Genomic DNA, 72,089 nt, shown 5'->3' on the forward strand with positions numbered 1-72,089 from the left:
TGTTTTGATGTTAACATGTAATACTTATGTAATGGAACTCTAATGAATAAAAGTATGTGGTTAGTTTATATGTAAATGCATGTCTTATCTGATGGGTTTAATGTTGTTATTTTGAGGGCGTTTCAGCAATGGTACATTTTGGTGTGCTAGTGGTCTCAAAGGAGCTTCATACCATGACTGAGGCACATGTGACATTCTCTCATGGTTTTGATTACTAGTCTGACCATTAGTTTGTCTATTATTTTGCATAGGCTACTTGCCTCGAGCCAATCTATGTTGAAGGGAATTCTCATTCTCTTCAGCCTATCTTGTAACAGTTGGTTGGTGAAAGTTCATTCGATCCAAACATGATGTTGCCTATTTTTCCATTGTATACATTAGTTGTTATCGCATAGCATCTACCAAACCTCCCCATGGATTTATTGGTTGGGTAGAAGGGACAGTTGAAGTCCAGTTTCATGGCCCTGTCTAGAATGTTGGACATGTGTTGTATATTCTGAAGTGCTGGCCTGTTCGATCATTTACAGAGGATCTGATGGAATAGGTGCATCCATTACATTATCCTCTAGGTTAGGCATTTCTACCTCTCCTTCCACACCTTCTTCCAAGCGTTCATTTTCTCCTCTTGCTCTACATCTAGCCATTTTTAATAGTCCCACTGGGCGTGCCAAAAATATATGTTGGCTTTTTTGGCTTTTGAAGCTTAATTGTGTAAATTTAAGCGTGCCAGTAAAGATCAATCAGTCCTTACAGAATTTTAATTGTCAACCAATTATCGGACGATTGTGTTGAAGTTCTTTCAGCCTCAATGAAAATGACTTTTACTGGTGGCTTGTTTTAGGAGAAATTTATAAGAAATAACAAGTACAAAACAATTCAAAAACTAAATTTCATTGAGTAAATAGGAACTTACAATGAAATGACACAGCTTTGAAAAGGTTTACAGCAACGACTACTTGAAACTATTCCTAGGAAATGAAGTACAGTATAGGAATTGAAGTGCTGAAAATGTAAAGAACTAGAAATGTAAAACTGGAAGGAAATAAGAAGTAAATAAACTGGTTTTTTTTATCTGAGTCTAGGTTTCTCCATTCTGGGGCCTTCTCCTTTATTTATACTTCCCAATGGTAACTGTCGAAGTGGATTTCCAACCGTCGAAATGCACTTCCACGATCTCTGGTTATGGCCTTGAACAATCTGCTCCCACAACACCTTCTTTGCAGTTAGGTTTCCTTCTTTAATTTGAATTTGAATTTGAATTGTGAGTAACCATTGAGCTACGCCACTTCGCGCCTTCTAACTGCTTCCATGGGACACAGACCCACCATTACTAATATGACTTGCCACGTGTCTGTCGCTGGTTGGAGACTTGCATTAAATCCCTAAATTACCCTTTTCGAGCCACATGTTAAACTATGATTGGCCTGTACAAAATATGTAGCCAACAAGTGTTTAATGAGGATTTGACAACTGACATGTACATGATAATCTAAAATTACACCACATAACAGAGACTCACATAATTCTTGTGGTTATTTTTATTCCTTCTCACTTATCTACATAATTCATGTAGTTATTTTTATTCCTTCTGACATATCTCGTAACAAGGAATTTGTTAATTCCTGTGGTTATATTTATTCCTTCTCACTTATCTACATAATTCATGTAGTTATTTTTATTCCTTCTGACATATCTCGTAACAAGGAATTAAGTTGTAACAAAGTAACACACTTAATCTTCATACCAGTATATATACATAGTTGGTCTAATGAAAGGTTCTTTTACCTCTTGTTTCGTATTTTTATATATATAGAAACAAAACTGCCTTATCCAAAAGATTATAAATATATATTAAACATCAAGTACCAAATTTATTTATCATTTTATAGATTTTAAATATTTTTTCATAGTTTTTGAAACATACAAGTCCAAAAATTCCTAATTTATTTTCAAATTCCAAAATTGTATCCTAATATAATGTGACTCTTCTTCCCAGGATTCTCACAAGTTTATGTTGATGTCATCTAATCTCAAAAACAAAAAAAACTACCAATTTTGTATCAATTCTTTGGAAAAACTAAAAAATTCTATAGTTTTACCAAACATTAAACAAACATATTTATATAAAATAAAATAAAATAGATAGTACAAAATTAGGAAAAAAATATCAAAAAGTTATGGTCATTGTTTTTGCTCGTTAATTTTCTCCAATATCTCAAATATCAAACGAAAATTATGAATGTAATTTTTAAATGTTAATCAATTAACATATCAAGGCTACTAATGCAAATTTATTTGGAGAATATAATCATCTTGGATGAGATTTTATTACTTATATATATATATATATATATATATAAGTGAAATAAATGAAACTGGCATGGTCGGTCATAACAATATTATGTATGGTAGTGCAATATGAAAGTCGCACAATTCGTGTTCTTTTCAATCAAAAGAATATGATAATGCCCATACAAACATAAATTTTGCAACCATATAAAAATTAATAATAATAGTTTTTGTAAAGAAATCAATGTACTCTTTTGTATAGATTTCTTTTTAAGTTAAAACATTTATAATTAGTTCATAATTGTAAAAATGTTGCTCTACATCATTCTATAAAAAAATTATGAATCATTTTTGTAAATATATATTATAGTACAGGGAAAAAAATAAATCCAAAGCTACTCATGCAATTCTACACATGCAATTAAAATCCTAGTTAAATTAATTGCCAATGTAAATCTCAATAAGAGCCAATATAAAGGCTTCATAGGCCAAAATAGAAATGAAAACAGAAAAAACAATTCAAAACTTTCTTTCATTTTGTTCAAATTTTTATGACATTATTTTAATTCTAAATAAATTAAATGTCTTTATTTCATTTTTATGTATAATACCAATTTATCAAAAGCACATTTTAGTGTAATTTATTATTTTTAATCCAAGAGGCAAAAATTATTTATTTACTTAGCATTGTGTCTAATTATGTTAGAAAACATATCAATCAGATACAGGTGTACGAGAATATGCTATTTTAATTAATTTTTTAAAAAAGACGTGCAGAAAAATAAAAAGAGTGATGTGATTGAATATTTTGGCTCATTGGTTATTTTAGCCGCAATCCAACTTGCCAAACAAGAAGAATAGAAAGAGTGGACAAATTATTTACAAAGCACAAAAAATATAACAGAAAAAGCAGTCCAACGTTTGGTTGATGAAAAAAAAATAATTACAGAAATTCATGTATCGCCCCACTTTTTATTTCACGGATAACTTTACCAAAACCCTTATTGTGATACAATTACAGAGATACTGAACAGAAGCTCTAATACATCGATAAAGATAAATAAATGAAGATTCTCTCATTTGTATACGTAATGAATGCAACATGTAACATAATTAAATAAATTACCTGCAGGCTTACATCATTACATAAAAGGAAAAAGTGTTCAACCCTTTTTACAACAACGACATTCCACCAGCAAATATAAGGCCTCGTGACCAATAGATAAAGAAGATCCTCGATCTTGAAAACACTTCTCGTCATTCACCTAAAAAAGGATTAGCAACGTGGGATGAACATAAAGTCCAGTAGAAATCCCAACATGATCCTAAACAATAACAACTTACAAATAACTATAATCATGAATGCTTATTGTTATAACATATACTTCAAGTGTCGATTTATACACGAAGATTGTTATGACCCAAACCTGTCTCTATAGGTTTCGCGTTGTAACCGGTCAGTAATCCTCGAATTACCAAAGACCTCTAACCTGAATATCATACAATATAAGGGGCTGCGGAAACAAATATACAAATACAATGTCCATAGAGCTGTGTAGACATACATAGGACAAAAATTTAAAACTAATATATATGAACCCATACATGACGTCATATACATATCCAATCTACATTGTCATCATATGCAAAATAAAACAAAAGACCTACTTACAAAACAACAAAAGTCTAAATCTTATAGCTTGGTTCGCAAAACTCAACCACTAAACTCTTTCTGGAACCTTCTCAGGACTAACAAAGGTTGGCCGACAAAACTAATCTCCAGGCAATCATCACTGAGCCTATTCACGCGCCTGGTCACCTATATACATAAATAATATAGTGAGCTGGAGCCTAGTGAATAATAACAGAGCAAAGATTTTAATGAATGATGTCCATAACAGACTTAGATTTCAATTCTCTTAGCAAATCAGAAACATAGTCATGTTCGTATCAAAAACAGAGTCACGTTCATATTCATATTCAAATCATGCATGGTATATCCATTGACATTAACATATCTCTTTGGTCAAGCATATCAAGTTCCATAAAGGAACCTCTAGTATCAGGTAACATATCTCATACATGGGCCACAGTATTATTTCCTCCGGGCGAGGGCCTCATGACCATAAGTCACAATATTGTGTCCCCTGGGCGAGGGCCTTTGCTAAGGATACCACATAGACATTTCAAAGAATTGGATCATCATTCATGTAATCACAAAATAATATTTTGCATCATTCGGAAACAGTTCATATCATATCATAATGTACAGAAAGTAATTCATATCAAACATAGTTTTACTAAGTTATTACTCACAGATAGTTTCACAGATAGCTTTGATAGACCAATGGATCAACAGCTCACGGCGCGTAACCTACACAAACATAAGAGATACAAATATTAAAAAACACGCTCGGTTCTAACTTAACTTATTTCATTCATTCTTGGTATGTTTTTAAGTCCTTTCTCATTATTGTGTCTTAACTAGGGCTTAAGAATGCTTAGAATGCAATGAAGATGCCAAAATGCACATGAAAACACTTAGTCGGATTTGCTGAAAATAGGGGCTTCGCTCGAGCACAACTTCTTTCACTCAAGCAGAGGTTAAAAAATAAGGGTGGTCACTCGAACAGTCTGTAAACTCTGCAAAAGTACCGGTTGACGGTCGCTTGAGCGGATGACTGAGTAAAACAAGGTTCTCGCTCGAGCACAACTATTATCTCTCCAGCGGTCTACAAACATTGTGAAACTTTTGGGAACATGAATTTATGCTCGAGCTAACTTTTGGTCGCTCGAGCATAAATGCAAAACTAAGAGTGGTCACTCGAGTGCAAGTTATGTTGCTCGAGCGAAGATGCAGAACTTTAGAATTTCCAAATTGATGTTCAAGCTGCAAAACATGAGTTTAAAGCTTCAAACTTACTCATTTGGGCCAAAAACTTGAGAAAACATGTCTAAACTTATAAAACATCAAGAATTAAGGATCATTTCACAAAATCAAGGCTCAAAAGCATGGCAATTCTTCCAAAATCCAACTTAAAATTGATGTACAACACATACATGTAATGCTATGAATTCAAAACTTCCATAACATGTACAAATAAAGTGTTTGAGTATAAAACCATGGTGAGCTCTCATAATACAATAAAGATAAGCTCTTACATGTATGAATTTGTTGGAATTAAAACCCAAAATCCATGAATTATGCATGCATGCATGATATGATCTTCATTTCTCATTAATTAGCTCAATTCTTGCATAACTTAGCTTAATCTTCTACAATTCATGTCCTAGATATCATACTTATATAATCTAAGTGCTGAATCCTTACCTCAACTTCTCAAGTAAGCTCTAGGTGATGAATTCACTAAGATTCCAAGCCAAGTCCTAGAATTTCCAAGCTAGTTCCTTCCAAATTATAGCAATTTCCTTGTTTGATCTCAATTTTCTCCTTTTCTCTCTCTCTCCTCATGTTTATGTCATCAAAGATGAAGATATGAGAGTGTAGGGTGTAACCAAGGGTTTGCTTGTGCCTTATATAGGCTTGAATTAATTAAGCTTAATTAAACTTGGTTAGGCTAAGTTAGTTCAATCTATTTTATTCTAATTAATTTGTTCGGAATCGAATTTAAATTAAATCTACCATAATTTCCTAAAAATTCCAAATAACACATTTACCAAGTCAATTTTGTGATCGGATGCTGATAAGGCCTTCAATTTGCAGAACAAAATAGAAACACAAACAGATCTTTCTAAAATAGACAGATAGAAATACAAATAATGCAACACACATGCAATTAATTTAAAATTTCATCTTAATTACTTATTAGGCATCCTTAATCATGGTTCAACAGTTAATCATAGGTCGGGGTTGTTACAAAGATACACTTATACAAGTACTTTTCTAGAAATCGTTCATTTTACTCAACAACATAGATAATTCACTTTTTTTTCTTCCTATTACTTTTTATCAAATTCACTAGACAACAATAGATCCGTGAAACAATTCCACAATTCCCAATTTCCTTTTACCCAATTCTCGAACTTGAACCCATTACAAATACATTTCTGAATATACACATCCCAAACAAACACGAAGATAATACACATGAAGTACTTCGTATATAACCATGTAAGACAATCGACCTCCTTCATAAAATAACCATCACCATACATGATACACATAAATAGAACCGATATGATAACGAGAAACCGAACAACGCTCTACCTACCTCAAGCACAGTAAGCCAATGATACACCTTTCCAATACTCAAGCCAATTTACTAGTCACCAACTGGAAGGTAATGGTACCTCTGCCAATTTACCAGACACCCATTGAAAAGTAATGGTACATCTGCCAAGTTTTCCAGACTCTAGCTGGAAGGTACTAGTACCTTTCATTCTCAGCGCAACCAATTCTCTAAGCGCTAGTTGGAAGGTAATGGTACCCCTTATTCTCAGCACATTCACATTTCCAACCATCATAGAATTCGTCAAGCATAAACAACCTGAGTGTATTACATACACATAATCTATTCAACAACACAATGTCATCCTCTACCGATGACCAAGGACAAAATCTCTAAGCACATGTATTTAACACACATAATACAATAATCCAATTCTCACGAGACCTTATGTCCAACAACAATAATATTCAAAGTGTTCTAAATCTAACTTCAAGTTCATTTCGGAATTTACAAAACATTATGGTCTCTTTCTCTTTATAAATTTTTTTAAAAAAAAATCAGCTTTCTTATTTTTCAAGCTAACATACTCAATTCTTTATTCAAAATCCATTCCCTTCATTTCACAAGGCTCAATCCATGCTCAAACTTAACATGATCAATCCAAAATAATTCCAATACCATGATTAATTCTCCCTTTTAGCCATTAACAGAATTACACAATCCATATTAACAATTTATAAACATTATTCACTTTTACCCCTTTGAAATTCATTAAGTCAAAATATGAAATTAGGGTTTTTTCTCCCTCTCAACATAAACATGTTAAACTATTCCCTAATTAACCCAAACAACAATCAATTAACAATTTGAACTCCAAACATTTAAACCCTAGACCCTCTTTTATGATTTTCAAAAAAATCCATAATGGATATGATTTTTATACAATAAAATCTACCACATGTCTATATATAGACAAGGTATCGAAGAGGAACAAAGATATCCCTATCTCTTGAACCTATCTCTTGAAGGGACGAGAAGAAAGCCGAAAAATCCACGGCGATGAAATCACGATTCACTTAGATTAAAATAAAGCCCTCGCGACCCTCTACATTTTGGTCTAAAGGACTATAAGTCAAAAATGGGTAGAAGTAAATAAAAACTAGGTATGAAGAGTTTAAAAGCTCAGCAATGGCGGAAAGAGAGAAAAGAGAGAGAAAAAAGTGATCCAGATATAACCAAAAGTGAATTTTATAGATGCTTAATTCGAATAGACTGCTTGAGCGGTGAAACCGTCGCCCAAGCGAAGAATGCAAGCTTCCAAAAGTTCAAACTATACAAGGCAAACCGCTCGAGTGACAAAACTTGCACTCGAGCGAACATTAATAACTCTTAGAATCACAGACTTACAAAAGTACTGGAAGACTCGCGAGACCGCTCGAGCGACCAATCCATCACTCGAGCGATGAAGAAAAATTTTAGAATGCTACAATTTCAAAAGTCAAATATAAAGTTGAATACAAAAATCTATTGATGACTTCTTTTTTTTTTTTAAATCTTATTCATTTGTATAATAATTTTATAGCTTGTTATATTTTTAGTAACTAAAGTATGCTGTTTGTATCATTTTGGTCATCAATATTTAAATTGTATTAATTTAATTCTTAATAAATAAAAGTGTTTTATTTTCGTTTCCCAATCTAATTCGGTCAATGGTCCCATTTGGTGTAGCTGTTAAAACAGATTATAGATTATAGCTTAACAGATTATAGATTATAACTTTAATCAGAAGCTGTTAATCTGTTTGGTGTAACTGTTGAATTATAGATTTAAGTTGCTGAGTAGTGTTTGTTAAATAAGCTGTAAAGTAACTTTTTCAATTAACTTTTATTTTTTGTTATTCACTACTTGTCTACATTTCTCATAAAAAATAATAATATTCTATAGTTCATTTGGGTCTTTTTTTTATTTTTAAAAAAATAAAAAATAAAAAAATCTAAGAGTATAACGGTAAATTAACATGTCCACAACAAAAGCTGATAATCAGAAGTAAGGGGTGAACAGCTTCTCAAAATCAGGTTTTTTGACTTAAAATAAGTTGTTAAAATCAAAAACTATTTGAAATAAGTTTAACCAAATAGTTCAAAATAGCTTTTCAAAAGCCAGAAGCCATAAGTTGACTCAAAAAAGCCCAAACAAACACCCCCAATATATACCATTTAAATCAAGGATAAATGTATAATTTTAGAGACCAAAAATGACACATATCACATATTTTGATACTAAAAGTGTAATTTACTCAAGTGAATTTTTACATTTATTACTAGATATAATGGCATCTATAGACATAGTTAGGTTAGAGACCAAATTAAAATAACTTTATACATAAAAATTAAATTGACACAATTTAAATGTTGTGAGCCAAAATGACACAAACAACATATTTTAAATACTAAAAATATAATAATTCTAATTTCCATTTTTGATTCTATATTTAAATTTTAGGTAAATTGCATCTATACCCTGAGGTTTGGCTACAAATATCTCATTGACATTATGGAAATTACAATGACCCGATGAGAGTTTGTCGATTAACCTCCTTAATAGAAAAATTAAAATGACTTTGGTACCTTTACCTATCATCTCCTTAAGATGGACGAGACATAGCGTTAGCTCCAACTCCATGCATGCAAGCAGAGAGTTAAGGAGGATGGCGTACAAGGACTTCCACCGCAAGTGAAAGTCTGAGCTGGGCATCTGCAAAACTCTTCATTCTCTTCATGTTCTTGCCATTGTTGACTCTCACCATTAAAAAGGTAGAAATTTTGGTGGGTTTGCCTCCCTCTCCCTTACTCTCTTTGTGTAGAAATAGAGACTAGAGGGAGAGGGTGAATTGTATCAGAAATTTGAGAGACAGAAAGCTGTGAGTTAAGTGAGAGTAGTTCTCCTCCTCTGATTTGTAATTGCTCTGTTTTAGTAAAATTCTCGTTTATGTCTGTGGACGTAGGCATTTTTCCGAACCACGTAAATATTGGTGTCTCAGTTGTATGTGATTGATTGTTGTTTATCTTTCTGGGTGTTTATGATCCTAACAAAGTAGTATTAGATCTGCGCTGGTCATTTTTCCAAAAAATAGAGCGTGCTCTCAAAAATTGCCCAGAAATCAAAGTGGTCGAAATCCACTTTTGATCACACCATATTGAAGGTCTCGATGAGATGAGCACGGAGGTGAATAACCGCATCGCAAAAAGACGCCGAAAAAGCCATCACGCGCCATCACGCACCATCTGACACCGTGACCATGCGCAGAGACGCACAGTACGCGTCTTCTTCGTCCTACCAGGCGCTGATGTCATCCCATCGCCGGTCAATGACGTCTCACCGCTGGTACTAACGTCATTCGAGTCATCCGAGCTGTTGACCAAGCCGCGCCGCTAACCAAGCCTCGTTGACCAAGCCAGGCCAAAGTCGAGCCGTCCAAGCCTTTGACCAAGCTGCCATTGACTGAACTGCTAACCAAGCTGCACCGCCAAGCCGCTGATGCCAGCCGACCGGAGAAATTATACGGTGCTTCTCAACCGCACCAAATTTCACCAATCTAAACCGTTCAACCTTTTTTGGCTTGATCTAAGCCATTTGAGGTCCGATTTTGATGATCCAATAGTGCTTTCCAACAATTTGGAATATTCTGGACACATTTGTAAGGTCAGATTTTACAAATTAGATTTCAAAAATTTGCATTTTTTATTTTTGGCAATTCGAAGTGCTTTTCCAGCTAATTTGACCAGTCCGAACTCAACAACGAAGCCTGATTTTCAGACAGAGATGATTTTCTGTAAAGACAATTATTGATGGAGGAATCAACATTGACTTATGGATCCATGATCATGCGGAATGCTTCCAACTATGCAATTTGGAAGCCTAGAATGGAGGATGTCTTGTATTGCCGAGGTTTGTTTGAACCCATTGAGCTTAATAGAGTTATACCAGCAACGAAAAATGACGAAGGCTGGAAGTGAAAAAATAAAAAAACCATTGGCCATATCAGACAATGGATCGATCACAGTGTCTTCCACCATGACGCCTGTCACGCCCTCAAAATAAAACCATAAATCATACAATCTTGACATGCTTAGACAAAAGAGAGAAAAGCATAATTTCATTTATCAGAGTATTCATTACAAAAGTATTACATGTTGACATCAAAAGTAAATGCCCCACGGGCTTACAACTTTCCAAGTCAACACTTGGTTACAAGAAGGAGAATACTAACTCTACACAAAATAAGCCCTTGGCTTGATATACATGTAATGCAACAAAAATAACAAAAAGAGTCTAACAGCCTCAAGCCTCCCAAACTACGTCCTTGGAGGTGGCATAACACCTATACCTGAAAATGATGTCCCATATAGGGTGAGCCAACGCCCAGTAGAGATATGCTAAACATAATATAAGCAAAAACTAAAACATTAGCATTTGGTAAATGTTTAACTCACATAAATCAATTCATAATTCATTTCAATTACATGACAAATATGTCCATGTTTCATTTCTCTTTCCTTTACTTAATCGATTCTCAATTCATAACCGTGGCTCAGAACCTGGCCAAACTATTTAAGTGAGATTACACCTCATATCAACAACATTTCCATGCATCACAATAGATACACATATTTGCTGTATCAATATTACACAAGACACTTCCATACTTCACAATAGATACACATATTCGCTGTATCAATACTTCAATAGATACATATATTTGTTGTATCAACGGTGTACATCCCCTATCTCCTCCCAAACAATATCCAGTTTAGGAGTCCATCCCCTATCTTCCCCTAAACCGTGGAGTACATCCCCTATCTCCTCCCACACAACACAATGCATATAAGCATCTATCATATACATGTTCAATCAATACACAAATTTGATGTATTATTCCATTCATCATAATCAATGACATGCATCCGATTAGTTTTAATTCGCCTAATCACCATGCAATGTCTACAACAATCAAGACTATCCTCCATCGATAGCCCAAAGCAATTATTTCTAAACAGACAATAATTATATCAGCAGATAATTTATCAAAAATTTCAAAGGTGAGTGATTAATGAATCCAACTCCACAATTCTACCTCATAATGAGCCAATTTCATTATTTCCACTCAATTTCATATTTCCATAATAAATGTCATTAATTACACTAATGATCCAAATATACCCAAACATGGCATTTTTCCCATTTTCTCAACATTGACCCAGAGGTCCAAATATTATCAACAACATCAATAACCTCCTTTTTAGACCCAAAACACATACGTTTGAATCAAAAGAACAAAACCCCTCTTTCCAATATAACACATCTCAAACCCTAACTTCCCAAATCAAACCATTTATACAAAAAGCTCAACATTTAGGTTAAAACTCATAAAAATGAGTAGTTATCCCTACCTCAAAGGAGAAAGATGAAGAAATTCGAAATGCTCCAAACCCCAATATTTTCGGATCAATATGTAGCCCTCAACAAGCTCCACACTTTTTACAAAGGCCCAAGGATAGAAGATCACTCCTACTAGATCAAATCCTAGAGAGAAGTTGGAGTTTTAGAGTGAGGTGCTCTCCAATAGAGGTTTTGAAAAGTAAGAGAGAGAAAGAAAGTGTGAAAAGTGATTTAAATCACCCAGCTGCCATCTGATATACGACTAGTCCGCTCGAGCGGAAAATAGGACGCTCGAGCGTCAAGCACAAAAACTGGACCCGCTCAAGCGCAAGAATACCCGCTCAAGCGTCAAGACACAATAGCAAAACACACCCGCTCGAGCGCAAAGAGAAACCCGTTCAAGCGTAGATTACCCTCTCCTAGTATTTTTATAGACATTGAACACCCGCTCGAGTGCAAAAAGGTTCGCTCGAGCGTGACACGCTCAAGCGTAAGAAAATACGCTCAAGCGTAAAAAACACATCTGCAGTACTTTTGTAGATGGACAAACTACTGAAGGTGTGCAAACTCCGCTCGAGCGCGAATGGATCCGCTCGAGCGGACCACCAAAAATCTGGGCAACAAGGAATGGGAGATCAGTCCCATGCCAGTGAGTTTCAAAATCTGGTGAACCAACTGGCAACTGTCAAAATGTTGTTAGATGATGAGATGCATTCCCTATTGCTGCTCAGTTCTTTGCCAGATAGTTGGTAGATATTGGTGGTGTCCCTCAGCAACTCTGCACTTGAAAGAAAACTGACCATGAGTATGGTTACAGATGCTCTATTCAGTGAAGAGGCAAGAAAGAAAGACATGGGTGGAGATCAGTCCCATGCCTGCGTCACAGAAAATAAAGGTAGAGGTAGAGGCAGAGGTAGGGGAGGAAGCAAAAGTAGAGGATGCAACAGAGGAAGATCTTAAGACAGAGAGAAATCCAGAGAAGGTAAAAGCCAGTCGAAGTTCAAGTGCTACCACTGTGGCCAGAAGGGTTACATCAAGAAATATTGTTATACCTTGAAAGGAGAACAAAAACAAGGCAATAAACAGTCAAAGACCGAAGATGGGAACACTGCAGTTACTGTCACAGAGGATATTGCATTATTCTCTGTTGGAGAAGAAGAATGCCTCCATATGTCAAACAATGACACTGAGTGAGTGGTAGATAGAGCAGCTTCCTACCACGCTACATCCCGAAAAGAGTTTTTCAATATGTGCCAAGCTGGAGATTTTGGTACAGTGAAAATGGATAACCCCAGTTTCTTGAAGATTATGGGAATCGGTGATGTTCGCAGCCAAATCAAAGTTGGATAGAAGATGGTGTTAAAAGATGTCATGTATGCTCCCGATTTACGCCTAAATCTTATCTCAGGGATAGCCTTAGATCGACAAGGCTATGAAAACTACTTCAACAAAGGCATGTGAAAATTGAAAAAGGGATCTCTGGTGGTAGCCAGAGGACAGGCAAGTGGCACGCTGTACAAGACTCATGTGGAGGTAAATTTAGATAGCCTCAATGCAGAAGAAGATGAGGCATCGCCAAATTTTTGGCACAAAAGGCTGGGTCACATGAATGAGAAAGGGTTGCAGATTCTGGCAAAGAAGTCTCTTATTCCCTTTCCCAAAGATGCAAAATTGAATCCTTATGACAACTGCTTGTTTGGGAAGCATCATAGAGTCGCTTTCCACTCATCATCTAGAAGACAATCAGAGTTTTTGAGCAGAGTATACTCTGATGTGTGTGGCCCCATAGAAGTGGAATCTTTGGGTGTCAGAAAATATTTCCTGACGTTTATTAATGATGCATCACGAAAAGTATAGGTTTATGTCCTAAGGACCAAAGCTGAGGTGTTCCAGCATTTTCAGACATTCCATGCCATGATGGAAAGGGAGACCAGAAAGAAACTGAATCGAACAGACAATAGAGGTAAGTACACGTCAAAGGAATTTGAAGCTTACTGTACTACTCGCGACATCCGGCATGAGAAGACTGTTCCTAGAACCCCACAACACAATGGTGTAGCCGAAAGAATAAGTCGGACCATTATGGAGAAGGTCAGATATATGCTCAAAATGGCAAAGTTGCCAAAGCCATTTTGGGGAGAAGCTGTTCGTGTTGCCTGCTATCTGATTAACATATTATCCATTCCACTGAATTTTCAGATTCCAAAAGAAGTATGGTCTGAAAGAGAGATCTCTTACTCTCACTTGAGAGTGTTTGGGTGCAAAGCATTTGCACATGTCTCCAAGGAACACAGACAGAAGCTGGATGATAAAGCCACTCCATGCATCTTTATTGGCTGTGGAGATGAATAATTTGGATACAAATTATGGGATCCGAAAAACAAGAAGGTCATTCAAAGCCGAGATGTGGTATTTCAAGAAAGCCAAACCTTAGAAGACTTTGGCCAACCAGCCAAACCCAAAGTGGATGATATTTCAAAAATTATTCCCAATCCTACACCATCACAGAATGCTACTGATGAAAGAGAGCTACCACAGCATGCAGCCAATGATGTAGAGTTATAGGATAGATTTCCAAAATAAGAAGATCTATATGAAGAGGGTGTTGAGCAAGGGGAGCCATAACCTCATCCGCTAGAGATTGTTGGTCCACAGTTACGAAGATCAACAAGAGAGTCTAAACCGTTATCAAAATACCCTGCTTCTGAGTATATTTTGTTTACTGATGAGGGGGAGCTAGAAAGTTTTCAAGAAGCTCAGAATCATAAGGAGAAAAGTAGCTAGCAGCAAGCTATGCAAGAAGAGATACAGTCCTTGCAAAAAAATCAAACTTATGATTTGGTAAAACTTTTCGAGGATCGAAAAGCATTGAAGAACAAATGGGTGTTCAAGTTGAAGAAAGATGGCAGCAGAAAGCTAGTCAAGTATAAGGCTCGATTGGTTGTCAAAGGTTTTGGGTAAAAGAAAGGTATTGATTTTGACGAAATCTTTTCACCAATTATGAAAATGACATCCATTCGAGTAGTTTTAGGACTAGCGGCCAGTTTGAATTTGGAACTTGAACAAATGGACGTGAAGACGGCATTTCTCCATGGTGATCTGAAGGAAGAAATTTACATGGAGCAACCAGAAGGTTTTGAAGTAAAAGGGAAAGAAAACTTAGTTTGTAGATTAAAGAAGAGTCTCTATGGCCTCAAACAAGCGCCAAGACAGTGGTACGAGAAGTTTGACTCATTCATAGTAGGTCTTGAATACAAAAGAACTACTGCAAACCAGTGTGTGTATGTCAGGAAATTTCCCAGTGGTAACTTCATCATACTCCTGCTCTATGTTGATGAAATGTTAATTGTTGGACAAGATGCTACTGCAATCAAGTCACTAAAGAAGTAGTTATCACAGTTCTTTGACATAAAGGACCTAGGCCATGCACAACAAATTTTGGGTATGAAAATTATGCGTAACAGGGAAACCAAGAAGTTGTGGCTGTCATAGGAGAAGTACGTTGAACGGGTAATTGAGAAGTTCAACATAAAATATGCCAAGCCAGTCAGTACTCCACTGGCTAATCATTTCAAGCTGAGCAAGAGTTCTTGTCCCTCCTCTACAAAAAGAAAGAGAAGAGATGGAGGCTATTCCCTACTCATCCGTCGTAAGGAGTTTGATGTATGCAATGGTGTCCACTCGACCAGATATTGCTCATGCGGTTAGAGTAGTAAGCAGATTTCTTTCTAATCCAAGGAAAGAGCATTGGGAAGCAATCAAGTAGATTCTGGGGTACCTCAAGGGTACATGTGTTTGTGCTTTAGAGATACTAAACCAGTCTTGGAAGGCTATATGGATTCAGATATGGCGGGAGATCTTGATGGTAGAAAATCCACATCAGGATTTATGTTCACTTTCGCAGGGGGAGCTATGTCTTGGCAATCCAAGCTGCAGAAGTGTGTTGCTTTATCTACAACTGAGGTAGAGTATATTGCCGTAGCAGAAGCTGGGAAAGAAATGTTGTAGTTAAAGTGGTTTCTCCAAGAGTTAAGACTAAAGTAAGAAAAGTTCACGGTACATTGTGATAGCCAGAGTGCCATAGACCTAAGCAAGAATTCTATGTACCATTTTCGCACAAAGTACATTGATGTTCGGTATCATTGGATACGCGAAGTGATGGAAAAGTAGTTATTGGAACTAATCAAGATCCATACAGATAAGAATCTAGCTGACATGCTTACCAAGGTGGTCTTGAGAGACAAACTCGAAATTTGCAGAGACATTGTCGGGATAGACTTCAAGTGAGAAGTCAGTCATGCATGTGGGTATGAAGGGCGAGAATCGTTAGCTCTAACCCCATGCATGCAAGCAAAGAGTCAAGGAGGATGGCGTACGAGGACTTCCACCGCAAGTGAAAATCTGAGCTAGGCATCTGCAAAACTCTCCATTCTCTTCACGTTCTTGTCATTGTTGACTCTCCCCATTAAGAAGGTAGAAATTTTGGTGGGTTTGTCTCCCTCTCCCTTACTCTCTTTGTGTATAAATAGAGACGGGAGGAAGAGGGTGAATTGTATCAGAAATTTGAGAGACAGAGAGTTGTGAGTTGAGTAAGAGTAGTTCTCCTCCTCTGATTTGTATTTTCTCTGTTTTAGTGAAATTCTCGTTTCTGTCTATGGACGTAGGCATTGCGTCGAACCACATAAATATTGGTGTCTCAATTATGTGTGATTGCTTATTGCTTATCTTTCTAGGTGTCCATGATCCTAACATATAGAGCTTCTTCTCTAGCCCACCCTCTATTCACAAATCATTCATTCTCCTTTACCACTAACAATTTTGGTCAACACTCTCTAAATGATTTCGTTAAACATGAGAGGGACCAAAAAAAAAAAATCCAACTCCACCACCACTTCCACTAAAAAAATCAAGCAAAATAAAATAATAATAAAAAAAGGGCCACGACAAGCAAAATAGAGACAGAGATGCAATGTAAAAATTGAGTAAGTTGTCGGTGCCACTGTTGCAATCCGTCAAACAAATTAATTGATGATGTTAGTGAACCTAATGACTAGTTAAAGTTGAATTTTGTTAATAAGTCAATAAGGTTGAATATGAAGAAATAATACAGACAGAAAAGAGAAAAGAAATAACACAAAGATTTATATGATAGATACAAATCCCTAGAGGGCTATATCTTTCATTGACACAACTTGGTACTCTTGTTTACACAATACACCATATATATAGAGTAAGAGATACAATCAAATCCGTTCAATTAAGGAATTGAAATAAATCAAAAATACATTAACAAAATCATAGTAAGCACAAATCATGAGATCACCATATATTCTGATATCTTTCATATTTGCTGATATCTTTGACAATATAAATTTATCTCCAACACTCCCTATCGAGTTAGAACACAAAACGGTTGTAGTGAAATGTCCAATTTGAACTTGAAAATATGATGATCATAAGAAACAACAACATTGAAGTTGCCGAAAGATAACAAGTGTAATAACTACCTTCAACGACAACTTCCAAGAACATAGGTAAGGAATTAATATCTTGCAACAGAGAAACGTGCATGGAATTAGTCATGATAGGCAACAAGAGAAACCGACCAAGAGAATGAAAGCAACAAGGCCGAAGCAACGACAAATCACCACAAATAGAAAGGCCAGAAAAACGACATCCAACAAAGAATGTTATCGAATACATCGATAGCCCAAAAATAAAAAAGAAATAAATATGTGCTTACGACATTAGCACAAGGACCCTAAAAAGATAAAGAAGTAGTCGAAAAACTCAACGTATCGCAGAATAACCAAACACATCGATAGGCTCGAAACAAGTAAAAATCACCAAGTTTGCTTGCTACATCAACAAACTAATGGCTAGGATAAGAAAGATGGAAAAACACCTTGATAACAAAAAATATAATGCTAAGTTAAATTTTGTTAATAAGCCAATAAGGTTGAATATGAAGAAATAATAGAAACAGAAAAGAGAAAAAAAAAATAACAAAAAGGTTTAATGTGGTTCGATCAATATTAGCTTACATTCACACACACAAATCCCTAGGGGGCTACATCTTTCATTGACAAAACTTAATACTTTTGTTTACATAATATACCATATATATAGAGGAAGAGATACAATCAAATCTCTTCAATTAAGGAATTGAAATAAATCAAAGATAAAAAATATATATAAAAAAAAATCATAATAAGCACAAATCAGGGTATCTCATATATTGTGATATCTTTCAAATCTTCTGATATCTTTAACAAGATAAGCTTATCTCCAGCAGTTAATGGGCAGGACAAATTGTAATGATGTTATAAATTTTAGGTAAAGAAATGTAATTTTCATAACTTTAAGGGTGTATGAGGTATTTGTTTAGGGGGATTAGAGTGTGGGATAGAATTCTATGTTCATTGCATGTGATAGTCTGACGTTTAGTTTAAAAAATATAAGTTGGACTACAAGTCCAACCAGACTATCAATCTCTTATTTGTGGGATTATTGTGTCCTATAAGTAGGTGTGGGATAAAAAGGGTAAGATAACCTCCTCCGAATTAGAAGGTTAAAATGACATTTTTTGCCCTCAATTTTTTATTTATATTATTTTTAATTACATGTTTATACATAGTAAAGTAAAATAAAATTTAAAAATCTCAACTAAAAATTAAATTAAATTAAATTAACAGTCCAATGGATTATAATCACCCTTTAAAAGTTCAATTTATTCAATTTATTTAGTTAAAAAAAATTAAAAGTTCAATTTATTAAAAGTTCAATTTAAAATAAAATTAAAAAATCTCAACTAAAAATTAAGATAAATTTATATAATTTTTATTGATATTCTATTTATTTAATTTTTTAAAAAAAATTAGTAAAAAAATAAATAAAATAAGATACACATCAGATTTAATAGAATAGTTCAATCCAAATATTAATCTCATGACTAAACAAACATAAGATTCAATAAAATAGTCAAATCCAAACATCTGATCTCATAACTAAATAAACATAGGATACAAATGCAGTACAATCAAATAGTCCGAGAATAATGTATCCCAAGATTAACAGTTCGGTACATTATAATCATCTCTTATCCAGTCAGTCCAAATAAACACATTCTATCTGTATTAAAATGTGTACGTGTAATTAATCCTAAAATTTTATATTTTTAAATTAACTTTAAAAATAAAAAATAAAAAAAACCATGTTTGATGATTTATAAAAAAAATTATACCGATTCGATAATCCTAATTATGTTAATTTATGACATTTATTTATGAAAAGATAAATAATAAATATTATTTAAATTAGATTATTCATATTTTAAAATATAAATATAATAAATTAATATAATTATAATTATTAAATTAATTTTCTATATTATAAGTTAAAAATAAACAATTTAATTATTATAGCACCGTCCAACTTTGGGTCCGTGGGATGTGGATTGGCTTTTTGATTTTTTTGGTTGTTTTAGCTTAGGTTAAAAAATCTCTTTTGAGATGGGTTTTTTAATTTTTTTTACTTTTGTGAGAAAAAATATAATAATTATGATTTGAATATGACTTTTTGTTTTATTAAATTTTTAATTTATTTTATTTTTTTATGACTATTTTAACCCAAAAAAATCCTTGATTTTTTCTTCCAAACGAGCTCTTAGTTTGGGAGTGAGGACAATCTTCTGCCTTAAAAAACAAGCAGTAGGTAGATGAAGAGCTGCCACGTAAAGCAAAACTCCCATGAAACGATATAACGCGTGGCAAACACTGACGCATTTGTATGTATGTATAGGTATGGATAGATATATACGCTTCGTTTAAAAACTAGGTTGGTTTTTAAATTTTTTTGATTTGTTTAATTTAGAGTTAAAGAGTTTGTGTTTTGAAATTAATTTTTATAAAAAAAATTAGAGAGAGAGTTTGGAATTTGTTTTGGTTTATTTAATTGTATATTTTAAAAATAGTTTTGAAATTTGAAAGTTTAAAATGATTTAATATTTTGTTATAATTAAGTAAATGTATATAAAAGAAAAAATAATTGAGAAAGAGATAGGACGGAAAAAAAAAATGATTGATTAATGCGAAGGAGAGAATGATTTTGCAAAAAAAAATTCAAAAAATTTGAATGAAACAAAATTTTAAGATACAAACCAAACAAGCTCAAAAAGTTTGTTTAGATTGAATCTTTTTAACTTTTATAAAAAAATAAAATAATTATAATTTGAATATGATATTTTATTTTATTAATTTTTTAATTTATTCATTTTTAACTATTTTAATATAATAAAATAAAATAAAAATTCAACCAAACCTACTTGCCAAACGAAGGCTTATTGCCTTATATATCTATCTATCTATACTATTATAAAGTGAACACATAATATGGTGTCCTGAAGCTTGCTTTATTCTCCTCATGCCATGTGGCAGTCTTCTTTTTTATTTTTTAAAAAAAAAGTTAAACAAAGAGATGGACAAGGCTTGAACCTATGAAGGCTCATACCACTTAAGCTAAGTACACATTATAATATTAATTTCATTATTATTTTCTTTTATTCCTCTTTATTTAATTTGCACACACATCGTGTGTGCCCAACCGCTAGTATATATATATATGCACCGAATGGTTTAGAGAGAGAGAGAGAGAACGATTAACAGAAATTGGAGATGGAAGAAGTCGGATCTTCATCGCCGCCGCAGCAACCAGCCTCCGCCGTCGCAACCAGCGGCACTAATAATAGGAAAGAAGAGTCGGTGATGTCTCGCATGAAGAAAGGTTGCCTCTCTTTTGGGGCTTCACTTCAAGAAGGTTTTGGCTTTTTTAAAGCCTCTCTCTTTGGTCTGGTACTTCATTTTTCCCACCTTTTATTTATATAGGCTTTCCTTGAGAAATTGATTATTTAATTTTTTTTAGTTATTTTAATTTGTCTAAAATAATTGTGTTTGAAAAACTAGTTGATTTTTTAAATTGATTTGATAATTTTAAGAAAAAAAATAAAATGATTATGAATTAAATGTGATATTTTGTTTTATTAATTATTTTAACTTATTTTATCTTTATTGACTATTTTTGTGAAAAAAGTTAAAAAATAACTTGCCAAACAAGGCCATAAAAAAATTAGTAATGGATGTGTGCATAGTCTTTGTACTTTTAATTAGTTCAATTTCGATCCTTAATTTTATATTGTAAGTGAATTTTGTTCAATTGATGATGTTGATTAGTATTTTTGAAAGAAAATTATCACTGTATTGGTTGACTTTAACTCAATGGTCGTTTGGGAACAGACTCGACTTTTTAGTTTTTGACCAAAATTTGAGATGAAAATTACTAATATATTTGGGATATTATTTTTATTTGTTAAGAAAAAATATGCAAAAAGTAGAGTGAATAGACAAGAATCTTATAACTTTTTTATATTTGTTAATTTTTTAACTTTTTTATTGATTTTTTGATTTTTAAACTAAAATGTTAACCTATCAAACGAGACGTTACTCCACTGGACAAATTTATAATTTTGTTTATAAAAGTATAATACAAAAACAAAATTTAATACCGGCATTACTATTATTGCAACTGTTGTCATGGACAATTTTGAAAAAATGCATTGTTTGATTTGATTTTTACAAAAAATATATTTTTAAATTAGTTGTCATTTATTTTTAGTGAATTTTTTTTATATTTTAATTATTTTTTGTACCTTTTAGATGCATCTAATCTAGATGCATCTAAAAAGTAAAACAAATTGATTAAAATATTAAAAAATCGCTAAATATAAATGAAAATTCAAACAAAAAATTATGTCTATTTTTGTTCGGATTTTCATTTGTTTTTAATAATTTTTTTTATATTCAAGCCTTAAGTCCCATTAAATGGGGTCGGTAACATGAATTCTTTTTCTCCACATAACTCTATCAAAGGTCATTTTATTAATCAAATTAAGTAGATTTTGATGTATTTAAAAAAAAGTTTTAAAAAAAAATAATGACTAAAATATGAAAAATATTCAATAAAGACAAATAAAAACCCATCTAAAAATAATTTTTAAAAACTAAAACTCAAACTAAAAAGTTAAATTGATTTGATAATTGTAAACATTATTCCATCTCATTTAATTGGTGTTCCTCGCAAATCAATTTTCTGACTTCACCACTGTTTATGGACTTGGGGTCACTGTTGTGCAGCTTGCATAACAGTGACTGCTGCATTGCTCGTGAAAATTATTTTGGACTTTATTTTAATGATTTAAATCGTTTAATTTTTAAAAAATATCGAGTAAAATATACATGTAAAAAAATTAAGTCGATCGAATATTGATAGTTTCTTCATTAAAATACATTTGTATAAAAAAATAATAATAAAACTGTTTATAGAGACTCTCCTTAATAACGAATAATCATAAAGTTGCATATACGTTGCACTATTTAGCTGCTGCTCTTTCTTTTTTTTTTTTTGCGGGGGAGGGGGTTTACAATCACTGGTTTGAAGTTTTTAACAATTATATGGACCTTTTTGGATTTGTCGATTACTTCATTCCGTTTGTTTGACTAATGTTTTTTTTTTTTTTGAAAGTAAGTAATTAGTTATTAGATTAGCACATAGGGGGATTTCAGTTTGGTTTATATAACATTTGAAGTAATTATCTGTAAATTAAGAATAAAGGAAATTAATTAATCATCTTTTTAAGTATACAAATTAGTAAGAATTATTAAAACCAAATAAAAAATACAATAACTTGTATGGAGATTTTTTTTGTTTTTAAGGTTCTTAGTATTAAAATTTTATAGCATAAAGGACATTCAATATTTTCATAATGTCTAAGGTCTCTCAAATTGATCCAGAGAAAATTCGACTTCACAGAGAAAATTTCACCAAAGGACTTTCCAGAAAAATTCACTTCAATCCAAAGAAATTCTGTCAAAACTAGAGAAATTCCCCTTTCCAACCCAAAGAAATTCACTCAACCCAAAGAAAATCCCCCTCCAATCCAGAGAAATTCACTCAAACCAAAGAAATTTCCCCTCTCCAACCCAGAGAAATGCATCTAAACCCAGAGAAAATCCCCTTCCAACCAAGAGCAATTCACTCAAACTCAACTCAGAGAAAATCCTCCTCCAACCTAGAGAAATTTCCCCTCTCCAACCCAGAGAAATTCGCCCTCTCCAACCTAGAGAAATTCCCATCAAAAGATTACTCCTTCAAATACATAAAAAGAAAACAAAATTAAAATTTGACAAAAACCTGGATTTTGATTTGATGGTGATCAAAATCTAGGGTAGCTCTGCTTGTAAAGAGAAAAATGATTGAATAGCTGATGGGCAGTAACTTAATACGCAAAAGCAAGAACTACCCAGTTGAAATGGCGAAATGAATGAGAGATTTGGAGGATTAGCGGAGGTGTTTTGGGGGAGAAATTGAATGGGTAAAAGTCAGTGGACATGAAAATGGAAAATATGAAAGCGAAACAGTCGAGGAAGATAATGAATGAAATTGGTAGCTGACTTTTCAAATCTAAATATATCATACTCAATATAAACACAGAGATGAAAATGAAATTCTTTCATGGTGTTCTGTTGAGTTGGACCACCAAGTTCTCTCCAGCGGCGATCTCTTCGACGGTGGACTTGGCGATGACAATGGCCAGCGGCGAATTGCCGTCTCCGATCCGAAACTCTCACGCATAAGCCGGAGGATTTCACGATAACGGTGCCGGCGAGGAAGCTCTGGTCTTTATCTAATCTTTATCTGATCCAGCACCACCGTCGATCTCTCTCTCTCTCTCTCTCCCTCTCTCTCTGTGTTCGTTGCCTGCAAATATGTGTCTCTTTCTCTCTCTAGAAAAAACAATGAAGACTTCTCATATATGGGTGCGGAGTTGAGGGACCTTAGATATCATAAAATAATATTGTGGATCTCTTCCATTTTTAAAAATGAGAAAGGGACCTTGGACTAATTTTTCCACTTGTATGTATGTTATTCAATAAATTATATATATATATATATATATATGTGCGTGTGTGTGTATATTTATAGTTAAACTATGTGAGAATTTAGAAATAAATTATTTAGTATTACTCAAATAAATGCATGTGGTATCTCGATTTGATTTTTATTATTTTATAGTCAAATCATATGAGTATGTATTTAGCAATAATTATTTAATACTACTCAAATAAATAAATGTGGTGTCCTGATTTGATAAATAAATCATTTATACATGTGGTAATCAAACCCATGTGAGTATTTATAAATAAATTATTTAATACTACTCAAATATGAGAGTGTGTACCATAGCATTATTCTATATATATTTATAGTTAAACCATGTGAGTATTTATAAATAAATTATTTAATACTACTCAAATAAATACATGTATTGTCTCAATTTGATTTTTATTAATTCAGATAGTGAGACTCATCAATTTTAACTTCTTCTTTTTTTAAGACAACTTAACTATATAATATCAAGTATTGATTAAAAATTACTAAATAATTTCTCTTATATGTACGTAATTAATTTTTTTAATTTGTTTCATAATCACTTTGGTATTCTAGAATATACACCATTTTATGTGTACCAGATACAAATTACAACGGTTGTGGTCTTGAAAGTCCTAATAATTACATTGGTCTCCTCTCATTTTTGAAATTACACTGACCTCCCCTTTAACTAGCCTTTTTATTAATACCGTCAAATGGAAAGTCAATGTAATTTTAGAAAAAAGTAAAGAGGGCTAGTTTAATTGTCAGAAACTTCATGGAGAGGTGACTGTAATTTACCTTTTTTTAATGAGTTTTGTTATAATTACAAACTAAACTATTAATTATATCAATTAATCACAGTTGTGTGGACCTATTATCCAACTTATCCCACACATCTATAATATAAGAATTGATAAGATGTATATGATACATAGCTTTGGGGGGTGTGTCCATAATCTTTTTCTTAGTAATATAGTTTGTAATTTTATTTTTTTATATATGGGGATGATGAATTATTAAGGGAAAATTTCATGACGGGGAATTTTGAAAAATATTTACAAATAAGTGTTTAATTTTATAAATATTGATAATTGAAATCATAAATTTTTCCATCAATATGTAATAATTTTATACAATTTTCACGGAATATTAATTTTTCCAAATTATCAATGAATGAAAACAGACGAAGAAGGTGACAGCAAGAAACGACAAGGAAGCAACAGAAGCAGATCTGCAGACGGCCAAGATGCAGGTTGAAGCAACTGATGCTGCTGAGGATATCAAGAAACGACTCCATGACAAATCCAATTAACTCTTTCATTTAGTAATTAATTAATTCCTTTTTTTCTCTTTTACTAATACTATCTATTTCTTTCTCTCTTTTTTTTTTTTTTTTTTTATTGTGTAATTCTAGTAAGTAAAAAAAATTTAGAAAAATATTAATATCAGAATATCATATGTGTGTTGTTCAGGTCTCGAGTATTGTGTACTTCAGATTATAATTTTTTTATTTTAAAATAAATAATAGAATTTGTTGTGTGTATGTGTCTGATTTTATTTTTTTTTATTTGTTTTAATTTTTGAAAAAAAAATCATAATGGACACATGACATGCTCGATAGCTCGAGGTGAATTGACTCTTGCAGGTTTGTGTACTTAACTGAAGATATTAAATCGCTTGGGATTTAGGCTTTGTTTGGTGTTATTTTAGCGCATTGTTTTATTTAGGTTATAATTATTTTATTTGGGTTAGATTTGTTGTTCAAATTTTAAAATTAAATAAATAGATTTATGAAGAAATTATATATATACTAAGAACACATGCTAATAATTACAACTAAATTTCAACAGAAATACACAAAACAATAAAAGGGTAAAGAGACGAAACCGAAGCCTGCACGAAAGCAGTTTCCTTAAAACAGATTTCGCCGCCTCACTGGTCGAGTGCTTGAGGAATCCCGGCGTCTGTCTCCCAGGATACGATGGTTAAAACCAGCTACGGCAGAAGCACTCTCTGTCTAGCTTAGCGAACAAAACAGTGGCAGCACTCTCTCATTGTAGGAACTTTCAGGCAAACTGACTTGTGAAATGGAAGTAAAAATTTCTGTGTTTGAGACTTGACAGGAGGGTCTCAATTTATACATGTATAGAGGAGAGAGGAAGAGCCTCCAGCCTTTATGGCTGTTCATAATGCACCATTAACCTCTGCAATAAAGGCGGGAGTTACAAACCCCATTAATGCAGGAGTTACAAACTTCATTACCTTTTTTCCATGAAGCTAACTTCATGAGGTAATTTCTCATTCAAATCTCAATGGTTTTTAGCCATTCTATCTGTGGTGTAAAGATCTTAATGCAAAGTATCTAGACCCACTTGGACCCAACACAATAGATGGTTGGGACCCACTTTAATCTTTAATTAAAGTCACCACACTTTAATATTAAATTAAAGTCCCCAAAAATCATTTTTTCCAACAATCCCCCACATGAATAAAAATTGACCGAATGACGCAACAAACGAACACCGTTCAACAATAAAGACTCTGAGAGACAGTACAACGGACTAACCCCGACATCAGAGAAGGTAGCTTTTGGCTTTGAACCTCTCCCAGTGAAAACCTATCGAGTTTACTGGCTAATCAGTGAATATGACATCTTGAACTGCTCTGCCATTTATATAAACTGAGACAATAGATCTCACACGGGAATTACTCCTACCACCATTCTGTTCTCACTGGTGTACCCTGTGTGGCCCTGGACACTAGCCTGGTTCAGCAAGTGGTTTCAAAGAATCTTGGCCTGCCCAATTTTTCTAGAAGCGGCCCCACTTCACACTCACATAGGTGACTCTACTTGAGTATCCTGCTATACTCAGCTCAATAGCTTAACACACTAGAGTCATTAAAAGCTCAGCTTAACCTCTACACTTGCAGGTATCACTGATAGAAGGAATGGCTGGAGGTTTAACCTCCTCAGTGACATACCATCGTTACACGCAATTAGGTTGTCCCATTGAACCTAGATCTTGGGATCTCCAGTCAACTAGGTTGGGTTTCCATTCCGGTAACTTCCAAAGGCCTCAACCCCATTCCTTTTGACGACGTTTCGACTAACACTCGATTTAACCCTTTGGTTAGCGGATCCGCAATGTTGTCCTTAGACTTTACATAGTCTATAGAGACAACTCCATTCGAGAGTAGTTGTCGTATGGAATTATGTCTACGACGGATATGTCTAGACTTTCCATTATACATATTACTCTGTGCCCTACCAATTGTAGATTGACTATCACAATGAATACAAATAGCAGGCACAGGTTTGGACCATCTTCAAGGAAATGGCAAAGCCATTCAGCTTCTTCCATTGCTTTATCCAAAGCAATAAACTCTGATTCCATCGTTGATCTAGATATACACGTTTGTTTGGAAGATTTCCAAGACACCGCTGCTCCACCAAGAGTGAACACATATCCACTAGTGGACTTTGAGTCCTTTATATCTGATATCCAATTTGCGTCACTATAGCCTTCAAGCACCGCTGGATATCAAGTATAATGCAGCCCATAATCCCGAGTGTAGCATAAATACCTTAACACCCGCACAATACCCTTCAATGAGAAGCATCGGGATTACTTGTGTATCTACTAAGCCTGCTAACCGAGTAGGCTATATCCGGCCTAGTACAACTCATCAGATACATTAAACTTCCAATTACCCGAGAATATTCTAACTGTGAGACACTTTCATTATTATTCTTGGTAAAATGTAGACTTAAGTCTACAGGTGTCGATGACACACTCGTATCTGATCCACTAAACTTCTCAAGTATCTTATCAACATAATAAGACTGAGATAGTACAATTCCGTCAGAGATTCTAGTAATCTTAATTCCCAGAATAACATCTGCAATGCCCATATCCTTCATGTCAAACTTAGAGTTTAACAACTTCTTGGTAGTTTTGATTATTTCATCGTTACTACCTATAAAGAGCATATCATCAACATATAGACACAAAATGACATAACCTCTGTCAATGTCTTTGACATAAACACACTTGTCACATTCGTTGATTCTAAACCCATTTGACAACATTGTGTTGTCAAACTTCTCATACCATTGTTTAGGCGCTTGTTTCAAACCATACAAAGATTTGACAAGTTTACAAACTTTCCTGCTTTGCCCTGGAGCTGAAAATCCTTCAGGTTGTTCCATGTAGATTTCTTCATTCAAATCTCCATTTAAGAAAGCTGTCTTTACATTCATCTGGTGAATTTCTAGATTGTGCAAAGCAGCAATCGCAATCACCATCCGAATGGATGTTATCCTAGTAACAGGTGAGTACGTATCAAAGTAATCCAGGCCTTCTCGTTGCCTATACCCTTTGATAACGAACCTCGCCTTATACTTGTCAATAGACCCATCGGCCTTCATCTTTCTTTTAAAAATCCATTTGCAGCCTAAAGGCTTACAACCTGGAGGTAAATCTACCAACTCCCAGGTGTGGTTCTGTAAGATGGAGTCAATCTCACTTTTGATCGCTTCTTTCCATAATGGACTCTCAAGAGAAGTCACAGCTTCGTGGAAAGTTTGAGGTTCGTTCTCAACCATATAAGTTAAGAATTCTGGACCAAAAGATTTGGATATCCTAGCCCTTTTACTCCTTCTGGGCTCATCTAAAACCTCAATTTGATCATCACCTGAATCATCAATATGATCATCCTCACTAGCAAGCTGATCAAATTTCTCCAAAGACCTTGGAACCCTTTCATGGGTTCGGCAAGGAAAAATGTCTTCAAAGAAACATGCATTCCTTGACTCCATAATGGTATTCCTGTGCATGTCTGGAATTTCAGACTTATGTACAAGAAATCGATATGCACTACTATTATGTGCATAACCAATAAATATACAATCCACGGATTTCGGGCCTATCCTAACCCGTTTGGGTGTAGGAATTGCCACTTTTGCAAGACACCCCCACATTCATAAGAATTTATACGAAGGCTTAACGCCTTTCCATAACTCATATGGCGTCTTGTCCACCTTCTTCCGGGGTACTTTATTCAGAATGTAATTTGCAGAGAGAATTGCTTCCCCCCACATGTTCTGTGGCAATCCAGAACTTATCAACATTGCATTCATCATTTCCTTTAGTGTCCTATTCTTCCGTTCAGCAACCCCATTTGATTGAGGAGAATAAGGCGCCGTGGTTTGGTGGATAATCCCGGATTGAGCACAAATCTCAATAAAAGGTGATTCATACTCACCACCACGATCACTTCTTAAAGCCTTAATCTTGCGGCCTACTTGATTCTCAACTTTATTCTTATAAAGAACAAACTTGTCAATCGCCTCATCTTTGCTTTTGAGCAAATAGACATAACAATACTTAGTGCAATCATCAACAAAAGTGATGAAGTACTTATTGCCACCACGTGATTGTATAAATTTTAAGTCACACACATCACTATGCACTAAATCCAACGGTTCTGAACTTCTTTCAATAGAATGAAACGAAGATCTTGTCAACTTCGCTTCAACACAAGTTTCACACTTGTGTTTCGGATTAATCTTAAAAGATGGTATGTGATCTAACTTGATTAATCTACGTAAAGATTCAAAGTTCACATGTCCTAGTCTACCATGCCACAAATTGGAAGACTTAAGCATGTAAGCAGAAGAAGATGCATCTTTATTCATCTTTGGGATAATAGTCATTACAATGAGTTTAAACATACCCCCCAACATATAACCCTTACCCACATACATTCCGCTCTTGGTAAGAACGACCTTGTCGGACTCAAAACCATGCGAAAACCATGTTTACTAAGAAGAGACCATGAGACAAGATTTTTACGAATGTCCGGAACATACAGGACTTCGTTCAAGGTTAGCTCTTTTCCTGACGTCAACTTCAGGACCACCTTTCCTTTCCCCTCAACAATCGAGGTAGTAGAGTTTCCCATAAACAATTTCTCACCGTTTGTAACCGGTTCGAAAGTTGTAAACAGCTTTTCCTCAGAGCAGATGTGGCGTGTAGCCCTAGTATCAATCCACCATTCTCTTGGGTTTGAACCTACCAGATTCACCTCAGAGACAACGGCAGACAAGTGCATATCATCCTCCTCATGGGAGTGCTCTTGTAAATCTGCCATATGAGCACGAGGTTTAGTCTTGTATGACTTCTTCTGCTTGTGGCAGTCACTAGCCCGATGCCCATTGCTACCACAGTTATAGCACTTCCCAAAGAACCGATTACTTGGTTCCGGTGGCTTGTAAGCCGGCTTCTTTGCAACACCACCTCTAGGCCCCAACTTAGAGGGCTTCTTTCTTATTCCAGAAGATTTGCCATGTTCAATGGCATTGGCTTTTACTGAGGAGGTACTCCCTCCTTTCTTTCTATTATCTTCCTCAATCCGAAGTCGGACCACCAGCTCTTCATCTGACATTTCCTTGCGCTTGTGCTTCAAGTAGTTCTTGAAATCCTTCCAACCATTGGGAAGTTTCTCAATGATCACAGCAACTTGGAATGACTCGTTCAAAGGCATTCTTTCAGCATGAATTTCATGCAAGATCACTTGGAACTCCTGGACTTGGCTTATCATAGTTTTAGAGTCTATCATTTTAAAATCAAGGAACCGGCCAACCACAAATTTCTTTGCCCCGGCATCCTCAGTCTTATACTTTTTGTCCAGAGATTCCCATAACTCTTTTGCTGGGCTCTTGGAACAAAACACACTATAGAGTGAGTCTGCCAAGCTGTTGAACACATAGTTCCGACAAAGATAGTCTGTCTGCTTCCATGTGTCAAGCGCCATGACTTTCTACCTATCAGGCTCATTCTTTGCCACGGCTGGAGGATCCTCGCTCAGAACCTTTGCAAGGTTTAGCGTGGTCAAGTAAAACAGCATCTTTTGCTGCCATCTCTTGAAGTTCACCCCAGCAAATTTCTCTGGGCGCTCATGATGACTGAGCGGTCCTCCTGGAACAGCCGGAGTAACGCCATGGTTGACCACAGAGGTCACAACAGTAGGGGTTGGCAACCCAGTTGTCCCGGGGTTCAGATCCCCACCAACATTAGCAGTAGCAGTAGCAGCAGCATCAGTGATAGTTGCCATTTCTGAACAAATAAAACCTCCTTTTTAGCCAAAGCTAAACACTTTGGTTTCTATTCCAGAAAACCAAACCAAAATCCAAACTTACAAGCAATTTAAACTTGCAAGCAATTTAAAATTGCTACAACCAAATACATGCATATAAAATGCGTCTAATAAGCAAATAAAACTTGCTACTACAAATTGGTAAACAAACCAACTAAATCTCAAGTAAAAAATTTCTTCAAACATAAAGAAAAATAACCAATCCAATTGAGGATTATAAGTAGTCCATACAATTCCTTTCTACGCTTAGGTATGCCTACAAAGAGAGTTAGTAGAAAACGACAACATAATATAAAGCAATTGTACATACAATCAAATATTATTTAACCTTCTAGCAAATCATAGAATAGCAAAATAACTAAGGAATTAAGATATTATACAAGTTACAAAACCTTATAACTTCTACATTAAATTAAAAAATTAATTTCCATAAATTATATAAGAATTTAATTCACAATAACCATGTAAATAAATATAGGCAAGTTGCACAAATTTTATAACTCCAAAGAACTACATTTAATTCAAACTTTAATTCATCCAATTAAATCACACACTATTCATGGAAATCATAGAAGGGGAATGATGAACCATACTCATAAAATAAGATCAGAGTAATACAATTAAGTATACAAATTATGATAGAGCATTCTAATTAAACTAAACAATTAGAGAATCACATTGCATAATTTACAATCATTGAAATAAGGAGCAATTCCGCAACAGTTCCTAGTAACATTATACAAATGTCTATATATAAATCTATTCGATCAATTTCATAGGAAAAACTTATATGAAAAATCTGTTTTAAGCTTGTTGTTCAAATTTTGAAATTAAATAAATAGATTTATGAAGAAATTATATATATACTAAGAACACATGCTAATAATTACAACTAAATTTCAACAGAAATACACAAAACAATAAAAGGGTAAAGAGACGAAACCGAAGCCTGCACGGAAGCAGTTTCCTTAAAACAGATTTCGGCGCCTCACTGGTCGAGTGCTTGAGGAATCCCGGCGTCTGTCTCCCAAGATACGACGGTCAAAACCAGCTATGGCAGAAGCACTCTCTGTCTAGCTTAGCGAACAAAACAATGGCAGCACTCTCTTACTGTAGGAACTTTCAGGCAAACTGACTTGTGAAATGGAAGTAAAAATTTCTATGTTTAAGACTTGACAGGAGGGTCTCAATTTATACATGTATATGTATAGGGGAGAGAGGAAGAGCCTCCAGCCTTTATGGTTGTTCATAATGCACCATTAACCTCTGCAATAAAGGCGGGAGTTACAAACCCCATTAATGCAGGAGTTACAAACCCCATTAATGCAGGAGTTACAAACTTCATTACCTTTTTTCCATGAAGCTAACTTCATGAGGTAATTTCTCATTCAAATCTCAATGGTTTTTGGCCATTCTATCTGTGGTGTAAAGATCTCAATGCAAAGTATCTAGACCCACTTGGACCCAACACAATAGATGGTTGGGACCCACTTTAATCTTTAATTAAAGTCACCACACTTTAATATTAAATTAAAGTCCCCAAAAATCATTTTTTCCAACAAGATTATCTAGGAAAAATTGGTCTAGGGTCCCTCTCCCACTTTTCGTAAGGGAAGAGATCCACAAAATTATTTTTTGATGTCTAAGGTCTTCCTATCTATCACAGAGAAATTCAGCCCCCTTCCTTTTGTCTACTCTCACTCGTCACCACGATCAAACACGCACAGAGAGAGAGAGAGAGCCATGTCGCCGGAAGATGTGTCGGTGGAGAGGTTTAGGGAGGTTCTCGCGGAGCTTGATCGACGAAGAGAAGCTCCATGGCATAATCACAGTCACCGACGAACAAAGTTCTCAATCCATCTACAACCGAGATTGGGAAAATTTGCAAGGAATTGAATGTTCAGCTACACACAGATGCTACGTAGGCTTTAGGGAAGATTGCAATCTCTCTCTCTCTCTTTCTATATATATATATATATATATATCTTCATCCTCAATCTCCATCTTCCTCTATTAACTGGTTCATTCCATATCTTGTATAGTTCTTCATCAAGCTCAATTACTATATTTCCCATTTTGAAGAACTTTACCAGCAAATGCTTGCAAAGGCTTTATATTCATGATGTTTATCTGAAATATATATTCATGAATTAAAAAGGTTGACTGAAATATATATTCATGATTAGGAAATTTCAGATAAAAAGCAACGAAAATGATTTTGACAAAATCTAGGACTATTTTAAATCCAGACAGAAATTAATAATAAGAGTTTTAACTTATATACGAGTAATTAATATTCCACTACCTTATTATGTACTGTAGTATGGGACGTCAGTCAAATTTATTACTAGAAACATCATGAATATATATTTTTTTGTGGTCTTAACCTTTTTATTTGAAATATATATTCATAATCCACAAAAAGGCTTTATATTCATGAATATATATTTTTTTGTGGTCTCAATCTTTTTGTGGTCTCCCATTTTGAAGCCAAGTTGCTGTTGTTGGACATAACTGACTTTTTACTAAAGGTGGGTGCCAGGACACAAATATCAATCACCCTCTTTGTGATTTGATATATAATGAACAATGCCAAAACCCTCACCTTGGTGTTCTTTCCTACCATGAGGATCCAAGAAGTGGTCTGTATCTGCTGCTAGGGAGGGTGACCTGGAATAGCTCTCCAATATATCTGAATGGAAAGAAAAAAAAAGCATGAAAAAAAAATACCAAGAACATTTCTGAGGTTCATAAGTTCATTGACTCAAGTCAGTTGCAATAAAACCAATAACTTGTTGGCAGAATGGTATGAAGTTGGCCTAAATATACTTAAGTTCATAAAACAACGAGTTTAAGTAGTGGAAAAGGATTCAAAGGATTAGAGATTCTTCCCCGAAGAAGAACAATAGGGCAAATGTGTATAAAAGTGCAGTGTATTGAATCAACTCCTACATCTACTCAATCTATTACATAGAACTTGGCCTGAACAATCTCTCATTAAATCATGAGAGAGAGAGAGAGAGCCAACCCATTTTCTTGGTAGAGAATTTCTGTCCAGAGAAATTCTCTGAGATTTTGGCCACTGTGTAAATTTTCTCTGAGAATTTCTCTAGACAAAATTTCTCTGGACAGAAAATTCTCTGGTCATATTTGCCACTTACCAAAGTGCTCTGGTGGTATGAAGCTTTTAAAAAATTACATAATTTAAAACACTTTTTGTCTATTGAATTGGTGGCTTGCTGTTGTTTTTTCTGGTTTTCTATGTACTAATGTCATGTATATTTGCTATAGGCAAGGGTGAGTCCTAGTGTTGTGGTCTATGCTCAACTTTCAAAGCTTGATGGGGTTCTGGGAAGGTTCATGCCTTACACTGCTTGGAAATGTTTAGGGTGGAAAAATGGTTTTTCCACTGGTATGTATTAATGTGTTTCATGAAATTTCATATTGAATGTTCTGAGCTATGATATTGTTGCAGAAAATGTGTCGGTGGAAGCATATGGAAGGGAGATAAATTTGAAATTTCTCTGGAGAGTCCATGAAAGGCCAAGGAGGCCAGAGAAATTTAAAATTTCTCTGGAGAGGTAATGTTGTGGGAAGGCCAGTGAAGTCAGAGAAATTTTCAAATTTCTCTGGAGTGTTGAGTCCAGGAGGGCAGAGAAATTTACAGTGGGAGGTTTAGGGAAGGTCAGCTGAGGCTTGAAAACGTTTCTGGAAAGTACTTGGCAGACTGCAACGAAGCTTCAACATCCAAATTGGGATCCAACTGTACCGAAGCTGCAAGGTTGTGGTCTGTCTTGGAGCTCATGCCCCAAGAATTTCTCAAATTTCTCTGGATTCAACCCAGAGAAATTTGAATTTTCTTTGAATTCAACCCAGAGAAAATTCAAATTTCTCTGGGTTCATTTTGACCGGTTTCTTTCGAGGCGAGCAAGGGGGTCCAACTCTAAATTGCCTCTTGTTGATCCAACTCTACCGAAGCTGCAAGGTTGTTGTCTATTATACATATAAAAATTAGGCTAGAGTGGCAATTTTTCTGATTACTCTCTCTCTCATGCTGTTGCTTGGTATATCTAACATGAAATTTTTGGTTTTTCAGGTGATGTTGAAGCTTCTTTGAGTTGGTGTCCCAGTGTTTTTTGAATTCATTGATCTTCTTTTCAATTGTTTGGGCTTGATTTTCTTGGCTGGTTTTGTTTTTTAATTTCTTCTTCATTCATCTGTGAATTAATAGTTGTAAATGCTACCGACACCGCTAATCTATAAATATAACTATCCTTTCTTGTTGCAGTACACAAAGCATAAAGGTCAGAACGTTGAGTTCACAGGTTTCATTGAGTTTTCACAGGTTTGATCGTGTCTAAGATGAAAATATTGCACTGAAGAGAGGAAGAGAATTTCTCTGGATTGAATTTTCTCTGGATTGAATTTTCTCTGGTTGAATTTTCTCTGGATCGAATTTTCTCTGGACTGAAATTTCTCTGGATTGATGTTGAGGGACCTTAGACATCATGAAAATAATTGATGTCCTTTATACTATAAAATCATAATATCAAGGACCTTAAAAAAAATATCCCGATTATCTATCTCTTATATTATTTTAAGATTTATATTTTACATTTTTTCATAAAAAGTCAAAAAGTATATTAACGTAGTACTTTTTAAACAATCTTTTAATTTTTTTTAGTAATTTGTAGTTTTTTGATTTTTTTTTTTTTTTTGTAAAAGAAAATAATTAAGACATTTAAGAATGAATTTAGTTTTATGAAGAAAAAAAAAAACATGAATATTTGGATTATGAGAATTGTTTTTTATTTTATTTTTTTTTCCTCGTTTAATAGGTTTTTGATTTTTTTTTTTTTCACTTTTTTAGTTAAAATAAAAGTTGTTGAATGAGGCTTAAGCAATGATAGGTAAACATAGGAAAATTATAGAGCAATGTCACATCATTGGGGTGAGTTTTTTTTTTTTAGGAGAGGGAAGGGAATTGGGAGAATAGAGCATTTTTCAAAATAATATGGTCTTACAAATACATTTTCTGCTTATAGTTTTTATTAGTTTAAACAATAGGATTTATTATTTTTATGCTAATTTTTTTAAAAAATAACTAAATAATTATCTCAATATAAATAATATGTACAGACTTGTTTCAAAATCACTAAATTAATTCTTGGTAATCGAGGGCATAGCTACATGATAAGTTTTTAATAGTAATGTGATCTTTGTGAAATTTTGGACAAGTTTCAAAAATTGATACTACTAAAATTGTTATTGTTAGTAGAAACAAACATGATAGGGTTTGTTTTTTATTTTATCATATTTATCTCAAAAAATAAATGATCTACTTTTAAAAATATATCTATCAGTCATTCTTTTGAGACAAATGCGATAAAGTAAAAAAGTTACAATAATTGGATTAAACTTTCTTTCTTTCTTTTTTTATGAATGATATACATTGAAGACTCCACAAAATGAATGGCTCGAATCATCGAATTGAGACTTATGGTGGGTCTCATGGCTCCTTCAAATTTTCTCATGTTGAGATGTGAATATGAGAAAAACTCAATTGTAACGAGTTGAATCAAATTGAATTTTTGCCCTTATTATTATTGATGTGGTGTCATGAACTATTCTATTTAAATTGGTAAAAAATAAATTATATTACTTCTTGATTTTGACTTCGTAAGGGCCGCTTAACAATTTTTTTTTTTTTTTTTGAGTTTTAATTATTCTTGGGTCTTGAATATTAAATGAGATATAAATTTAATTTTTGGGACTTATTTGAGTAGTCCATACTTAATCATTTTGGTTCATATTTATTAATGTGAATGGTGGAAATCACCTTGAGTCTATTTAAATTATTTTATTCTTTAATCTCAGTTAGAGATTTATTCTAAATTATTAAATTGCAATCATTTTGGACTCATTTGATTAAATCACGACTCGTTTGTAACCATTTATTATTATTATTTATTTTGTTATCATGAGAGTTACTAATATTTATGGTGTGCACCATTAAACGAAATGTATTTTGTGGTGAGAAAATAATTATATCATTTTATTATTTATGTTACAAAATATTATAATGTTCCTAAAATATACCTTTAGTTATATATATATATATATATATGTGGGTGTAAAAAAAAAAAAAAAAAAGGAGGTGAGTTGAGGCAGCAAGCCCACGTGGAAGGGTTGCCCATCCCAATCAACTTGACTTCTTTTCTTCTTTTTTTCAATTGCAGAGCTATATCTCCCTCTCTCCCTCTCTCTATCTCTCGGCTCTCTGTTCTCTCTCTCTCTGGTTTTTTTTTTTCTTATTACGTTTATCATGAAAAATTAGGGATGGCAACGGGGCGGGTCAGGGCCGGGGATCACCCTCCCCATCCCCGATCCCCGATGGTGGAAACTCCCCCGTCCCCGGCCCCGATCCCCGACGGGGAACCCACTATCGCCCCCATCCCCACCCCTTAACGAGGATCGGGTTTCCCCGACCCCGAAAAACCCCGGCCAAAAAAAACAAAAAAAAAAAAATAGCTCCAGAAAATAAATTCATCATCAACAACAACAACAACAGATCTAACAGATCAAAAAACATTTCATCATTTTCATCACCAACGGATCTTCATCAACATCTTCATCTTCATCTCCACTATTTTCTAGATCTGAAGAACAAAAGCAAAAAAGAGAAAGAGAGAGTGAGAAGGAAATCCGTAAGAGACAGAGAGATAGAAGGAGATCCGTAAGAGAGAGAGAGAGAGACGGAGATACCTACCGTGAGAGGGAGATGAGTCGGCGGTGAGGGAGCTCTATGGTTGTGTGTTAGAGAGTGAGAGTGAGAGTGAGTGAGAGTGAGAGTGAGAAAGAGAGGAGAGAGAGAGAGAGAGGGGCCAGACCAGATGAAGCCTCTGTGTTGTTTGTTGTGCCAACTCACACACCACACACATATATAGTCTGTGTTATGTTTTTGTACCAAACACACACACCACACACACACATATATATATATAATAATATTTATATAAACACACAACACACATATATATTTATACCTATATGAACATAATCGGGGGGCTAAACGAGGCGGGCCAGGGCCGGGGTTGGAAAATGTATCCCCATCCCCAGCCCGTACATCATCGGGGATTTATTTTTAAATACCATCCCCGGCCCGTCGGGGGTATTTTTCGGGAAAAACCGCTCAATTCAGGGTCGGGGGGTCAAGTCCCCGTCGGGCCGGGTTCAAATTGCCATCCCTATGAAAAATCTATGATCCACCAAAATCTATTAGGTTTTAGACCCATGTTCTTGAGACCAAAGTGAAGAGCTTGGTGAGAGCAATGTTTTGACTGGTGGAGATCAAAATTTGACAAAGTCGAAAATTGAAATTTTTGCTTGTTCCCTCTTCTAGCTTTTAAGGTAGGGATTTTTTAAATATTATGCATGTGTTTTAACTTTATTATGTGTTATTTTGATATTGTGATATTTGAAAAAATTAAGGTTTTATTAATGGTATATTAAATGTATAAAAAGGGGAGGTTCTCAACTTTCTTTGAAAATCCCACTTTGCTTGGTAAGAGATTTTCAAAAACACTTTTCAGAAAATTTTACTTTTTTGTTTTTCATATTTTTTATTTTTACTGAATTTTTTTAATATTTTAAGCAATTTTTTTTTTTAATTTTTAGACATACCTAACATAAATATACCCAAAAAATAAAAATAAAAAATTGTGGAAAAAACCTTTTAAAAATTCACTAAACACTAAAAATACAAAAAAAAATACAAAAAAAAACGAAAATTCAATACATTTTTTGTATTTTTATGTATTTATTAATTTTTTAAAATATTTTTTTACAATTTTTTTACTTTTTGGATACATCTAAGTAAGGTGCATCTAAAAAAGTAAAAAATATATATATTTAAAATTTTAAAACTATTCACTAAAAACAAAAACAAAAAAACACGAAAACTCAAAAAACTTAATCCAAAAAATTCAAACCAAACACATTGTTGTTAGTTGTGTTTTTTTTTTTTTTTTTTGTATGACTCATGGATGTTGAGGAATGTATTTTATTCTATTTTATTTTATTTTTGAGAAATCCCCAAATTTTAATAAAATCTAGAAATTTAAATGTTAAGATTTAGATTTTTGGAATGAGTTTGTGATAAGCTTACAAGAGTTAAAAATATATGTTTATTTGAACAAATGAGAATTTGAAAGTGGATGTTTATAGGGATGAGATTGATGAGAATGTTGTTTGGAATATTGAAAACCATTGAGGTTTCTTTTTAAAATTATTAAATTTGAAAATATTGAACTTTTGAGAAAGATGAAAATATTATTATGTTGAGGTATTGAGAATTGTTGAAAGAAACGTATGTTATTTTTGGCATTATGAAAATTATTGATAAATTCTTGAGTTTGAATAAAAATGGAAGATTGATGTTTTTTTTTTTTTTTTTTAATATTATGATTCTTGACTGAGTTGGGAAAGAGGAGATTAAACATGTGATTTTGTTGAAATGATTGAAAATATGAGATTATGAGTTAGATTTATCTCTTGAAGTTTATATTTTATATAGAGAAGATTGTTTGGGCAATCGTGGAGGGTTGTATTTTGTGGGAATATATTTTCTGAGTACCAACACGTAGCTAAGGTGACGCCGACGTGTCAGCCGAGGTGCCACGTGTCCTGGTCATGATGCCGAGGTTATCTTGGCGAGGCCGAGGTTACCTCCGAAGATATCGGAATCTAAGGTAAGCGGATAAGGCACAAGAGTCCTAGAAAGGGGAAAGACTACAGTTAGGAAAGGATAAGACTCTTAGGGAGTTTATCCCAATCCTACTGGGAATCCAAGATTAATAGTAATCCTAAAGTCCATTAGAGCTAGGCTCTTGTTGGGACAAGGATTGAGTTAGCTATAAAAGAAAGGCACCCACATGGGTCTAAGGTACGCAATTTATATTCTAAATAGTGAGTTTAGCACTATTGATTATCTTTGAGAGATATACTGACTTGATCGTCGGAGTGCCCCCGGGTGGACGAACCACCGCCGGAATCTTCTCTTTCTGTTGCAGGTCAGCTTGGTGTCATCTATTCTGCCAGTTCTCTCCAACTGACTACTAAGTTGGGCAGTGTGATCGGAAAATCACCCACACAATTTGGCGTCGTCTGTAGGAAGGAAAGGAGAATAGATGGCCAGTAACGGACAGAAGGAAAAGATTGGAGACGACACTTCTGCTGGGAGTGGGAGACCAATTGACCTTGATATCAAAGGAGACGAATGCGATGCAGAAACTCGTGACCAGAATCATGGAGTAAAAGACGTCGACCAGACTGGCGACGCACCAAGGAAGCCAGATCAAAGTGGCTATTACAATAAGGACGATCTCCAAGTATGGAAGGATAGATGCCTGCGGAGAGACGAAGAAGTGAAAGAGATGGCAAACAAATTGGCAGACTTGCAGTCGGTCGTCAATTTCATGATGCAAAATAACGTCATGCAGCTACCATTCCCGCTGCAGAACACGCCGATTCCAACAGCTAATGCCCAGAAGGGAGGGCAGAAAACAATCCCCGTAACCCCTCAGCACAATGGGAGCGAAAGATACTCTCACCGACCTTCCCGGGAGGTCAGACGAAGAGAGTCAAGAAGAGAAGAATCACGGAGGACGCATCGTACAAAGGAGGCTGACCCCAAAGGACATTGGCATGTTCAGGGGTAGGCACTGTGCTTCGATACAACTCATGGAGAAGGGTCGAAGAGAACTCACCATGAAGCTGAGAGTAGTGCACCAAAAAGACTGAAAACAGGAGACAGCTGAGCTCCTGGGCAGACAAAAGAGGACTTAAGAGATTACCTCAAAAGGAAGCAACAGAATGCCGACGCCGAGGTAACCTCCCCAGATAAGCCGAGGACACCATTCTCGGTAGAGTTGGATAGGTTTGAGGCGCCAAAGAGATTCAGTATGCCAAGGTTCTAAATATACGATGGTAAGTCAGACCCCAACTTCCACGTTGGATTATATTTGAACTCAATGGCATAGTATAGTGGGAATGAGTCGTTGCTCTGCAAAGTGTTTCCCTCATCCTTCGAGGAGATTGTATCAGATTGGTTCCACAAACTACCAAAAGGAAGCGTGAAGACTTGGGAAAGCCTGGCCGAGATGTTTGTGGCCAGGTTCGTGACAAACAAGCTACAGCCATTAAAGGTGGACGCATTGATGGCTCTGAAGATCAGCAAGGATGAAGGCCTTAGGGCCTATACAAAACGATACTGTGAGGTGTTCAACAGAATACCCGAATGCAATCAAGAGGTGGCGATCGTATCTTTCAAGAACGGCCTGAAAGACAACTGTCCACTTCGAAAGTCTTGGGTAAAAACATTGCCAAAAAGCATGGAAGAGCTCATGGCGAGAATCGAGAAGTATGCCAGAACCGAGGAAAACACGTCAGGGACTAAGGAAACAAAGCAAGAGAAAGGAAACGGCTCGCCAAAGCGAGGCCGAGGTAACAATGAATCGAGCAAATCGGAAACAGAACAGAGGGCTGCACAGGCAGTGACAACTGTGTTCCGAATCCCAATCCACAAAGTCTTGGAACAAGTTTGGAATCAACCCTATTTCAGAGCACCAGGAGAATTTACGGGAAGAAACCTTGGTAGGCACTATGCTTACCACAATGAAAACGAGCGTATGACTCAGGGCTGCAGAGCCCTGAAAACACACTTGGAAGACCTGGTGAGACAAGGCCATCTGAGAGACCTTGTCGATGAAGCCAAAACAAGGGAAGAACAGGCAAGACTGCCTCAGGCACTAGCAGCTCCGCCTCCCCCAGCACAGCAACCTCAGGCAGGAGCACCTCGGGTAATTAATGAAATTCACTCGAGGGTCAACAAGAACGAAATTAGGGGGGAGACCCAGAAGGTGAAGCACCTGCAACATGTCTACCAAGTTGGAGAGAAGAGACGTCGGGCAGAGGAGTGCCAAGGACCAGTAGTGTCCTTTTCTGAAGCCGACCTTGAGATGGTGCAGCATCCGCATAATGATGCCTTGGTAATATCCCTCCAGGTTGGGGAATGCCAGGTAAAACGCATCCTAATTGATCAAGGCAGCTCTTGTGACGTCATGTACGTTTGATGCTACAAGGAGCTTGGCCTTCACCCAGACGATATGGAGCAATCCAACAACCCAATGGTCGGGTTCAATGGAACCCCAACATGGCCACTGGGAACAGCTAGCTTGGAGGTGCAGGCAGGCACCAGGAAGATAACAACAGAGTTCACCGTAATCGACACACCCTCCCCTTACAACATTATCTTGGGAAGGCCATAACTGCATGGAATGGGGGTTGTTCCCTCAACACTGCATCAACTATTGCAGTTCCCAACAGAGCATGGGATTGAAGAGGTCAGAGGAGATCAGCTGCAGGCAAAAAATTGCTCCATGGCAGCAATGAAATCCACCTGCAGCATTCGAGAACCAGAAAAGGCAAAGATCGAAGACGAGGACATAGAGGTCCTAGAAGATGTCGGCAAGGAGCCAGCTGAGAAAAGTAAAGAAGCACTGAAGAAAATCCTCGTCCAGGAAGAGGATGAAGAACGCTTCTTTCTTCTCGGCTCCGACTTAGTCGAAGAAGAGAAAAAAAGAATTGGAAGCTTTTTTTAGAGCAAACATTGAGGTATTCGCGTGGACGCCTTACGAAATGCCAAGCATTGGCCCCGAGGTCATTTGCCATAAGCTGAACGTTGACAGGTCAGGCAAACCTGTAATTCAACGAGCAAGAAGACCGACGTTGGTACACGTCGAAGCAGTAGAAGAAGAAGTAGACAGACTTCTCGAGGCCAGGGCCATTCGAGAGGTAAATTACCTGACATAGCTATCGAGCACAGTAGTGGTGAAGAAGAAGAATGGTAAATGGAGGGTCTGTGTAGACTTTACCAATTTAAACAAAGCCTGTCCCTAAGACAGCTTTCCTCTACCCAAGATTGACCAACTGATAGACGCCACTTCGGGGCATGGGAGGATGAGCTTCCTGGATGCATACAAGGGGTACCATCAGATAGCCATGTACCCCCCAGATGAAGAGAAGACTGCGTTTATCACCCCCAAAGGACTGTACTGCTACAGAGTGATGCCTTTCGGGCTGAAAAACGTAGGAGCAACTTACCAAAGATTGGTAACCAAGATGTTCAAACACCTGATTGGCGGAATGGTAGAAGTGTACATTGACGACATGGTCGTGAAGACCAAGGAACTTGAAGGCCATCTGGCCGACCTGAAAGCAGTCTTTGACATCCTTAAGACATATCGGCTCTGACTCAATGCAGCAAAGTGTGTATTTGGAGTAGGATCTGGTAAGTTTTTGGGATACCTAGTGACTAGAAGGGACATAGAGGCCAGCCCAGATCAGATCAAGGCCATCCTGGATTTGAAGAGCCTGACGTCGGCAAAACAGGTGCAAATGCTAACTGGAAGGGCCGCAGCCCTAAATAGGTTCATCAGCAGAAGTTCAAACAAATGCAAACCTTTCTTCAACTTAGTGAAGAAAGCCACGGACTTCCTATGGACCGAGGAGTGCAAAGCCGTTTTGGCCGACCTGAAGAAGTACTTGACCACAGCTCCAGTTCTTTCAAATCCAGAACCTGGGGAGGAGTTGTTCCTGTATTTAGCGGTTTCAGAACACGCAGTGAGCGCAGTGGTAATCCGAGAAGAAAAAGGGGAGCAAAGGGTTGTTTACTATGTAAGCAAAACCTTGGTCGATGCAGAAACAAGGTATCAACCCTTAGAGAAATTGGCACTGGCTTTGGTAATGACTTCAAAGAAGCTGAACCATTACTTCCAGGCCCATAAAATTGTGGTGCTAACTGAACACCCCTTGAAGTCCTTGCTGCAACAAGGAGACTTGACAGGAAGAATAGCCAGATGGGTAGTCGCCCTGGGCCAGTATGACCTGGAGTACAGACCTAGAACAACAATCAAAGGCCAAGTTCCGGCTGACTTCGTGGCTGAGTTCACGCCAGAATCCATCGTACATCAGGCTCTGTTGAGCCAAGATGAACGATGTCCAAACATGCAAGGAGAAGCCCAGGTAAAGGTAAAAAAACAAAAGAAAAACTCAGACCCTGCAGCATTTACATTGGCGACTCCTTTCGACTGTTCGTTGACAGGAGCTCCAACCTACAGGGAGCGGGGGCAGGAGTAATTTTGATATCTCTAGATGGGCAGATAATAGAACAATCGATTCGTTTGGGGTTTAAAGCCACAAACAATGAAGCAGAATACGAAGTACTCATTGCAGGGCTGAAGCTGGCAGCAGCAGTGCAAGCAGATGAGGTAATAGCTTTTTGTGATTCACAACTGATAGTTAACCAGAGAATAAGCGAGTTTACAGCCCGAGATGAACGAATGTCAGCCTACGCAAAGGAGGTCATCAGGTTGTCAGCCTTGTTTCAGAACTGCCGACTACTTCAAGTAAGCTGAGATGATAACAGCCACGTCGATGCGTTGGCCAACCTAGCTAGTGCGGTACAACCTGGAAAAGCAAGGACCATAATGGTTGATTACTTGTCGGGCCCAAGCATCGAACACTGACCACAGAACGCAAAGCGATGTATATGGACATGGGACCAAGCTGGATGGATGCAATTATTACATTCCTGAAAGAAGGAAAGCTGCCAGACGACCACAAGGAGGCACACAAGATCAGATTGAAGGTGGCAAAATTCAGTCTGACAGAAGAGGGACACCTCTATAGAAGATCCTTCACTGGACCCCTTTTGAGGTGTGTACATCCTTCACAAGTTGAAGATTTTTTATATGAAATTCATGAAGGAATTTGTGGAAGCCACTCTAGAGGCAGATCACTTGCCCATAGGGCCATTATCCAGGGGTATTGGTGGCTCTACATACAGAAAGACGCAGAAGCCTATGTAAAGAAGTGTGAAAAATGTCAAAGATTTGCACCTCTGATACACCAGCCAGCAGCAGACCTGAACCCAGTATCCAGTCCTTGGCCGTTTGCCCAATGGGGCATGGATCTCGTTGGGAAGCTGCCCCAAGCAATTGGACAAAGAAAATACCTTTTGGTGGCGACAGACTACTTCACCAAGTGGATAGAAGCTGAACCACTTGCCAAAATCTGAGATATTGATGTAAAGAGCTTCATATGGAAGAACATCATCACCAGATTCGGAATTTCAAGAGCAATAGTTGCCGACAACGGAACACAATTCGACAACAAACTGATTAAGAACTTCTGTGCAAAGTTCAAAATCAAGAACTACTTTTTAACCCCAAGCTTTTCCCAAAGCAATGGACAAGTAGAAGCATCCAACAAAGTTATCCTGGATGGGATAAAGAAGAGGCTATAGGCAGCGAAGGGAAAGTGGGTGGATGAACTGCCAAGTGTGCTCTGGGCATATCGAACTACGCTGAAAAGATCAACGGGAGAATCCCCCTTTGCCATGGCCTATGGCACAGAAGCTGTCATTCCGCTGGAGGTCGGCATCCCTGGGATCAGAACCCAGGGAGTAGAGAACGGGACTAATGATGTACTCTTAGCCCAAGATCTGGACCTACTAGAAGAAAGAAGAGAAAGAGCTGCAATTCAGCTGGCAACATATCAGCAGCAACTTGCCAGAGCTTATAATGAAAAAGTTAATCCAAGGGAGTTCCAAGTTGGCGACCTAGTCTTGAGAAAAGTCGTCGGCAACAAGAAGGATCCCAGGGAGGGTAAGCTTGGCCCAAACTGGAAAGGACCTTACAGAATCATCTCGATCTTGGGCAATGTGACATATCGGCTTGAAGATAATGAGGGCAAAAAATTGCCAAGGCCTTGGAACACTTGTAATCTGAAATTCTTTTATCATCAGATTCTCCTTGTTTCTTGCCGACATAATGAATAAAATTTCAGCAGAATTCTTCTACATTTCTTAGATGCTTCCCGATATTTCTTGAATACATGGATAATGAGAACCCAAGTGGAACTGAGGTTCACATTGGGAGGCAGAGAGACGATATAATGTTTAACACTTGTTGAAACTTGAGAAAAGTTTACAAGTTGAAGTTAAACCGATATGATGTTTAACACTTGTTGAAACTTGAGAAAAGCTTACAAGTTGAAGTTAAACCGATATAATGTTTGACACTTGTTGAAACTTGAGAAAAGTTTGCAAGTTGAAGTTAAACCGATATAATGTTTAACATTTGTTGAAACTTGAGAAAAGTTTACAAGTTGAAGTTAAACCGATATGATGTTTGACACTTGTTGAAACTTGAGAAAAGTTTACAAGTTGAAGTTAAATCGATATGATGTTTAACACTTGTTGAAACTTGAGAAAATTTTACAAGTTGAAGTTAAACCGATATGATGTTTAACACTTGTTGAAACTTGAGAAAAGTTTACAAGTTAGAGTTAAACCGAGATGATGATAGTTGTTAAAACTTGAGAAAAGTTTACAAGTTAAAATTAAACCAAGTCTGTATGACCGAGTTGTGTCGCCCCGAGAAGGTTACACAAAGATTGAAGTACATATTAAAAATACAAAAAATATTCTAAGTATAGAATCATGCAAAAGCAGTAAAGAGAAGACAAAGATACAAGCATTCAGAGAAGGAAAGTTGTATTAATATTCAAAAAAAGACACGTCGGCCAAAAGCTTACAATTGTTCCCAAAAAAAGAAAAGCAAAAGTACAAAAGATGGAAGAAAATAACATCAAAATTAAGAGTCGTCAGCAGCAGGTTGGGTTTGGACCTCAGAGGACTTCTGAGAAGACATCTCGGCAACCTTCTCAACCGCAAGTTCAGCATCAATTTCTTGAAGGGTTTCATCTAGGCTCTTATCGGTAAGGGGCATGTCCGATGACGTCTTCTCTGGAGCAACATCCTTGGCAACTTCCTCATCCTCCCCATCTTGAGTCAAGTCCAGGACTTGCTCATTTTGAGAAGAAGACTTGGCCCCAGCAACGTCTTTGGACTTCCTTACCAAAACCTCCTCCTCCTCGAACTCAGAGTCGTCGTCGGCGGATTGGCTTGGAATTTGAGGGAATGGAAGAGGAATGGCATCGGCGTTCCTGAGGGGCGAGTCCTCGGGGACATCAAGCTTTTTTAGAAGAGACATCCAACCAAGGGTGAAACCCTTGTTGCATGCCTGCTTCACTTGCTTTTCGTAGTACGCCGTGACATCGACCACCCCTTCGTTGTAGCCCTTCTCGTCGGTGGCCTTAATCTCGGCCTCTTTGGTGGCCAGGGCGCCTTGAAGCTCCCTTTGGGCCTCGGCCATCTTGTCTTCAGCCTCTCTCTTCTGGGCCTCAAGAACCTTCTTGATGGCCTCGATAGACTCTGCCTTTTCTTCGGCATCATTTTGGGCTTTAATGGTAGCCCCGGCCTGGTCTTCCAACTTTTTCATTTTTGACTACAAACCTTTGTTGGCCTTTTGAAGACTGGAGACCTCCCTCTTCATTTCGGCCAGTCTCTCCTGATTCTCAAAAGATTGAACTGAGAAAGAATGGGCATGCTGGATGGCCTGAAAATAAACAGAACAGAAGTTATTAGAAAAAATTACAAGTATAGAATGAACAGAAAGAAAGAAAAAGTTGCAGGATAAAGATACTTACTTGAATGGAGCGTTGAAGCATCAAAGCGTAATTCTCATACTCGCTCAACTCGGCGTTTCGATCAAGGTCGTCGGGGAGGAGTAGAATGGTGTTGAGGGCTATGCTGACGTTGATATCGTCAGCACTATCATTAGCCATAACTAGCTTATCTTCTAAAGAAATTTTGGGGGCCCAGGGGGCATATTGTTTTTTGGACCCCGAGGTAGTTGCAGAAGATGACCTCGACTTCTTTGATTTTGGGGATTCGAATGGCTGGGCCTCAGAACACCTCTTCCCAGTAGCGGATTGGGACTTGTCACTCTCATGCAATTTGGAAATCGGCAAGGTGTCCTCAGTGTGAACCTGAGTCACCTTTGCCTTTCATTGAGCCTTTTTTATTCTTTTTTGTTTTGGTGGAGGCTGGGTTTGCGTTGGCTGAGCATCAACGGGATGCTGGCCAGAAGATCTTTTGCAACAGCTCTTTGACGGCCCATCTCGGCAGGAAAAGTGGTTCGTCGCCGGTGTTGTCGTTGGGATATCGGGATCAGGTATGGAGTCGAGGTTGACGGCTGCTCAGCGGGATCAGAGGTTGATCCTTGATCTGTCCGAGATGTGGACGTGACTTCTGGAGTTGTGGCGGAAGGTGGACAAAGGCTTTTCTTCTTCTTCTTTGGAACGTTGGGAAGAGCCGACTTATACGTGGGAATGAAGTTGAGAAGCAGAGGGGCCTTCCGCTTGTGAACCGGCAAATTTAATAGTTTCTTTAAGTCTTTGCTGGGAAGAAAGACTGACAAAAGCCCTTTGGTGGCTAAGGGAGAACTGCAAAAAAGAAAAAAGCATAGTCATTGGAACAAAATGTTGAAAACTTTATACAAGAAAGCAAGAAAATATGTAAATGGTGGCCCTTACCAGCTCCTTCTCCGAAAACTGTTCGACTAAGGGGATAAAGATGGAGGTCATCGTTTGGCTAAACTCCCAGTTTCCCGAGACAATGAAGTAATCATCCCCACTCCCTTGTTAGAGTCAGGAAGGTCGGCAATGATTTTGTATTCAATGGACCTCGGCTTAAGGTAATAGATGTGACCTTTTTTCGATTTCAGGCGACACATGGTATAACAGTACTGGAAATCGGCAAGAGTAATCCTAGCACTCTCTTGTTTGGCTAAAGCTATGGTATCGTTAATAACTCGGTAAGAGTTGATGGCAAGTTGCATTGGGTTCAACTTATAGAAATAAAGGATTTGACGAAAAAAAAGGGTCAAGTGGAAACCTAAGTCCACACTCAATAAACGCAACCACTGGGAAAGGCATGAGATTTTCATCGGGCATGATGGAGTCATCCTCCCCAGCCAACCTCAGATGAACGTCGGTAGGAATGGAAAACTCTCGCCTGAAGTATTCTAGTTTCGTCGGGGTGTCTACTCTATGTTTCCACATACCCATGATATCGGCTTAAATGAAGGTATCAGATCTCGGGAAGAAGTATTTTGAGAAGGTTTAAAGGACCTCGGCTAAAAACCTAAAAGTGTACTATGGTAAGGGTTTGTATGGATCTAGAAAGAGTTCGTGTCAGTTTTTTCTAGCAACTTGTGGGTTTTACAAACAAGTCTCAAACCTAAAGCTATGGAGATGAAGATTGAAGGAACGAATTTGGAAAACAGAAAAACAAGGATCCGTTTCAGAAACAAGAATGGTAATGAAGACATCAAGAAATCAAGACAAAAAGATTGCACAAGTGTATCAGGCCAAGAACAGTGGCAGAAAGCAACAGGCATGTGAACAGTGCGAGTGTTCGAGACATGGACAAGGAGCAAAATTATGAAATAAACATGTTTAGATACATGATTCGCAAATCAAATATTCGAGTAAAACAGCAATGGCAACTAAATGATGAAACAGAATTTCATGGAACACAACAAAGAACTGAAAACCAGGAGGAGTGGTGACTTACCAGAGAAAAGAAGCCGATGCTTGAGATCGCCGAAGTCAGAAGAACGGCGACAACGGAACAGATTGGCAAGAACTTCAACGGAAGAAATGAATGGAGCAAGTTGCAGAGCTTCAGAGCTTGGAAAAATGGAGGATTAGAGGAAGCTAGAGAGAGAAAGAGTTCTAAATAAAGGCAATGTAAAGTGAAAAAAACAAAAGGGGGAAACAAGTTTTGTCAAAAACTTGAAACGGCGGAAAAAGAGGGCAATTAATGTGCCTAGAACAGCGAATACGTTAGACGGGACATGTAGGCGCGAAACGACTTATAAGCGCGTCCGAAGTACGATCCAGTAAGGAGAAAACACGTGGCTAAACGGTTGAGTTGTTATGTATGACAGCTCATACGCGTGAAGGAGCTCTTGGAATTCTTGATCTTTAAAAAGACATATCGGCCTACGATGATGATCTCGGATTAAGCCGATGTACTAGCATGAGGTACTGATATAGGTTCCATCACCTTAGAATGCCGAGGTAATAGAACCTAGGGGGAAGTTGTGGGGATATATTTTCTGAGTACCAACACGTAGCTAAGGTGACGCTGACATGTCAGCCGAGGTGCCACGTGTCCTGGTTATGACGCCGAGGTTATCTTGGCGAGGCCGAGGTTACCTCCGAAGATATCAGAATCCGAAATAAGCGGATAAAGCACATGAGTCCTAGAAAGGGGGAAGACTACAGTTAGGAAAGGATAAGACTCTTAAGGAGTTTATCCCAATCCTACTGGGAGTCTAAGATTAATAGTAATCCTAAAGTCCATTAGAGCTAGGCTCCTGTTGGAACAAGGATTGAGTTAGCTATAAAAGAGAGGCACCCACATGGGTCTAAGGTACGCAATTTATATTCTAAATAGTGAGTTTAGCACTATTGATTATCTTTGAGAGATATACTGACTTGATCGTCGGAGTGCCCCCGGGTGGACAAACCACCGCCGGAATCTTCTCTTTCTGTTGCAGGTCAGCTTGGTGTCATCTATTCTGCCAGTTCTCTCCAACTGACTACTAAGTTGGGCAGTGTGATCGGAAAATAACCCACACATATTGATTATTATAGAAGTTGCATATGAAATAGGTAAATTGAAATATTTTCAAATTCATGCATGGCATTGAACATTGCATAATCTGATGATTAAATTCTCGCATTGGATTTCAGAAATTGGTTTTGTTTCAAATTGATTCTTTGGGAATATTTGAAATGTGTTGAGTTATGGGGTCAATACATATGGTAAGTCCGGATAAGGGATGTAGTTTGATGTTGGTTAAGTTGGCCTGAGTGTCCAAGGTGAAAGACTGAAAACACGCGCGGAAGAGGTACCACTGCTCTTCCGGTGAGAGACCAGTAAAGTGGGGATTTGGTAGTGCTCAATGTGCCTACTTGCAGACACCAGCCTAGGGATTACCAGTGTCATATTTACCGCCCTTTGTTCTATGAAATGGATAATTGAATTGGTTATGCTTTTAAACAAATGCATGGCATGAGAATTTCAAAATGAAAAAACCAATGATTTTTGGCATTGGCATCTCATATGCATTGCACCTCATGATATTGTTAAACTGCGTGCACTTTATTTAGATTATCTCTGCTGGGCTTTATGCCCATCCCTTAGTGGAAATCATTTTTCAGGTGATTATGGTGTGCATCCGCCAAAGTGAAGGCATGGAGGATCTTTTGGAGCACAAGGCTCAATTATTTATTTGTTTTGTTTTCTTGCAAGCCAAGGGCTATCTATGTATGGGTTTGAAAATCATCTTGTTGTAACCAGGCAAAGCCTTGGAACTTATAGCCGTCATGGCATAAATTTGTATTTTGTTTCTTTAATTTGTTATGATCACATGCTATAAACTCATAAATTTGTGAAATCTCATGTTAGATATCGTTAATAGAAAAATGGCGATTTAGTATGAATGTTGACTATTAAAATGTCTATATTATTCAATGTTCTTCTATGTAATAATGAGAAGTAATGAGATTTAGATTATGCCTATGAGTTAATCTAGATATACCAGATGTCAATATTTTTTGGGGTGTCACAACTCAATCCTTTGGTTAATATTTCAAGTAGCATCTTATTTGATAGTTTTTATTAATCCTTAATTATATTTTATATTTTAAAATCAATCTTTTATTATATTTTAATTTCAATTAATATCTCAATCTAATTTTTAGGTTTAGAAAATATGAGGGTGAAATTATCTTTTCATTGTGTTAATTTCTCTTTATTTTAAATAAAAAAAATAAGATCACTACAAAAATAGTGTGTGATGCACATTCCGTTAGTTTGAATAAAAAAACTAATTGTGACACTTTAATCCAAAATTACATGAGAGCTTTATGATTATATTTGAATTCTAGGGGAATAAAGTGCTCTGATCTCAAAACATGAGGGTATAATGAATTTCGGCATACATTTTGATTATTCTATCATACTCTTAAATATATTTTCTAAATATATATTTTTAGATTATAAATATTTAGATAAATTATAAATACATTCTTGAGGTTTATTAAAAATATAAATTTTTTCTTACATTTCCAAAATTACATCACATCCCTTGAGGTTATCAAGCACATAACAAATATTCCCCTTTATTAATCAACAGTTAAGTTAAACCAGTAGAGTATATGATGTAAGTAATAATTTTGTTTTTCAAAAATACCTATATTAGTCTTTACAAAGTTAAACACTTTATTTTTGTTTTTTTTCCCATCTCACATTTCTTATTCCCCATTCTCTCTTAATTAGTAACACTATTTTGCCCACACATCACACCACTCTCTTCCATTCTTAATTAGTACCACCGTCATTATTATCTACAAGTATTTAGTGTCACTGAGGAGGGTTAGAGAATATTGCGGTTGTGTAGAGAGAGGGATTTGGTGAATGGATGGATGGATTAGAATGAGGGTAATATGATAATTTTATTTCAGTATTAGAGAATACTTGGATAATTTTATTTTTTCTATTAAGTTAATTACAGAAAAATTCAAACAGAGTATTTCTAATTTTTAGAATGTGAGAGAAAAATCTATATTTTTGATAAAAATTTAAGAAATATATTTATAATTTACTCTTATTTGTATGGCTACAAGTTATCACACACTAGATACATTTTCATTAGCAAATGTTTCGAATTTTGTGATTTCCACCGACCATGTTAATTTCATTTTTTTGGTATATATAAGAAAAATAGCATGTTATTCAAATGGTCAAACTAGAATGTTAAGATTAGGGGGGAAAAAATCACATTCATAATTTTTGGTTGAGGTATTGGAAGAAATTAACAAAATAAAAATATGATTATAAGTTCAAAAATTTTGTTTACTTATGTAGTGTTTAAGATTTTTATTAAAATTATTCTTTTATATTTAGCATAGGGGAAATTGGTCTAAGATCCCTACCCAATTTTTGGTATGAGGAGAGATCCACAAAAATATTTTTAATGCCTAAGGTCCCTCAATGTTATTTTAGTTTACAAAATACCTATTTTACCCTTCTTTATAATATACATGGTTTTCAATTTCGGAAACTGAAGATTACGTTACTATTTTTGTAAGAGATTATGTTGGGATGAACTTGACGATGTAGATTTTGATGATGCAGATTTTCGTGAAGATTTTATAGGGATTTTAAAGTCGTGTAAAAGTTGATTTTCGTTGACCATATAGAAGTTGATTTTCGTTGATCGTGTAGAAGTTGATCAGGTAGGTTTAATAATCAGTGTAAGCTTTCGATTTTCCATTTGATTTGTATGTTAGGACTCTGATTTCATATTAGTTTTTCGAGTGTATTTTGAATTAAGTTTTTGTTTCAATTTTGAGAAAAGCCAACTCAGTGTAATTATTTTTTATTTTTGAAATTGATTTTTCATTCTTTGTTATTGACAATGGAGTTGATTTTGACTTTTGGAGTTGATTTTTTGTTCTTTGTTACATGTTTATCAATGATAAGTTTTGTTCTTTGTGTTTGGAGACCGGCTTTGTTTTTCTGCACTTTCCTAAGTTTTGTGCTCTGTTTTTTTTTTTTTTTTTTGCACTTTTCATTTATTTTTCACTTTTCATTTTTCTGCACTTTTCTTTGTATTCCAAAGAAAATTGTATGTTTGTTATTATAATCCAATGAAAATCATAGAGAAAATTGTAAGATTGTAGTCCAATGAAAATAACAGAGAAGATTATAATTTCGTAAAAGATCTTTTCTATGATTTTTGTTAGTGACTGTGTTTGATAGTTAGCATTAATTTTCTCTGTGATCTTCTTTGGACTTATTAATTTTCCCTATGATTTTTCTCTCTGATTTTCTATGGACTCATTAATTTTCTTTGTGATTTTGTTTTTGTTATCTTGAAGATAAATATAAGTTCGTAAATTTCTCTAGAGTTTGATTTGAGTCTAATACTGCACAATCACACAGAGAAAATTGTAAGCTTGTAGTCCAGTGAAAATCATAGAGAAGATTATAATTTTATAACAGATCTTCTGTGTGATTTTTGTTAGTGATTGCGTTTAATTGTTAGCATTAATTTTCTCTATGATCTTCTCTGGACTCTTTAATTTTCTCCGTGATTTTCTCTAGACTCATCAATTTTCTCTGTAATTTTGTTTTTGTTATCTTGAAGGTGAATATAAATTCGTAAATTTCTCTAAACTTTTATTTTAGTCCAACACTATACAATTACACAGAGAAAATTGTAAACTTGTAGTACAATGAAAATCACAGAGAAGATTATAATTTCATAACCGATCTTCTATGTGATTTTTGTCTGTGATTGTGTTTAATAGTTAGCATTAATTTTCTTTGTGATTTTCTCTAGACTTATTAATTTTCCCTTTGATTTTGTTTTTGTTATCTTGAAGGTGAATATAAGTTCGTAAATTTCTCTGGACTTTTATTTGAGTCCAGATAAAATTATAAGCTTGTTAATATAATCCAAAGAAAATTATAATTATTACAAATTTCTCTGGACTTTTATGTTGTTCTTTTTAAGTGTTTTTATATTGAACAAGTTATTTTTCTTGTTTTTTCTTTCAATTTAGATGGATAGTGTGGTGTTGTTGCTGTGCAAATATGGGAATGATACTATTGTCATTAATGTTTTATGTGAATTGAATTTTGAGGAATTGGTTGGCATTTTGTGTAAAACATGGAAGAATCTGAAACCTGAGACGATGTGTATTTCATATTCTATTGTGGGTCATCCAAATTGTATGGTTCAAAATAATATTGATTTTCTAAATATGTTGAGGGTTGTTTGTGCACGTGGTATTGATATAGTTGATGTTTTAGTTATTAAGTGTAGTACTTATAATCAAAAGGATGAAGTGGGGTCGAATTGGGTAGATGTTGTGTTTGGTGAATGTGATAGGCTCATGGATATTAAAATGAATTCACTCTGTAAGTTTTGTTCTCACCAAGAAAATGTATTATTGTCAGCTGGTGGGTGAAATAATATTAGAAGTTTTGGACAAAAGTTTAAGGGTGGTGTGATTGAGTTTCATACTATTTTGTGCAAGTATGCTATTAAGGTTGGTTTTCAGTTTACCTATGTTAAAAATAACAAGCTGAGGGTTACGGCAGAATGTGCATATAAAGAATCTAGGGGATGCATGTGGCGTGTACATACTTCAGTTGAAAAAACAAATGGGTTCTTTTACATGAGAACTTTGAACAATGAACATACGTGTGGTGTGGTGGTTCGTACTAGTAAACATGGTTGGATAACTTCCAACTTAGTTTTTGGGCTGATTCTTGAAGAGGTAAGTGCAAAACCTTTAACTCGTCCAGTGGATGTTGTTAAAGAAATAAAAGACAAATATGGGGTCTCAATCAGTTATAACTGTGGTTGCTTGGGGGTTGAAAAAGTAAAAGGTAGTACATATGGGGATTCTTGTTTGTCATTCGATCAATTAAGGTAGTATTTTGATGAGACATGGAAAAACAATTAAGGTACTCATTTTGAGTTAGATTTTGAAGATAACAAGCATTTCAAAAGAGTGTTTGTGGCTTTTCATGTATGCATTGCTAGTTTCAAATATTGTCGATCATTGTTGTTTCTTGATGGAACAATTTTGAAATGATGATTCAAAGGAGTTATGATTGCTGCGAAAGGGAAAGATAGAAATGAAGGTAATTGTAAATATATCTAATTTTCTCTAAGTATGTGAATTGTCTATACATGAGGGAATTGAGTGAATTTTATATTTTTGTGATTATGTTTTGTGAATTTTCTCTAACACGTTGAATTTTCTCTAGAGGTGGCCACTGTGTGAATTTTCTCTGGATATGCCACTGTGTGAATTTTCTCTAGATTTGGTCACTGTGTAAATTTTTTCTGGATGTTAGCACTGTATGAATTTTCTCTAGATTTGGCCACTAAGTGAATTTTCTCTAGATGTTGCCACTGTGTGAATTTTCTCTAGATTTAGCCACTGTGTGAAGTTTCTTTGGATTTTGGCAGTGTGAAATTTCTCTGATTGTTTATTGTTCTAATTTTCTCTGCATATGTATATCTAATATGCTTGTTCCTATTTGTTTTGTGGGGTTTTTTCCTATAGCTTTTGCCGTTGTTGATGGTGAGAATAAAGACAATTGGTGTTGGTTCCTTGAACATTTATGTGAATTATTCGGATCAAAGAGGGTGATAAGCTTCATATCAAATCGACATTGTGGTATTGTGGAAGGAATTGCTAGATTTTTCCCTAATTGCTATCATGGATTTTGTTTTGAACATCTAAAGAGAAATTTTAGGGATAGGTTATCATGTGGAAACACAAATTTGGTTAGGGAGACAATTATGTCCAAGTTTTCAAAATGTGCATATGCGCCAACAAAAGCATCATTCCATTTCAAGTTAAATGAATTAAAAATTGAGAGAGGAGACATTATGAGTGTTTTCTTGAAAAGTTTACCATATGAAAATTGGAGTGATGCATATTTTGAGGGGAAACGTTATGGTGAAATGTATTCAAATGTTTCTTAGTCATTCAATTCCTGGATACGAGAAGCTCGACACTTGCCAATAACAAATTTGGTGGACATGATACGGTTGCAAATCATGAATATGAGGTCTGATAGGAGGCTGCTTTCTAGTAAATGGAATAAAGTTCTATGTCCTCATATGGATAGCGTTTGGAGAAGGCTTTCATGGATAGAAAGACGTAGAATGTGAGTTTATCATCTGATAATGTATTTGAAGTGCATTATTTTCCTTTGATTATGGTTAATCTTGGGTTGAGAACTTGTTCATATCGAAAATGGGAAATAAATGGCTATCCATGTCAACATGCTGTTGCTACAATTTTTAGGAGTGGAAAGAATTTGAATTCATTTGTTGAACCATTTTTTTATGCTGATATGTATCGTCAAGCATACTTGTTTTCGATTGGCCTAGTTCTAACTGTTGAAAAACTTGTGTGTAGCATTGATGATGCTATGATTTTACCTCCATTGAGTACGAGACCAGTTGGGAGGCCAAAGAAGAACATAATTGCTTCTACTAGAGAGTTTAAAAGGGTGATGAAGTATAGTCGATGTGAGAGTATTAGTCACCATAATAATAGGACATGCAAGGAACCTTTGTTAAATAGTTGAGGATAATACATTTTTTTGATTGAATAATACATTTGAGGATGTTAGAGGAATTTATGTTGCATTTTTCGATGTTGGTTAACAAAGAGAAATTTGTATGGGTATGGATCTTATTACAAAATAATGTGTCTATCGTGCGTTGTGTTTAGTATTTTCTCTGAAATTTTTTCTGTAATTTCTAGATCAATGCACTTGTGTTTTTGAAGCATACTTTGGGCAGTGTGTTTATAATACCAGTCAAATTAATCCAGAGAAATTTGCCAGTAGTAAAGAAAATTACTTTGTGTATGTTGTTTTTTGATTTGTACTTTTGGATAGTGTGTATATAATACCAATTAAATTCATCCAGAGAAATTTTCCAATAGCAGAGAAAATTACTTTCTATATCATGTTTTTTGAAACATACTTTGTGAGTGTCTTTATAATACCAACCAAATTTATCCAGAGAAATTTGCCAATAGCAGAGAAAATTATTGTGTGCATTGTGTTTGTTGAAACATACTTTAGGCAGTATGTTTATAATACCAATCAAATTCATCCATAGAGATTTGCCACTAGCAGAGAAAATTACTCTGTGCATTGTGTTTTGTGAAGTCAAATTCATCCAGAGAAATTTGCCAACAGGAGAGAAAATTACTATGTGCATTGTGTTTTTTGAATATAATGGTGGTGAATTACTTTGTGCATTGTTTTGTACTAACATAGTGCATTACAAATTACATGATCATATAGGCACCCTCTTTGCATGATACGAGATAAATTTCTCTATGAAATTCTGGTAAATTCAAACCAAAGAAATTTCTTCAGACATAATTTTCTCTGTGTAGATTGTGTTGACAATCACCACTTAATATGCATTATAATATATATATATAACCGTTCATAGCTATGAAATTTTGAACTTTACATTAGTCAAAAAAAGATATATACATATATGTCAAACATCATTATTCCTTCAACGTATGAAAAAAAATATTGAAGGGTTATTCCTAATTACATTGTATGCATTGTCTTCCTTTCACTAGTGTTGCCTTCACTATCATACTTTTGGTACTTCTTCTGGTAGTATTTGAATTGATTCTGTCCATGACCGGCCAACTTCGGTCACAGATCTCTCTACGATTTCTGCCATCATCAACCTTACATCTCGTGTTAACAATGTCGAGCTGATAGGTTTATGGTTGATATATTGTCTCATTATGTAGCATAGAAAGAGGCCACAATCCACACTGCATACAAATTATAGGTATAGTTAGTTTTGAGAAAAATTCAAATTAAATTATATTATTTATAGATATTGTATAAAACGTACAAATCACTAGCTTGTTGTGGAGCATTGTTGACATATTGAAAGTCATAATTTGTGTTTTGTGAGTCTATCAATTTGAAAGAATGTTGTGATTGTGCCTCTTTTTCAAGGCAGGCTTTTAAAAAATTCTCCACATAATCTTGCTACAAAAAAAATAACTTTTAAATAAAAGAGAAATTTACACACAAGGACACAAAGACACAAAGACATAAATTAATGGGAGCCTATGAAAATTATCATCACATAAATATTATCATGGATCTGAGAAATTTGCACTCGTTACCAATTGTTTTGCATCTTTGAGATATTTGTCGTGTGCATCATCCTTCCTTGTCCTTAGCAAGTTGTAGAACCTCCATAAATTGTCTTTTTTGTCCAAGACAAGCAATGTTCAATGAATTCCATCAGTTGACTTCTCATTGTCACCACTATTTATTGAGAAATGGAGGAACCTGTAGTTCCTTCATACGGTTTTAAGATGCTTGTCAAACAATGAGATTCGGAAAGTTTGATTTTATGTCATCTTGATGAAGTTCTGCAGTTAGAGAAAATCAAACAATGGTCAGAGAAAGTTGAAATGACAGGAATTTCAGAAATATTTACACAGAGAAATTTGAAATGAACACAACTAGCCAGAGAAAATTAGACAAGTCACACAACTGGCTTCAAGAAGTATCTTAACAAGAGAAAGTAGTAAGTAAGGGGTAGTTTGGGAAATGCTAGATTAGTGTAATTTTTGACTTTTACGAAAAAAATATGAAATCTGGGTTGGGTTTGAAGTGATGTGGTAGAGAGGTGATGTGATCCAAATAAGATAATTTGTTAAATAACATGTGCTATTTTAGCACATGTAAACTACAAGAAATCTGATCAAAAAAAAAAAAAAAGACTACAAGAAAATTCATGAGATTTTTCGATACATATTTTTTTAGAATGGGACTTCTAGGTAAATTTCCCAAATACGGAACCAAAAAAAAAAAAAAAATCTCAATCCAATATATCATGTCATGAAAATGTAAATTGTGTTTCCATAGATAGATAGATTGTCATTAATTATCTCTCATACATTTTTTGAAGTCTTTATCTTAAATCTCTCCAATATTCAATTCTTAATTAACTTTCCTTTAATTTTATTTCCTCTTAATATATTTTTTAAAGAGAATTTATCTTAAATATGTTATCTCTATAAATTACAATCTAACAGTTGGCGTGATTAGGAAGTTGAACAAATTATGTAAATACAACTTTAGATAAAAGCTTAATAAGACAATAATGTAGAAATGAAATATACTCACATTTGAAATCTTAAAGAAATATTGTAAAACAACCTTACGGTGTACCTTTTTCAAATTCAATGGGACTAAATAGACTACAAGAAAATTCATGAAATTTTTCAATACATATTTTTTTAGGATTTGACTTTTAGATAAATTTCCCAAATACAGAAAAAACAATCGTAGGGATTGTTTGGGAATAAGCTATTTTAGTAATTTTTTGATTTTTTTAAGAAAAGATATGTAGAAAATTGAAAAGATAATGTGATTCAAAAAAGATAAAAATACAAAAAAATATACTATTTTAGTACATCCCAAACAACCCCTAAATTGCAGAGAAAATGAAATAAAAGAGTAGTAACATACCAAGCTCATGCATGTGAAAAAAAATGAAGTTGCTTGTTGTCATTTTCTCCTTTGGTCAGCAAATAGTATCTCTCCATAACCATCAATGGCCTAAAAATATCATTTATAATTGTAACATTGGTTTATAAAGGCTTATGGAACATTGCAGAGAAATTTGATAAAAGACTTACATTGTTGGCAATTTCTTTTTCCTTTATTAAGTTTTCGATATCTTCAAAAGTAATGAGATTCAACTCACTTGTCCAGATGAAAGCCCTACAAGATGACAACGAAGGGATTTAATAGTTGTTGATGCAATATAAGTTAGTAAATTGTTGTTTGTTATCTTATGTTTTATTTGTTATACTTACTCTAGTCCAGACACATTTGATATGTGCTGCAAGATATCTTTGACATGTTCTTTTACCAGTTTTGCAAACGGTAGACTTTGTGGAAAAATCCAAGATTTTCTGACTCTTGTTGGTTGAGGCAAGACATAGTCATCGGCATCAAGTACTTCTTTGTCTTTGGTGGTTTGCTTTATTGGCTTTGCAGCTTGCTTTGAACCTCTAGTGATCTTCACAACTTTGGGATATTGAAAGTCTAGATCTTGCTTTTCTTTCCTTTCTTTTCTTTTGCCTTTAAATTCTTTATCATTGATGTAGGATCTTTTTCATTATAGACAGTGAAAATATCAGTAAAAGTTAAATTTATCTGAAGTAACAGATCATATTTCAATATGTAAATTTATTTGATTCAATATTTTCAAGTTACCATAGACTTTTGTCTTTTGTTTTGGTTGTTGTTTGTGTGCCACTTTTTCTTGTTGGGTTATTGGTTGTTGTTCCACTTCCATTCCAACTATACACAGTGAAAATCAAACAAGCCCCAAAAATTAACGTGGTCAGAAAGGTTACAAAATCTAGAGAAAATTACACACATATGAAAGCAAATAGACAGAGAAAATCAAATAAGCAGCAGAAATCAAACTGGCCAAACTAATATGGTCAGAGAAATTTAAATTCCAGAGAAAATTACCATTGATAGAGGAAATTTAGTAAATAGAAATTTCTCTGAGTTATGTTGACTGAAGAACATAAGTTTTTATGGTTTTAGATTTTCACTGACCTTAGGGTTGAACTTGTGTTGGTGTTCGGTAAGGTTGTGTTGTTAGTTGGACAAATAGTTCTTGAATTTGTTCATGCAATCTAGCATTTTCAATTTCAAGCTCTGAAATTGAATGCCTTAACTGTTGAATGTTTTTTTTATCATCATCTTTTTTAACCTCCACCATCCTTAGTTTCAGTCGATTTGTGCTGTCACTTTCTTGAAGTTCTGAATTATTTGATGTCAAGGTTCTTATTGCAATGTCCTTTTCTTCGAGTAATTGATTCCAATTTTTCTCTGCTTCTACTTTGGATTTAGAAAGTGCCTTTAGTCTTTCATGCAGATTAGCAATTTGAGCGTCCTTTGATTCCTCAGATTCTTGAAGCTATTGCATTGTTGAGCCACAAAGACTATTACGATGTTGGTTTATCCGCTTATTATTTTCTTCTTTATCCCTTTCGTTATTGTTTTCTTCTTCCTCTTTCGATTCAGTGCCTTCATTTTCTTCTTCATTGTCTTCTTCTTCTTTCCCTTCATATTCTTCTTTGTCTTTTACTTTTTCATTTTCTTCTGTAGCTTCCTTTTCTGCACTGCTTGCTTGATCTTCTTCTACATTGTTTGCTTCTTGTTCTTCTTTGTTGCCTTCTCTTTCTTCATTCCCTCCTTCTTCTTCTTCTTCTAATGAATCTTCTAATGTCTCCTTGAATTTGGCCTATGCCTTTTTTGCTTCTTTCTTCTTCTTTTTACCAAGACAAAACTCCTCTGATAGATTTTTAACTAGCTCCTTGTTATCTATCTGTAGCATGAGGGTCTTTAATTAGAGAAATATTAAAATTTCACTAAGAGAAAAATTAAAACAAGATCAACCATATGCCAGATAAAATTTATCTAAATCATACTAATAGGAAACAAACTTCAGAAAAAAATTTATGGGCCAGAGAAAATTACACACAAGGAGACATAATTTTATGGGTCAAAGAAAATTATGAAACAAGTAACATAATTTAGATATCAAAGAAAATCAATTAAGGCATAGAAGTTAATGTTACTATAATTGTGGTCAAAGAAATTTGGATTCCAGAGGGCAGAAATAAACCAATGCTAATCAAACAACCAACATAAATTGAAAATTCAGAGAAAATTGATCTCAATCAGTCAAGGCACATAAGTTATTGCATTGTAGAGAAAATTGCAAATAAATTTTGATTAACATTGGTTTATAAATTTTGATGACAATGAGGGAAACAAACCAGCGATTAAAGAAATTTTGGAATTTTTCTAAGACTTGAGTGGCGATAGAAATCTAACCTATCGAGGTGGGAGAGATTCAATTAGTGTCTTCTACAACTGTTTGGTCAAGCTTTGCAGGTTCTATTTGGCACATCTGGGGAATTCTGTTGTGTTACTATCTTCCAAGTCAATGATAGTTGCATGTTCACATAGCCAATACTGTGATGGAAATTGAAGTATTTAAATTTTACTAAACACACAAATTTGTAAGTATTATAACTGTAAATGGAAATGGAAATTCTACTTATCAGCAATACAATGACACACCCCGTAACTTTATCTGGAGTTTAGTGCAATGCTGTTATAGAATCGATCAATGTTGTTGTTATTGATTCTAGCCAATCATACTTCTTCATTGACTCAAGCAGTTTCACGTACTTGATAAAAACCCACCCTATTGAATTCCCACTTATTGCAAAAAAATAGGGTGAGACACAAGTACAAGGCAACAATGATCGCTACATCTTTGAAGTCATGTGGTTGCTTCCCTTTCACTGCTTTAACCAATGCCTTATTTAGAATATGACCAATAAGCCTTGTTTCCTTTGGGAATCTTCACCTTCGAAATGGCGTGTTTGGATTCTTTGAGTATCTTAATGACATGGCGCCTTGTCCACCTTCCAAACCAAAAATCAAGGTCATGTCATTAGTTATAAAGGTCAAGTTTTTCTTACCAATTGTGAATGCTTTTGTTTTTTCATTGGATTTTTGGATGGTTGCAACTGCATCATCATCTGATTTTCTACACTTCCTTGGATCCATCCTTCCCATTGTTAGAGCTTGGATCAAATACCAGAATGGGGTCTTTTGAAGCTCTACAACTTAGTTTGAATTGAATTTAACTGTTTAAAAAAAGGAGACAATAGATCATAGGTTTGATCGGTATTGAATGCTGTAATTAGCTCTCTTCCTTTGAAGTTTAATAGGTTTTTTCCCCATTGAGCTTGAGTCTTTTGAAATTGGCGTATTCATCTTCATGCTTGTTGCTTCTTCGACTTGGACTTCTGTTTTTTGGCGAGGAGTTTGTGGTGTTTTGCTACCTTTTGATCTAAGATCATAACTGCCAAACTCAGAGAGTTTTTGTTTCTTCCTTGGTGTTGTTGGTGTTTTTTGTGTTTTGCTGCTTTTGTGTTTTGCTATTTCTAGACAACGAAAACATAAAGATGTCAACAATAAATTCTAGAGAAAATTAAACATACTAGAGAAAATTACACATAAGGGAGAAAACTAAGGTGGCCAGAGAAAATTAGACACAGAAAATTAAATGTCTAAGAAAATAAACAAAGCAACATAAACATGCTAGAGAAATTTTCAATAATTGCTAAAATTACATATAGAAGTAAAATATAGCCAGAGAAAATTCAAAAAAGAAACATAAATATGGCAAGCCACAGAAAATTAAAATGCCAGAGAAAATTACATATGCCAGAAAAAATTAAACATAGTAGAGAAAATTTTCATTCCACAATTAGCAAGAGAAAATAAACAAAGCAACATAAACATGCCACAGAAAATTACACAAAAGAGAAATTTGGAGAAAACCAAGAATTGGACAAAATAAACATAACAGAGAAATTTTCAAAAAAGAAACATAAATCTAGTAAGCCACAAAATATTAAAATGCCAAAGAAATTTACAGACACAACCAAAGAAAATTAAACATGGCAAACACACACAAGGGAGAAAAGTAATGTGGCTAGAGAAAATTATAAACGATAGAGAAAATTTGACATAGACACGAGAGTACTAAGTGTTTTCGTGTGGAATACATGTAGCCATAGAAAATTTCCATTCCTAGAGAAATTCATCTCTGTAACATAAACATGACAGAGAAATTTGCAAAAAAAAAAAACATAAATCTAGCAAGCCACAGAATATTAAATGTCAAAGAAATTTACAAACACAACCAGAGAAATTTGAATGAATTGAACTTGAAAATTACACATAGAAATACAGAGAAATTAACAATGCCAGAGAAAATAGGGGAATAAACAAAAACAAATGGGGAAATATACATGCCAAAGAAAATTCAATCAAGCAAATGCCAGAGAAATTTACTGACAAAATCGTATTTTTCAAAATCGTACAACAATCTTCAAGAATAAGTTCAAAACGCAGAGAAATAATATTTTTCAAATTCATGTTACTTTTATTACAAAATTGAAACCCTAATTAATGGAAGGCTAATATAAAATGCAATTAACTGTGTTTCCAGGAAAAAAAAAATTGTTAGATTGTAGAAAAACTTACCAGAGTGATGATGAAACTCAAATTACAAATTGATATACCCTAAGATGAAGATACACTGTGATGAAGATGAACTAAGATAACGATGAACAGTGAAAACAGGTCAGAGAATTTTGTGAAGAAGGAATGAAAAAGATTTTCGCAACAGATAATGAAACCCTAATGTCAATAGTGAAGATAATTGTGAAACCCTAATTCTGCTCTTCTTTTACTCATGAAAATGGTTGGATATCAAGACTGGAACTGAGTTGTCAGAATGTAGTTCAATTTCTCGGTTGATTATGAAGGGTATTTTAGTCCAAGAAGTAATTAAAAAGCGCACGTTTTTTGTTGAGGGACTTGAGGCATCCTCCCTTTTTTTGGTATCCTTTATCCTCTAAATTACTATTATTAAAGATCTTAAAAGAATTCCCCATTATTATTTCAAGTTATGGAGAGGAGTTTAATATCATTTGTGATAGTACTTATTTGGGTAATTACACTCCATTGAAAAATGGAAAAAATATTAACTTATTAATGAAAAATTTATAATATTAATAATTAATATTTATGAAGTTTGTCAATGTAATTACTTTTTGAAATTACTATTGATGTGATTTTTTTCTATTTATTTTTTTCTATTTTGGAGTTCTATACAAGTAGTAGTAATGTGATTATTGGACTTGGGCTTAGTAAACTTTGCTGATTTTTTTAGTTATTTTGGGTTAGTAGTACATTTTTTATACTTGTAATTATTCTTCTATCTATTGAATACCCCTCCCAAAAAAAAAAACTATTCTTTTCAAGAGGTAGCAAAACTTTAACAAAAATTTATATATATCTGACATTTTTTGAAATGTTTATATATGTGTAATCCATTGATTATATATATATATATATATAATAAAATAAAATAAAAAAGCAACCATTATACATTTGTATGACTTAACCAAAAATATATATATATGTATATATATAATTAGTGTTTGGTAATGTTATTATTATTTATTGGCAAACAATTAAATCTGATTTTATACTATTGATTTTTAATTTGTGAAAAGTTGCAAAATTAAAAACAATTCTGATTTAGAGCACTAAATCGGAAGCTCTAAAAACACCACTAAGGAGCTGGCAGCCAACAAGGCAAGATGAAGAATATTTGCATATATGGTGCTTGTGTTTCACGCACTGTGTAAAAAAAATTTAAAAAAAAAATTTACTTCTTTCCGCTCAAATGTAAAACACAAATTAATGTTCTATTTTCAAGATCTATTCTAGTTGTCCCTTTGCCTCCGTTGTCCGGCGTCTTCTCCTTCTTCCACCGTTCAGCGTTTGCTGTCTCTCTCTCCTTCGTCTTCCCTTTCTCGCTCTAAATCTGCAGAACTGTTGTCCGGTGTCACTCTCCTCCACCGTCTGACGTCTTCTCCCTCCTCCACCATCCGGCGTCTTTCACCAACTTGGACTTCTATGCTCCTCCAGGTCAGTTTGCCTCTCCATGTTATGTCCTCTCTGTTTCAATGTTCTTATACATATATATACATATATACACAATAGGAAATTTGTGTTCAAACAGATTTTTAATACCAAAAGTCAAACATATTTTTAATACCAAAAGTCATTATTTGGAACAAACAAAGTTGAAACAGATTTTGAACACAGATGTGCAACACAGATTTTTGAACACATATATTCAACACAGATTTTGAGTACTCCAGGGCTCAATCTGTTTTTTGGAAAGTCAAACTGTTATTATGTTTTGCAATTTGTTTGGAAACTTATTCTGTTTTTCAATCTCTTTTTTTTTGTTTGGAAATTGTAGTCAAATTGAAATACCAGAGCTTGTATCATGAATTGATTTTTAGATGAAAAAAAAATATATTGAAAGGGTACTCCAAAGCTATTTTTTAATACCAAAAAAATTGCTTTTCAAAAGCAAGTCATTTTATTTTTTAGACTTGCATTGTTGATGAATATTGGACTGTAATTTTTGAATGGGCAGAAATGGAGATTGATTCGAATAGTGGTGAGAATCCTTTATTAAATGAGAGTGAAGAAGTTGAGGAACCTAAGAGGGATATGTGCTTTAGCTCAAAGTAAGAAGTGTACACATTTGATGCCAAATATGCTATACATGTTGGATTTTCCATAGCTTATAAAACACAAGTTTGTGGCAATGATAGGGAATTAAGATATGTTGGGATTGAATGTTCTCGATTGGGAAAGAGAACCAAAAAATCAGAAGTAAACCCTCTAAAGCCATCTCTGCTTACAAAAATTGATTGCAAAGTAAGGGTACGAACGACCTTACAAAAGGATGGGAGATTTATGTTAACCACAGTTAACCTTGACCATAATCATGACTTGATTCTCACCGACTCACGTCATTTTGCAATGAAAAAGAAAATTCTTACTCCTGTGAAGCGAAGATTAGAAATTAATGATCAAGGAAGGATTGGGGTGTCTAGGTATTATAACTCAATGGTTGTTGAAGCTAGGGGTTATGAGTCATTAACATTTGATGAGCGAGATGCAAGAAATTACATTAACAGAGCTAGAAGATTAAGGCTTAGAGAAGGAGATGCTAATGCACTACAAAAATATTTTTTGAGGATGCACGCACAAAATTCGAGTTTCTATTATATGATTGATGCTGATACTGACTTTTGCATTAAAAACTTGTTTTGGGCAGATGCAATGAGTCGGGCGGCTTATGAAGAATTTGGAGATGTTGTTTCATTTGACGCAACTTATCTCACTAACAAATATGATATGACATTTGCTCCATTTGTAGGAGTTAACCAGCATAGACAGTCGATTTTGCTTGGTTGTGGGTTATTATCTAGTGAAGACACTGATACATTTGTCTGCTTATTCAAGTCATGGTTAAATTGTGTGTCAGATCATCCTCCAAAAGCTATAATAACTGATCAATGCAAAGCTATGCAAAATGCCTGTAGAAATTGTCTCCCCAAATACTCGACATCAATGGTGTTTATGACATATAATGAAGAAAATTCCGCAGAAATTGAAAGACTATTCCCAATATGAATCAATGAAGTTGGCTTTGCAAAATCAGTATATGACACTTTCGCAAAAGATGAATTTGAGACGAGATGAAAAGAGATGATTGCAGAAATTAATCTTTATGAGAATCAATGGTTGGGGGTATTATATAATGCGCGACATCGATGGGTTCCTATTTATGTGAAAGACATTTTTTGGGCTGGCATGTCAACTACACAACAAAGTGAGAGCATGAATGCCTTTTTTGATGGATATGTCAATCTGAAGACTACATTAAAGCAATTTGTTGAACAATATGAAAATGCCTTGAGAAGTAAGGTAGAGAAAGAAAAGAAAGCTGACTTCAAGTCTCAACAAAAAGTGTTTGATTGCCTAACTGTGTATGGTTTTGAGAAGCAATTTCAGGATGCCTACACTAATGCAAAATTCAAAGAAGTGCAAGCAGAGATGAAAAGACTACTTTATTGTCAGTCGTGTCTTGTGAAAGAGGAGGGTTCAATTTGCACATACTTTGTGAAGGAAGCCGTGGTAGTTTTTGGAAAAATGAAGCATGTGGACTTTATTGTGTATTATAATTCGATTGAAGTTGATGTTCCATGTATGTGTCAGTTGTTTGAATTTAGGGGTATCATGTGTGCTCATTCACTCGTTGTGCTCATTGTAAGATGCATAAATGAGATTCCAAATAAATTCATTCTACCACGATGGAGAAAAGATTTGGATAGAAGGTACACATGCATAAAAACCACATACATTGGCTTTGGGGATGATTTCAATGCAAAGGTTTATGATAAGATAAACAAAAAATTGATTGGCATTGTACAAGTAGCTGGGAACTCTGAAGGAAAAATCAGAATTATTGACCGTGGGTTGGATGAAATCAAGGCAAGAGTGATGAAAAATGATGAGGGTGGTGGGAGTAATGTATCAGCTTCTACTAGTAATGTGCCACCTATTACTAGTAATGTACCATCTTCCCCGATTGGGAGCATTAATTGAAAAGCAATCAGTAATACGAAGTTGCTTAGTCCTTTGGTTGCTCGCTGAAAAGGTCATCCAGTTATAAAACGAAAGGTCACCAAAGTAGATCAAATAGTGAATCGGTTGAAAGCAAGCAAAGCAAAACATAACAAATCAAAGGTAAATTTCATGGTATTCTCTATTTATTTTTCAATATTGTATCATTTCTCTCTATTGAACTTATCATTTATCTCTACTCATTCATCTTGGTTAATATAGGGTACTAAGGTGCTTGGAGCTAAAGCTCAATCTCAACCTCAACCTAGTGCACGTAGAGAGCTTTATCTTTGTATGGTTGGCATGCAAAATAGTATGTATGTGTCGGTAAGTATATATAATATGAATTTACATCGATCAGTTTATTTTATTTGTCAACAATGTATAGTAAACTGTTTTTTTCATGTCATTGTAATTGAATAGGGAGAAATGGTAAATGCAATTGGAGGCACACCCGGAAGTATGGACATTATGAAAAGACAAAGTTTGATGGCTACTCCAACCCAGATTTTTGGAGTCGACACATCTCTTACCCCATCAGAATGTATTGGAGGCACACCGGGAGTTATTGACATGATGTGAACTCAACAATCCATGAGTGCTACGAATCAAATTTATGGAGCCCTACCGTCTTCTTTTGTTGACTTCAATGTACAAATTGACCGAAATAAGTCTCATTTTCGTTAGTTGGAAACTTGTAATTTTAACTTGGAGTTGATTTTGTGGTGGGAGTAATTTAATGCATCTTTCTTTGTTACTTGATGGAGCATAATTTATGAGATTTATAGAAATTTGATGTTGCTTTGTTATTATATTTGTTGTCTTGAAAAATCTTTCTTCTAAAACTGTGTTCAAAAACCTATGTGAAAAAATCTGTGTTCAAAAAGCTATGTTTGAAATATGTATTGAAAAACTGTCTTCAAAAACCTGTGTCCAAAAATCTGTCTTCTAAAACTATGTTAAAAAACCTATGTGAAAAAATATGTGTTCAAAAAGCTATGTTCAAAATATCTGTTAAAAAATCTGTGTTGAAAAACTTGTCTTCAAAAACCTGTGTCCAAAAATCTATCTTCAAAAACTGTGTTCAAAAACTTGTGTTGAAAAACCTGTCTTCAAAATCTGTGTTTAAAATATCTGTCCCAAAATCTATCTTTGAAATCTGTGTTGAAAAACCTGTGTTCAAAAATATGTTTTCAAAAACCTATGTCCAAAAATCTATCTTCAAAAACTGTGTTAAAAAATCTATCTTCAAAAGCTATATTCAAAATATCTGTCCAAAAATCTGTGTTCAAAATCTATGTCTTCAAAATCTGTGTTGAAAAATCTATCTTCAACCTGTGTTCAATCATTCTTCAAACAAACAAACATATAATAACAAGTGTGCAAACATTCTTGAAACAAACAAACATATAATAACTTGTGTCCAAAAATTCTTCAAACAAACAAACATATAACAACCTATGTTTAATCAAACATATAACAACCTGTGTTCAATCATTTTTCAAACAAACAAACATATAACAACTTGTATTCAATCATTCTTCAAACAGACAGACAGATAACATAATACATCTTCATACTTCTCAAAAATAACTGTCATATATCATAAATCTTCATACATATCATCTATTTCAACTTCTAACTTTCATATAAATTATTACATATTCAAAACAAATACAACACCAATTACGAAGAAGAAAAAGATCCCATAAATACAACACCAACTTCGATTTATGTATGTCTGCAATTTTTGCATCTGCGCGCTCTGAAATTGAAATTGTTCACTTTGAAATCAAAGGTGTTCGCCCATACTTCGAAGTTGTTCGGTGACAGTTGCTATATTGTCCATTTGTACTTGTCCTTCATGTCTACATTGTGAATTTGTAGGCAAGCACCATCTAAGAAAAGCACCACAATCATGACAACAATAAATAACTTCTTTTTGTTTCGCTCTGTCTCAGAAATTTGAATAATTGCTTTTTTCGGACATTTAGGATAATTTTTATTCAAATATGTCAAATGATCTTAGGTACTGCTTCTAACACTTGAAGTTGACATCTACAAAAATATGAAGCCAAATCTCAATAAGTTAGAGATTGTCTCAATATGCAAAACAGATAAAGGAACATAGAGTACAATGTGCTTATCAACATGGTATGACTAGGTAGACTTGTATCAAATACAATCTTGGAATGTATTAAAGCAATATAATCACATAAATGGAAATTAGAAGATAAGTGCACACAGCACCCATAGATTATAGTATGCTAACATACAGTACTACTCATTCTACATACAAATTTCCACCAGAATCCTAAGATTTATTAGTAACTTGAAATCAAAATACATATAGTCCAACACTAGCCAATTACTGATGGGCAATCAAGGATGTTCACAAGGGCAGAACTGAACATAGGTGGCAGTTTTACAGAATCCAGCTTGCCTCCTAAACATGTCTATACAAGTGTGTTTGTGCTTAAGCACAAGGTTCTATTGGCAACATCTATCGATATCAACACATGCCTCCAAACTCCCTACCAAAATAGATGGGCTCATTGTTCTACAAAGTATCAAGTTCTCTAAGCGTTCACAGCTGTACTGCATTAACCTAGGAGATGGTAGTATCAGGGACATGCAGTCCTATCTTCACTTAGCAAAAGGAGCAAGAATAAACTCCAAAATACTAATTTAAATAATCAAGGGCAGAAATGGCAAACCAATTCAAGAACATTGAAATACAGGGCAAAGATAACCATGTAAGTAATTGATGTTTTATGCCTCCTTTCTAGATCTTTTCCAAGATAGCAAAAATTATTTTTTTGGAACAATAGTTTTTCTATTGAAAGATATGTTAAAAAGTGCAAATTGGTAAAGCACTAGCTCTTTCCAGGAAAAGTCAGCACACTAGTCACTGGTGGATAAGCAACTGTCCTCTTCTTTGCTCAAAAGTCTGAAAATATGATCTGTATAATGAGTCACTCTAAATAGCTATGTATTAAGTAAACAATCTTTAGCATCTAATTATTCCACTAATACTGAGTCAAGAAAATTGTTCTACTTATTGAGATAAGGAGCTCAAGAAGATTAACACATTCATGCACTTAGCTCTAACTTTGGACTGGAAGTGCAATAACATCTTCAAGGGTCATTGTTTGCAAATGCTTGGTGTTGTTTTTCATAGTCTTCTGTCAAATTATGTTGTATAGTAATTGAAGTAAAGTCTTCTTGATTCCCTATAGACTTGAGAGGAGGATTCAGACTTGAATTCCAGTTAC

General features: G+C 35.0%; 2 protein-coding genes across 2 annotated transcripts; both read left to right on the forward strand.

The window, feature by feature from the left end:
* Positions 1 to 20,559: 20,559 nt before the first annotated feature.
* On the forward strand, positions 20,560 to 25,446 carry LOC145792324 (uncharacterized). Its single transcript, XM_082873077.1, has 2 exons — positions 20,560 to 20,767; positions 25,087 to 25,446. Exons 1-2 carry the CDS (start codon positions 20,591 to 20,593, stop codon positions 25,213 to 25,215), a joined length of 306 nt encoding a protein of 101 aa, XP_082729203.1. The 5' UTR covers positions 20,560 to 20,590; the 3' UTR covers positions 25,216 to 25,446.
* Positions 25,447 to 66,774: 41,328 nt separating this feature from the next.
* On the forward strand, positions 66,775 to 67,821 carry LOC145793401 (protein FAR-RED IMPAIRED RESPONSE 1-like). Its single transcript, XM_082876222.1, has 2 exons — positions 66,775 to 66,866; positions 66,954 to 67,821. Exons 1-2 carry the CDS (start codon positions 66,775 to 66,777, stop codon positions 67,819 to 67,821), a joined length of 960 nt encoding a protein of 319 aa, XP_082732348.1.
* The last annotated feature ends 4,268 nt before the right edge of the window (positions 67,822 to 72,089 follow it).

Source organism: Camellia sinensis, chromosome 6 (genome assembly GCF_055761805.1).
Source record: "Camellia sinensis isolate YWXY chromosome 6, ASM5576180v1, whole genome shotgun sequence".
In the NCBI taxonomy this organism is placed as follows: Eukaryota; Viridiplantae; Streptophyta; class Magnoliopsida; order Ericales; family Theaceae; genus Camellia; species Camellia sinensis.

What these genes read in the sequence shown, in the direction of transcription:
- LOC145792324 (XM_082873077.1), top strand. Translation starts at nt 20,591, where the DNA reads ATGGAAGAAGTCGGATCTTCATCGCCGCCGCAGCAACCAGCCTCCGCC. An exon ending in AAGCCTCTCTCTTTGGTCTG is followed by an intron (nt 20,768 to 25,086) that starts GTACTTCATTTT and finishes GAATGAAAACAG; the next exon opens with ACGAAGAAGGTGACAGCAAG.
- LOC145793401 (XM_082876222.1), top strand. Translation starts at nt 66,775, where the DNA reads ATGGAGATTGATTCGAATAGTGGTGAGAATCCTTTATTAAATGAGAGT. An exon ending in GATATGTGCTTTAGCTCAAA is followed by an intron (nt 66,867 to 66,953) that starts GTAAGAAGTGTA and finishes TGGCAATGATAG; the next exon opens with GGAATTAAGATATGTTGGGA.